Genomic DNA, 70,339 nt, shown 5'->3' with positions numbered 1-70,339 from the left:
CCCACTCAGGCTGAGGATCAGCACAGACTCCCAGAGATCTGGCATGGATGGGCTTTGCCTGGGAAAGGCACTCCTGCCACAGAGGCCCTGCCCCAGGGGATAAGTGCATGCCTAGTGTCTCTGGAGTCCAAATTCTGGACTTGACTCTGGTTCTGGGCCGCTGTGTAACCTTGTGCTAGGAGACAGGTCCAGGTGGCTGCTTCTCCCTTGCCCCTGAAAGACAGGGACAGTGATGTCAACTGGGGGTGAGGCAGGTCCATGGGGCCAGGCTCTGTATCGTAAGCAGGAGCTGTCCATCTGGGGGCTCCCCTCTTGTGTGTGCAGGGGTTCAGGTGGGAGCAGCAGCTCTCTGAGCCAGACCAACTTTGGCCAGAGGTCAGAACTGAACCACAGGGAGGGAGAGGTGTTCACAGCCCGCAGAATCTGTAACAGGTCAGTTTCACAGATGGCGCATCAGCCCGAGAGGCAGGGGTAAAGGAGGCCCACCTGAGTCTGGCCCTTCACAGCATACCCCTCCGACCTCCTCCCAGACCCTGGCAGCCCTCACTCTCCATGCCACCTGTCTGCTGGGGCATCCCTGTCATTCAGTCACCTACTCCCTCTTTTCATTCATTCATTCATTCATGCACTCATGCATGCATTCCTTCACTCGTCAGTACTCTGCAACTGCCCCTGGACCATTTCAGGCCCTTGCTCAAGTCCTCGACTGCAAGGCCTGAGCCCAGACAGAGGCCAGTGCTGGCAGGAGGCCCAGGCCAGCGGGGGGCTTCACCCCCCTCCCAGCTGTCTGAGTCCTAGGAGGGGCCAAGGACCTCCGCTGGGCTGGGCAGGAACCTCACTCTCTGACAGAGCGGTCCAGGGTGTCTGGGATACGTCAGAAGGATGCCTGGTCCTGGAGCCCCTCCCCTGGGGTGCCGCTCAGGGGCAGCTAGAGACTGGACAGCCTGGAGTCTGAAGGCAGGGGAGGCTCCCTGGGCCCTACCAGGGCAGGCTGAGCAGAGGGTCCTGCTGCTCTAACTTCCCCACCCCATCCCCGGTCTTCCAGGGAGGAGAGAGCACTCAGCTTTGTTACCGTGTACCGTGAGGAGTACCAGGCTACCTAGTTAGTGAGTGGAGGAGTTGAGAGATTTCAATCCCTGTCTTTCTGACCCCAAAGTTCTTCACCCTGAGATGAATGAGGTCTTGGTTTTGTTCCTCTGAGCTGTCCTTTCCTTGGGTAAGACCTTTGTCTTTGGCAGGACACTGAGCTGCCTCCCAGCTCAGGCAGTGCCGTTCCTTTGCCTAGAGCGCCCTGCCCCAGCCGGCCACCAGGTTACCTTCCTGGCCCCTTCACAGATCCTCCCTCAAAAAAGCCCTCCCTGCCTGCCTGGCTGGAGAGGCTGCCCTCACCCACACATTCTGCTCGTTTGTTTTCCCTCATTTCACGCATCACCCTCATATTATACAAGACATCTGGTTTCCTGTCTGTCTCGCCCACCAGACTGGACCTTCCTTAGGGCAGGGCCTGCAGCTCCCTCTGGGAGTTGGGGGTGGTGAGGTATGTGACGTGGGGAGACCTACGTCCTACTCTCCTCCCTGAGCTGGGGACCTATCCAGGACCTTCACTTTCGATGGAAGAGGGATCGGGGAAGGAAATTCACTCTGTGGATGCCACTCAAGCCCTGGCATCAACATTCTGAGATTGGTACCCTTCCTAGCCCTATTTAGCAGACGAAGAAATAAGGCTCAGAGAAGTAAAGAACTTGTCTGAGGTCACACAGCAGTGATGGATCTAGGATGCACATCCAAGCTGGCTGGCTCAGAAGCCCTGGCTCTTTTCTCTTGGGGAGTATTTGACAAGAGGTAACAAGATGACCAGAATCCACACCAAGCAGCCTACAGTGGACACTTACAGAGAGAGCAATTTCATTCTGATCTTTCGGCTGCTTTGGCACTGTTTGAAAATTATATCGTTATCATAGTTGAAATCTTTTGCACTGACAAGGTTCCAAAGAGAGATGTAGGGGACAGGATGGCCTCCAGCAGTCTCTGTCCCCAGGCAGAGGGCTAGGTGGCAGGGTGGCCTCCTACCTCCCTCTCCACCCCCATCTGGCGAGGACAGGGCCAATGTTGCCTGGAGACCTGGCAATGGTGGGGGGTGGGAGCTGGTGGCAGATGGGTGGGCACAAGATCTTTTCAAGGCAGCTGCCAGAGTAGGGGGCCTGCTTTGTTGGGTCTTTTCAGGAGCTGTGACCACACACAATGGGGGCCAGGGGTGCCCCCTTTCTTTGCTTTCTTCTTTTACACCTGCTCTACCACCTGTTCCTCAGAAAACTCCCAGCCCTCCGCCTATTCTTCCTGCCAGCCCCACTGGGCTCTGCCTCCCCAGTCCCTGGGACTCTTTCTGCTCCTGCTCCCCTTTCCAGGCCTCTGGGGGAAACTCTTCAGGCTCCCTGGCAGGCCCGATACTCACTCTCCTTTTTCCCCCATCACCTTCCCAGTATGGATTGTTTTCCAGACTTTGCCTGAGCTCTTCCTCCCAGAGAGGGCCCTTCCTGTCCCTCTCCACCCAATAGGCCACTCAGAATACGTATAAAAACAGGGGTCTTCAAATTTGGGGCTCATGTGGCTCTTCACCAGAATTTTGAAAGCTACATACATCACACAGACATTTTTAATTGGCATCTAAATGTTTTCATTGCAAATGTAAACAGTTGCAAAGGATGTAATTTCCAGCACACTGCGCCCTCAACAAGAGCTGCAAATAAAAGCTCATCAAAACCGAAGAGCTCTAGTACAGTCAGCTTCTTCATCTTCCAGAAAACTCCAACGTGCAAAACCAATGGCAAAACCAACCCTCTCAGCCAAACCATGAAGCCAAATTAGCCTGACTTTCAGTCAGAAGATGATTCGAGTTTATTTTGCAATTAGGAAATGTGCTAACGGACACATGAGCCCTCTCTTTTTCGCGCTATTTCTATTCTAAGATGGACAAGGCAGGCGACTCTTGGATGGGGAAAGGCTTTGATGACTTCTCTGTCTGACCAATGCTACCTTGTTTCCCTGCCCCAGGGGTGCTCCCTCAGGAGCTAGACTCTTTCAAATTGCCTTCCCTTTGGTGCCCTGCAAGGCTTTTATTCCCCCTCTCCAACATTTTTATTGTGAAATACAACATGGGGAGAGAACACATTTTGTGTGGCTAAAGTTCAGATCTAAACCAAAATATGCAGTTCAATAATTTATGGAAAAGCAAACTCCTGCTCAGGAAATAGAACATTTCTAGCCCCTCAGAAGCCCTGGGCCCATTCTAATCAGTATCCCCTCCTGCCTATCCAAAGGGGACCACTCTACTGAACTGTAAGATGGGTCATCCCTTGCTTTTCTCCACAGTTTCGTCACTGTGTTGGAACAACATAGGAATGGAGTCATCTAGTAGGTACTGTCATACAGCACAATGTCGGTGAGTCACCCAGGCCGGGGTGCATGGCTCTGCTCTGTCCATTCTCGTTAGCGTGCGGCGCTCTACTATATGAGTCTATCCCGGTTTCCTGATCCATCCTGCTGTCGGTGGATGTGGGAGCTGTTCTTCGTCTGGGGCTGTGTTGAAGAAAACTGCTCTGAGCCATCAGTCTCTAGGTTCATGCAAATATGCATTTCTTTGGGGGGTTTATCTAGGAGAGGTTTGGCTGTATCATGGGAATAGATACATGGTGACCTATAAAAGATACTGCCAGATACTTTTTCAAAGTGGCTGTAGCACGCCCACCAGTATTCTCATCAGTACTGCCTGCTCCACATCCTTGCTATTGTCCAAATTTTTAATGTTAGGTAAACCTGGCTGGTGTGCCATGTTGTTTCATTGTGATTTTAATTTTTCATTTCCTTTGATGATTGATGTGATTCAGTACCATTTTATAAATGTATTGGTCACTGGAACATTTTTAAAAATTTTTTATTTATTTGACACAGAGAGAGAGAGCATGAGCAGGGGGAGCAGCAGAGGGAGAGGGAGAAGCAGGCCCCCCTGCTGAGCAGAAAGCCTGATGCAGGACTTGATCCCAGGATCCTGGGATCATGACCTGAGCTAAAGACAGACATTTAATCTACCAAACCACCCAGGTGCCCCTGTCATTGGAACATTCTTGTCGGAAGTGCCTATTCGTCCCCATTTTTATATTGAGTTGTTAGTCTTTTTCCTATCAATTTGTAGTTGTGTTTATTCTGGAAACAAGTAAGTGCTTTGTTGGTATATGCGCATCATACAGCTTTTCCCACTCTGTACCTTCTTTATCGTCCTTAGTGCCTTTTGAAAGACTTTTAATGTAGTTATTTTATCAATCTCTTTTTATGGTCAGCACTTTGTGTGTCTTGCTTAAGAATCTTCCTACCACTCTGAGGTCATGAAGACATTCTCTTATGTTACCTTCCAGAAGTTTAATATATTGCCTTTAACGTTTAGATCTACAATCTCCCTCAGACTGATGCTGCGAATGGTGTGAGGTAGGAATTAAGTTTTATTTCTGCTCTACAGAAATTTCCAATTGACTCAGCCTTAGTCACTGAAAAGATCACCCCTCCCCCACTGCTTGACAATGTCACATTTGTCATAAAATGTGTGTCCATATATGTCTGGCATCTCTAGTACCTTGGTCTATTCATCTATCCTTGCAAAAATACCACACTGTCTTGCTCACCCAGCTTTAATAGGTATTGGTTTCCGGTAAGGCAAATCCTCCCACTTTGCTCTTCTTTTTCAAAAAAAAGGCTATCCTTCACCTTTTGTGTTTGTACATAGATTTTACAATCTGTTTTCCAAGTTATACTCAACCCCCCTAACACACACACACACACATACACACGGGCACACACCTGTGAAGATTGTGATTTGGGTCATATGTACTGAATCTATAAGTCAGTTCGCAGAGAGTGAGATTCTGTAACATATTGAGTCCTGTCCACGAATACATGTCCCTCCATTTAGCTTAGCCTTCTTGGATTCCTCTCAATAATGTTTTATAGTTTTCTGAGTATTTTTAGGTGAACCAATTTTTTAAAAACTAGGAAGGGAGTGGAAGTGCAGACAACATTTGGATATGGCAAAATCATGAAGACAGCAATGTTCTCGAATGTTTCCTTTGTACCCCCAGCCAGTGTGGGATCCAAAGCACGCGGAGCTGTGCCTGTCTCTGGGCCCTGCCTGCATAACCACGTCCCGTGCACACTCCAAAGCAGGCCCAACACCAAGGCCTCATGAGTATGGATGGACCGAATGCTCCCTATCACTTTCCCATCCCACAGCATCCAACTCGTTGCTAGAAAATTGGTACCCAATCTATGCCAACGTGCCAAGAACAGATCAGGCAGCGTTTCAGTTCCCAGATAAAACTCTGTTCTTGAAAAGTAATTTATTGAATTCTCCATTAGTTCTCCATTAAAGAAGGTTTATACATGTTCATTAGAGAATATTTAGAAATTGCTAGCAGGTAGACAAAAGGAGAAAAACAACACGCATATTCCTATTGCTCAGAGATAATCACTGGTCATATTTTGATGCATTTCCTTTCATCTTGTTGTTATACAAATTTTGTATTTGCTTATTTTGTTTTTACAAGCTTGACATCATTCTGAATTTACGCTGCTGTGTTCAGCTTTTCTTACTTACTCTCCTGTGACTCTAACGTCTTTGGAAGCATCCTGGCCAGGAGCTCGGTAAGGTTCTGTTAGTGACACCCGGCTGCTAAACACCCCGCTGTAGCAGGAGATATTTGTGACTTCGTGTTGGTGTACGCAGTGCGTAGCCAACGTCTCTGGGCATTTGTGAGCTGGTGTAAATGCCTCAGGTCTGCTAGCTCATTTACCCTCACAACCCTCTTAGGGAGTTTGCATTATTTACCTCATTTTACAGACACAGAAAGGTCACTTGGCCAGCCCAAGGTTCCCAGCCAGCGAGTGCCCAAGCTGGTGGATACTGTTGGCTCTTGGAGACACTCACGCCTCCTCTCACTGGCTCCTTCCTTTTAACTGACGGAGCCTCTTCTTTCTGCAAGTGAGAGGGCAGTGCAATGGAGGGACGCAGCTGTAAGGTCCCCAGGATGGGCCCGAGTCCTCCATGTCCAGCTATGTGACCTCCACGAATCTTTCACTCCTGGAGCTTCCATTTCTTCGCCGCGAAATGGGCAAAAAGGCCATGACAGGAAAATGGCTCTGTGAACTGCGAAGTCCTCCCGGAGCTCCCGGAGTTGGGTATCCACAGAGAGGTCATCCCCACCAGCTCTGGGCACTGGAGGAGAATGGCGGCTCCCTCCCAGTCACCACCCCCACTAACCCAGGACCCCAGCTCTTGCCACCTCACCTTGACTGACCAGTTCTCTGGAACCAGCTGAGGAGCAATGGGCAGTCCTTGCCAGCGGCTCAATGGGAGCAGCCGCTCATGCTGGGGCTTCCAGCTTCTGACTGGGGCTTGGCACAGGAGAGGTGCCCTTGGGGCATGTGGGATGGTGTTTCGAAGAGCCCTCCCGAGATGTACTCCCAGGGCCAGAGCCAGCAGGGACTAGGAAGCAATGATGAGCGATGATGGCCTGCATTCTCACAGGGTCCCTGTTTCCCCAGAGTTTGGCCCATCATGGAGTCCCTTTGCTCTGAGACATAAAGGCAAGTAAGACATCAGTCACAGGGCAAGTTAGAAGGAAAGTCAGGATTTGAACCCAGGTCTATATGACCAAAGCCTGGGCTGCCAGCCTGGCTCTGCATGTCCATCTGTGGGGTTGAGATACCCATGGCCTGGATGTCACAGTCCACTCGAGCCTCATCTGATCCTCACAACTGGATCCCCTGCAACTCTGATTTTTATTCTTGACCATTTTACAGATGAGGAGACTGAGCAGACTTTACAGCCCTGAGCTGACCCTGGCCTTTTCAAGTCCCAGTCAGTGCCAGAGCAACTCTGGCCACACAGCCTAGACATCTCCCTCGAGTCGCACAGGCAGTGATGAAGGACAGAAACCTCAGAGCATAAGCCAGGCCACAGTGAGAAGGTTCCAGCATCGCCTGGGTGTTTCCACGGATCCCTAAATAGAAGCAGAGTCCCTCAGCATGGAAAGCAGGCTGAGACCCCAGCCCTTCTCCTCCTGGGACAGTAGTGATGGTTCCTGAAGCAAAAGGGTCACTTTGTGCCAGGCTCCCTGCCAGGCACTGAGGCGACAGAAGGGCCACCTGGCCTCATTTGCTTTTCCTATTAACCAGGGATACAGACCCTCCCACCCTTCTCATTTTTCAGGGGAAGAAACAGAGGCTCAGTGAAGAAAGTCTCTTGCCAGAGGCCACATAGCCAAAGAAGGGCAGAATGGGGGTTTTGAACCCAAGCCAGCTTGCCCCAGGGTCCTTAACCGTAACCTGCTGCACCTGCTGTGGCCCCCTGGCTTACGTCCTTCCCCCTACTCCTCTTGCCCCACCAGGTCTGCCTCTGTTCTCCAGCCTTATATCGGTGTCACCAAGGTCCTGGCAATGCCCTTGAATCTTGCTTTATACTACACAAACATTTTAGAGGAAAGGCATGCTTTACACTGAATCTTGTTCTAAAAATGAGCCTATTCTAACCTCAGGCAGCTGGGAAGATGAGGAATCTGAGGTTCAGAGTGGGCACACGACATGCTCAGGGACCCCCTAGCCAGGTGATAGCAGACTGGGTGGGCACCTGAGCCAGGACCCAGAGTGGGATTCTCCCCTCTGCATCATCCCCTGCTGGAGCTGGAGAAAGCCCTGTATCTGTGCCCCGCACCCCCTCCCCACTCCAGAGCCCACCTGAACCCATCAGTGGTGCAAGGCACCCTGCCTTCTGAACAAACAGGACCCGGCACACTAAGATGTGGTCTAGGAGGACACTCATGTCCCAGCTGCCTACGGCCCCGATCTGCTTCAATTCCTTGCCAACCTGGGCTCCCCACCTCAGGTTTCTGCTGCCACTCCACATGGCCCTGGGGCCTCTGGGACTCCTTTGATGTTTTGGGCCAGTGCAGGGCTGGCTAAGGGCTGCCAAGCCTGCCAGAAAGGCCATAGGACAACAGGCATCCAAGCGTCCCGGTGCCCCAGATGGGCCCTGCTCCTCGTATAAATCCCAGGCTGGCACTACCCCTCCGATCTTGCTCAGGTTCCCCAAACCTGGACCAGTCCAGAGGAGCTGCCCCAAGACATGGAGACACTGCCACGTTCAGGGCCAAGAGAGGCAGCTTTCCCCACAGGGCCCACCCAAGTCCCCCACTCTATTCCCCTCCTCTAGGAAAACGTGCCTCTTCGCTGAGCAGCTGACCTCAGGAATAACGAAAATTAATAATGAATAACGAGGATGGATTACTTTTATTATTTGCCACATGCCAGGCATTGTTCGAAGCATTTGGCATGTAAGGATTGAATCCTCCAAACAATCTTATAAGGCTAGAACTATTAGCCCATTTTATGAATGAGGAAAGTGAGGCACAGAGAAGTTGAGTGAGATACTCAAGGTCACATGACTAGATAAGAGGGAAGCCAGACAATGAACCCAGCTGCCTGATTCCAAGGCCTGAACCCTTGGCCAACATCTCATGATCTGTGAGTGAGACCCAGTTCCCGCCCCTGGGATTTGTCTGTCCATGCATTCATTAAACATTTATTGGGCACCTGTTCTGTGCTAAGGGCAATCCAAAGACAATCTCACTGAAAGTTTCTATCACCTATTAGGTCGGCATTATTACCATCCGCACTTTAGAGATCAGGCCACTGATGTTCAGAGAGGTTTAGTAACTACAAAGACACACAGCCACAAGACGGGAGGGTCTGTGGCACTGGAGGTTGCAGATGCCCCGAGTGAGCAGACAGCATAGGCAGGAGGCCGTGGGTCTCGTGTGCCTGGCCAGGCCTGGGCTGCTTGCAGATCATCTCTCCATTTCACAGAGAAGGAGTTAAAGCCTCAGAGGGATGAAATGACCTGCCTAGAGTCACCCAGCAAGGAAAAGACAGAACCAGGACTTGAACCCAGCCTGCCCTGGCCCCACCTGGATCCTCTCTGCAGTGGAAAGGGTTTGGGGCAGAAAAGGGCTGCAGCCAGCTTGTGGGCTTGCAGGGGTGAGTCCAGGAGTGGGAGAGCAGAGAGAAAGACGAGCCCTTCCCAAGCTCACCTATCCTGACCATTTACTATATGCCAGGCCACGATCATGGACACATCTCCTCTTCCAATTACCCTATGAAGTGAGGGCTCCTATCCATTCCATTTTACAGATGCAGAAACTGAGGCACGGAGAGGAGATGCAGCCTGTTCAAGGTTGCCCAGGTAGTAAGTAGCTAAGCTAAAATATGAACCTGGACTCTGGAGCCATTTACAATCTGTTACTCCAGTTTTTCTTTGGAAGTCCGTGTTCTCCTAGGTGGGTTCGCCAGAGCTCCAGGAAGTCAGCAGGGAGCAGCGGGCTCTCCCAGGGGCAAACCAGGGTTGGGCATTGGACCCTGAAAATGGGTCAGCATAGGCCTGCCTGCTGGTTGCTCTAGGTGGGCTGGGCTGGGCTCTGCAATCTCTCAGCTACCTGAGGGGCCAAGAGGAGGGGCGCACAGACTCTGAGGTCAGAGTGGGCTGGGTCCCCATCCTGGTGTGAGGCCCAGTTCACCTCTCTGAGCTTCCCAGAAGGCCCCATAGGATGGAGATGAAGGTTTTAAAAAGCAACCAATACAAGGACTGGGATGAAATACCTTACCCATTAGCTCCCTCCCTATCTGGTAGGGTTATTATGGGGATTACATAAATCGACCCATTGTGTTCAGTCACACTGTTCTCTGCCTGTGTGTGGGTGGCTAAGCTACCTACACTCTCTGGCCTTCAGTTTCCCTCTCGGTAAAATGGGCATATTCATAGTACCGCTGCCTAGGGCTATTGTGAGCTTCATACATCTGAAGGACTTAGAACAGCTCTTGGGACTCAATAAATGTTAGCTATTCCTGTGTCATAATTACCACCATAACAGCATAGTAAATGCAAGTTACTGGAATTATCAATTAATTCCCTTTTAGCCCCTGCCTTGCTCATGGGACATACTCAAAATGATTATATGTTTCAGAGTATCTGAGCTCTATCCCTGTCTTATGATAAAGCTGAGCTCCAGGCCCCTATGACCCTAGCCTCTAATAGAGCTGCCTCTGCCAGATTCCAGGAAATGGCCAGCCTTTGGTCTTTTCTGATGGCCATTAGAACACTGCTGAGGTGTCTTTGGGCAAACTGAGGAGGAAGGTTCTGCCCATCAGCCTTCCCACGCGCCAAGGAAGAGCTCCGCTTTGGCACTGGGTCGAGCACCAACTGTGAATCTGCAAGGCAACAGGACGAAGAGAGCATGGGACAAGCCTCTTTCCCTTTTTGCTTTGGCTGCTGGGTAACGCACAGCGGATTCTGTTCCACACAAACAGAGACAGCTTTGCCAAGTGGCCTCATCACTCTGAGCCTGATCCTCTTCTGCAAAAAAAAAAAAAAAAAAAAAAAAAAAAAGAGAACAGAGAACCCTCTGAGTTCTGCCTCCTCCTGGTTGTGTGAACTGGACAGTTTCCTCTCCTGCAAGGTGGGAATTGTGTCAATGACCACACCGTTAGACTGCGAAGAGGATCACTCACAGGGCACAGCCTGGTGACCACTCCCCAGTGGCTGCATTGTAACCAGGCACTGAAAAACGTTGCTGTTGTAGGGGAAGACCTGCTGGGGCCGGGGACTAAGGGTTTGATAGGCGGAGTTTACTGAAAGGTAGAGCCTTCAGGGAGCAGTTTAAAAACCCAGCTTTGTGGTTTGATGGCAACCCGGATTTTGTGTTCTTGAATGAGTGGTGGGCAGGATTGCAGGCAAACACCCTTCGGTTCCCTGGAAGAAGGGGTCTTTTCACACACATGCCCCCCCATGCCCCAAGCTCAGTGTGTGCCCTTTTTAGAAGGTGCACCTGACTGTGTCCTACTGCATGGGGCCGTGCCTGCCAGGGCAAGCCCTGTGGGAGTGATGCCAGTCAGCCTGGCCAGGGCCTCCTCTCTCTACCCACTGCCCTGGGAGGCTGTGCCAACACTTCACTATTAAGAGAGTCAGCCCCACCCAAGGGCCCATGCAGCCCAAGTACGGGTTCTGGTGCTCAGGGAGAGTAAGCAGAGTCTGTGGGGGTCTGGGTGTGATTAAGGGAAGGGGTAGGGGGCATGAAATTCAAAGCCAGGAGAGGTTATGACCAGAGGCTGCTGCCCAAGTCTAAGGATGCTTCCACTATTTCCTGCTTCTGTTTGTACATCCCTTGTGGCAGGGATCACTCTCTCCCAAAGCCTCCTTCCCCACCTTTGTGGATCAGCTTTGCCTCGCTTCTCAATTATGGTACCCAGAGCCAAAGCATCTTCTCCTCCAATGGCCCAATCCGTGTGCACTGGAGCAGCAAGCCCCTGCTTCATTCTAGAGACTTTACCTCTGTGAACGCACCCCTATTTTGTTCGCTTGTTTCCCCCCACGTGTATCACTAGTGATCACACCAGGGTCCGGGCTACTATCAACCAATTCCCCTTCCTTCACTCCTCTTTCCTACCCTCCCTCCCTCCCTTTCTTCTTTTCTTCCCTTTCTTTTTCCAGTTCAGAGCAATGCATCTCCGTCTTCAGTTTATTCAAAGGTGTACTGAGCATCTGTGTATACCAGCCCTGTGCTGAGCACTGAAGATTTCAAAGGGACTATGAGCTGGGTCCTGCCCACAGGAGGCTTCCCATCTGCCAGTGGAGTGGATGCAAGGGTAACAGCTATGGTAACTGAGGGACAGGACAAAGAGCAGACAGACCTCAGAGGAGTGAGCGACGGCAGTACATTCACAAATATAAGGCAACTCATATAAAGGGTAAGGGCAATCCCTCGTCCCCCAATGAGAAGATGCACAATAAAGATGAATAATATAAACTTTAAATGGTGAAGATAAAATAGATGTCTACTTCCAGTAGTTATTTCCTTAGCAAGATATACATATTTTAAATAATGTTATATAAGATATTAATTTGGAAAGACTGCCTTTGTCTACTCACAAATTTCAAGAAACTATTTGGTTCAAACCCTCCATGTGTGGCTTTGACGCCAGTGTCCCCATCATCTGCTTTGTGGGTGGGGGTGCTTTTTTAGTTTCCACAGATTTTTTTTAAAGATTTCATTTATTTATTTGAGAGAGAGAGAGAGAGCATGAGCGGGGGGAGTGGCAGAGGAAGAGGGAGCCCGACATGGGGCTCGATCCCAGCACCCTGAGATCATGACCTGAGCCAAATGCAGATACTTAACCCACCAAGCCACCCAGGTGGCCCTGCACAGCGGATCTTATTCACAGGGACCAAGATGCTAAAACACGGCCCTTTTAGATACACATGTCAGTTGGCCACTGCACACTGTGTCTCCTCTGCAGGGACCATCTGTACAGCATTGGGGCAGTTGAGGCTTTATTTGCTCCAAGTGTGTACTGTGGTCTGCACAACACAAGCGCTTACTTGGATGCTCTGAAAGTGACCTTTAAAAGGTCTGTTTATACCAACCTTCCTTGCACTCACCCTTTGTGACCCTCCCTTGGTGACCCTTTTAGTCACAAAATCCCATTTGCACCACATTGCTTTGCATGAGGAAAATTTCCTTGGCTTCTTTGGTGGTAATTCTGACCTCTATATGCGTCCCAAGCTCATACGCATTGAGGGTATTTTGAACCAATGTACCTTTCCCGAACAGGACTTGTGTTTAAAAATTAAGTAACTGACAGAGCACCTGTAAGATGAGAAATTAGTGACTCAAATAGAAGGCAACTTCATGTGCAGACATACTGAGTCAGGGTGGGTGGGGTATAGAGAAGCTTTCCCAGAGGTGGAAGCTTTGTGCTAACCTTGAAGAATGAGAACCCTCTGGGATGGGTCAGGAATCCTAGGCAGAAGGCGTTGGAGAAACAGACCCGGGGGGTTCTGTACTAGATGCCTCCCTTTCATTCGTATAGCTCCAGGCCAGTTTTGGCCCTTACCAGCTGGGAAATCTTGGGCACCTCTTTTCCATTCCCTGACCCTCAATTTCCCTATCTGCAAAGTGGGGATAGTAACATATATTTCACAGAAGATACAAGAGCATGGAAAGTAAACTTGGGGGAAAAAAAATGGTTGAGAATTGGGTCTTCTTGGGTAACTCATTGCACATCCTGAGCCTCAGTGTTCCTATCTGCAAAATGGAGCCCAGTGAAGGCAGGAACTAGCAGGCTTCACTTCCCACTGAGTTTGATCTGGGTTCGGTACAGGAGAGCTGCTCAGAATACTGGTGGGGTGAATGAATGAATGAATCAATGGATGAATGAGGAATGCCTGTTACTCCCTCTGCAAGGAATATGCTCTTCCGCTCTTCCCATGGCTGGTTCCTTGCTGTTTCTTCAGATGGAGCTGGAGTGCCCCAGGTTCTCCCTGAGGCCCCGAAACAAAGTTACTATATCACAGTTATCTTATTTTCTTGCTGGCTTTGATCATCATATTGTGTGATCTAAATTGCTTTTTATTTTGGGGTGCCTGGGTGGCTCAGTCATTTGAGCTTCCAGCTCTTGATTTCCCCTGAAGTCATGATCTCTGGGTTTGGAGTTGGAGCCCCAGCCTCCTGCTCAGCAGGGAGTCTGCTTGAGATTCTCTCTCTTTTCCCCCTCTTTGCCCCTCCCCCTGCTCCCCCTCTCCCAGCTCACTCTTTTTCTCTCTCTCTCTCAAAATAATGAATCTTAAAAAAAAAAAAAAAGCCTCTTAAAAGAAATATAAAATTAAAAATTAAAAAAAAAATGCTTGTCATTTCGGTTTTCACCACTCACATGCCTCATCTGTACTTAAAATGTCCAGCACAGTGCCTGGCATGCGCTTAATAAGTGTTATAATATGTTCCCTCCTCTCAACCTTTGGAGGTCCGTGGTCACACCTCCACCACGGTCACCCCGACTGACTTGTCCTCAAGTAGGTGACCTTCTGCCTGCTGTGTACATCCACAGCCCCTGCACCCTGCACTCCGCATAACTGCACCGCCAGGGTGAAGGCTTGGCCCCCTTTGGCCCAGCGCCTGGAAGAGAGCCAGGCACACACTAGGCCTTATCCAAGTGTTGGAAGAAATGAGTGAAAGGCTTGGCACCCCGAGGGCACCCAACTGCCAGCGCGTCTTCCTGTCCCGGGCGCGGGAGCGGCGAGAGCGGGAGGCTCGGCGGTTCTGCTCCCGCCGCCGGGTCCAAACTTTCAAAAGATGCGGCGGCCACCGCCCCGCCTCTGCCTGCACGGTTGGAGGCAGCGGGAGGCGGCGGTGGAGGCGGAGCCAACGGGCTGGGGCCGGTTGGCTCCGCCTTCTCCTCGGCTGCCACCGCCTCCCTCCAGGCGCCCGCCCCAGCTGCTGCCCGCCGGCTCGCTCGTGCAGCCGCGATGCCCCGGAGCCCGACCCTGGTCCGGGTCCCCGGCCCACCGGGTTGTTAGCCTCCGTGCACCCCGCGCGCGCCGCCGCCAACGCCGCGCCCCAACGCAGCGATGGGCAACACCGTGCACAGGACCCTGCCAGGTATGCCGGGGAGCCCTGCCCGGGAGGCGGGCGCTGGGATTCTCCTCTCCCCAGGGGACCTGCTGGGTGACTTCCGGAGAGCCACCCCACCCACTTGGAGCCCTCGGCGCGCAGCGGGCTGGAGTCAGCGGTGCCTCCTGGACCCCGGCTCCGCGCGCGCCCCTTGGCTGGGCTTTGCGCTCCGGGAGGACCGGTACCGCGTCCCGGTTACCTTGGGGACCCCAGTCCTCATTCTCTCTGCTTGGCCAGATGCGCGAAGGGGCCGCTGGGGCGATGCCGCTCGCCCCCTCGCCTTTGTTTCAGCCCGAGGGCGCTGAGGAGGGAGCCCGGGGCGCCCTGGGGCGTGACTGGAGTCGGGCTCCCCAGGGCTTCCGACGCCCAAAACCACCCGTTGTGCCGAGACTGCAGCTGCTGATAGTGGGGGGCGCTTGTAGGGGTACCCCAATTTCCAGCCGCCAGCGCCCCCGCGGCACATGCTGCCTTGGTTTGGCCATGTTCCCACACGCACCCCGGCTGCGCCCCCCTCTGGTGTCCGCTCAATTGGGGGCTCTCTAGTCCCTCGGAGTCACCACTGCAGAGCGCATTGCCCCCTAGTTGACATCACCCTAGAATTTCCGGGGCCAGAGTAAGGGGATGGGGGTGAGGTGGGAAGGTGGGAGTAGGGAGCAGAGGAGGACTTGCTAGAGAATACCTGGTGGTAACCGATCACTGGGATCACTGCGCTGGGGGCTCCTTGTCTGGCACTTTGCATACACCCCAGGGCCCAGACGGCATGCAAAGCAGTTTTTCTTTGTTAAGATGTTTATCCCAATTTTACAAATAAAGATATTGAGGCTCAGAGGAAGAGAAATGACTCGCCCAAGGTCACACTGCTAATTGGGGGTGAGTCTGGGTTGGGCCCCATGTCAGTCAGCCCCACACCCCGGTCTTTAGAAAAAGTCTTTATTTTGGCTTAAAGCTGGGCATCGGTAGCATCTTTTAGGCAGAAAGTGAGAGATCTGTGTATTTTTAAAGTACAAAGGCCCAGCTCAGTGGGGAAGCAAGTCGGCTGCTGTGCAAATTAAGTATGAGGTTTTGGGAGAGAGACATATCAGTGGTCTGTGCTCTAACACTCCCATATAGTACCTCCCCTTCTAGGCTTTATATCCAAAAATTCGTTGTTTCTTCCTCTGGGGGGTATGGAAATGGAGGATGCTGTGCCTGGGATTCCCAAGCCTGGCCTGTGGAAGAGGAGCCAGCTCTTACTTTATAAGCTTCTGGGCAGCTTTAGGGCCATTGCATTCGAAACCCCCATATTCTCAGACAGGTGAAGTCACCAGCAGAGGATCATCAGGTAGTCGGAGGCAGAGGTGGGATTTGAACCCAGGTCCATTTATGGACCAGGGGCCTCCACCTCCTCTGAGCAGGGATACTGGCTGGATGGGGATGGAAGGACCCAGCCACCTGGCCCCGGGGGTGTCTAGGCCTGTTGGTCAATATGGCAGCAGATACTCTCCCAGCCACAGATACCTGGCTGCAGCATGGTCCCCTTTGTAAGAGTTCCTAATTAAAAATATTTATGCTGTTCTAGTAAAAAAAAAAAAAAAAAAAAATCCAATCTGCCACCTGTGGGTCAGCCCTAGGGTGGGTGAAGACACAGCCACAGCCAGGGAGGCTAAAAATAGCTGGCGATTTATATATTCTCCATCCCACAGGGCTCTTGCTCTGTGAACGGGGCCCCCCGGGCTAAGAGCCCGGGGTTAAGGTTGTTTTCCCACGGCAGTAGCTAAGTGTGAAAAATTAAAACTCTCCACTGGGGCTGATGCTTGCCCTGAGTTTGAGGAAGGGGACAGAGCTGGAGCTCTGAGGCACATCAGGTTGCGGTACTGAGGATATGAAGGGCCGTTTATTGTTTTCCCGCCTGAGTGTCATTAGTTTCTCACACACACTATGCCATTTTTTACAACTCTGTGATCAGCACACAAGGCTTCCCACACTTGAAATATCCTTCCTTGTCTAGTGCATTTCTTAAAATTTGGCTTAGCTGTCACCTCCTCCAGGAAGCCTTTCTTGACCACCCACACCAATCCCCTTCACTCTGCTACCTAGAGACCTTCTGATGGCTCTGCTTGTGCATCTGACCACATTGCATCGTCGTCACCCCTCTCCACAACTAGCCTCGAGGCTGCCTGAGGACAAAAACCATGTCTTGATTATCTTGTATCCCTGGTTGCCCAACCCAGCGCCTAGTGGCTGGCAGGCACTCAAAAACCAGTGGTAGAGCTCACATGTTGCCTGCGTCTTAGGCTGAGAGAACACTTGGCTCAGTCTTGCCCTGTAGAAATCCTTGTGCTTTCGTTCTCAGGAAAAGGACACATGCGTGGGGTTCCTTCTATGGGACTTGAAATAGAGAGCTGGCATTTGCTGAGCACCTGGATTCCATGCCAGGCTTCCTGCATATGTGGCTTCATTTACATGCCAAGCATGCTTCTCCTTAAGGCTCCTGCACTTGCTGCTCCTTCTGCCTGGAGCATTCTTCCCCCAGACCTCCACGTGGTTTCCCCCTCGCTTCCTTCACCTACCTGCTCCAGTGGGTCCTGCCATAACCTCCCCTGCCCTGCCTCCGGCATGCCCCACTTGCTCTCTCCCCTTTGGTGTCTCTCCTTAGCATGATCACTGTGGGCCACACGGTGTGTGTGTACATAGCTGTTTAATCACCTGTCTCCCCAGGGAGGATCTTGTCTTTTTATTCACGGCTGTAATTCAGCACCTGGAGCAGGGGCTAGTACACAGATGTTCAGTACATGCTTGTTGAATGAATGAATGAATTTAATGTCTGCAACAGCCCTTCGAGGGAAGGATCATCATCTCCATTTACAGATAAGGAAACCAAGGCTCAGAAAGATAAAATGACTCATCCCAGCTCACACAGCTCCCCCCGTTTGGAATCCAGGTTGATTTGGCTCCGAAGTTCTACATTCTTTCTCCAGCGGTGTGGTACCCTCCCAATCCATGGTTCAGATAACTTGTGTCGGGTGCGCCCAAGTGACTCTGTCATATTACTGTGTGCAATAATGACATGCCAAAGAAAGGGAGTGTCCTTTACGATCGATGTGGGAAGCCCCTTGACAGTCTTTACAAAGGGCATCAGTAACGAATGCCCTATAAAGAGAAATGTCCAGGAGCCAGCGCCGGAACTTGCATTTGCCAAGCTCCTACTGTGTGTGTCACCCGTTGTCTTTCTAGTTGCAGTTCAGTACTGTGGAGTAAGGTGCCATGCTTCTCCATTTTATGGATGAGGAGAATGAGGCACAGAGAGGTTCAGACACTTGACCCAACTCACACAGGTCGGCAGAGGCAAAGCTGGGTTTAGAAGACCTTATTCCTAATACCACATGATCCTTTTCTCTGGACCCTGTTCCCTTGCTCTGGGGTTTGTAAGAATAAAAATAAAAGTAAACACATGGAGCTCGGGGAGGATGGAGTTCCAGCGCAATGGGGCTCTCCCCCTTCCCCCCTTCTCTCACTGACGCATTGCAACCCTCCCGCCAGCGCGCCTCCAGGGCTCCCCCACAGTTCTGATTGGAGAAGAGACTGAATTCAAACTGCCAGTTGGGTTTAATCATTAAGTTGGTCCATGCTTGACCAAGTCAATGGCCCTTTTTAGTGTTAGTTCAATAGTTAGGCATCCTGGAGCTTGGAGTGAGAGAAGTATGTTGACCTTGGTCTGTGCCCAGCTCTACGTCAAGGACTATACCCACAAATCCTTGTAACAACTCTTTAGGAGGACTATATTTAGCCCCATTTTCCAGGCAGGCAACATCTGTCCTTAGGGGCCATGTGCCCAGGCTAGAGTGACTCCCAGGGTCTGTCCTGCCCTGCATTTTCCTGAGTGTGCATCCTCATTCATTTAACTGACATTTGGGGGCACCTGTCGTGTGCCAGGCCCCAGGGGTCTAGCTGTGAATGGGATGAAAGCCACCAGAGGCCCCCGTGGAGCTGGCCTCTAGTGGAAGAGGAACGGGACACGTAGCTGGTTATATCCCGGAGAACACAAGGTGCTGCAAACCCCGCCTCAGAGAGGGGGCATGGGGGGCCCAGGGCCCCAAACAAAGCCTGGCCACCAGACCAACTGGTCTGTCTACTGTGGCTCATGCATGACCAGCTTTTTAAAAAATTTAATGACATAGAATAGAACAAAACAAACAAAAAAATCAAGCGCATTGAGGTAGTAAGGAGAATTTTTCTTCATAGATTTTGTTTCCATTGTGCCTACAGGTGTGTGTGCTGGGCTCCATGGGGCCCCATCGATGAAGAGTTGTGGGGCGACCACTCACTGGTCCACAGCAGCGGGGATCTGGTATTTGGGTCTAGAGCAGGGACCCTAGTGTCCAGGTGCCCGGCTTCAAATCTCAGCTCAGCCTTTGTTCAGTAGAGTGACTCTGGGCAAGGTGCTTCCCTCTGTGTGCCTCAGTTTCCTCACTGTGAAGTGAGGGCCATAGGGGGAGCGCCCTCATGGTTGAGGTGGCAAGAATTAAATGGAAAAGGGCAGGTGATCTTAGCACAGTGCCTGGGGCTTTCACGGTCATGGTTATCTTTGCCCTGTGGAAAGAGAGGACTTGAGCCTGCCCCTGGGGTTCCTGGTTGGGGACGAATGACCGGTGCCCTTCATTTTCTGCCTTGAAAGCCCGGTCCAGGTGATTGTGAGCCTTGAACCCAGGGCTGTATTGGGAGGCATCCCTTTCGCATGTACTGACAGCCGCAATTCCCAAGGCCTCTCCAGCTTTGTCTGGGACACCAGATTTCTGATGAGAAGACTCGTGGCAGATTGCATTTTACCATTTCCATTTGTTCACAGACCTCCAGGCTGGGCTCTCTGCTGAGCCTGGGGTTAAGCCTGGGTTTAGGGACTCAAGGTCTAGTGGGAAAGACCAGCAAGGACAGGGCAGTTACTGTAAGTGGGGTAGGGGGTAGGGGGGCTCTGGGGGGCCATGAGTGGGAAAGATCAGCAAGGACAGGGCAGTTACTGTAAGTGGGGTAGGGGGGCCCTGGGGGCCATGAGAGCCCAGAGCAGGATGCAGGAAGGCTTCCTGGAGAAGGTGCTTGTCTGGTGAGACCAGAAAGCAGAAAAGTTAGCCAAGAGAAGGAAATGAGCAAAGCTGTTCAAGATAGAGGGGCTAGGTGTGCAGAGGCCTGAGCGGAGGGAGAGAGGGGCATACGTGGGGAGCTGTGGCCTTCTGGGGGTTCCAGTGTAAGTAGAAGTGGCCCATGGGGATAGAGCGGTGGGCAGAAGCCGTGTCAGAGGAGCGGATGGTTTCTTACAGGCCAGCCCGCAGTCAGGAGGCTTCGATTTCTTAGCTGCCGCGCTCCCTGCCGGGATGACGTGCGGAAGTTGTCAGCAGGGGCATGCAGTTTCACTGGGCTTGGCCATCAGAGCTGTTTAATCTTCCCTACAGACAAGAGTCAGCTCTGCCCTCTTTTGGACCAAAGGGCTTTCTGTACTTTGCAGTGCTCTATGAGGGCTTAAAATAGAAGCCCAGAAGCCAGGTGTGCGCTTCAAGCGGGGAGGGCAAAGGAAGGAGGCCTGGGTGCAGCCCTGTAGGTAGTGAGCGCTCACCTGGGCCGCAGCAGAGCGCTCACAACTCCCACAGGCTTGCCGCATTCCAGGCCCTTTATCCAGTTCATCCTCTCTCACCGGTCAGGAGCAGCCCTCCAGAAGTAGTCTCCCATTCCGCAGATAAAGAAACTGAGCTCAGAGGGGAAAGGAGCTGTGCCCTGAGACTGGCAGCCAGGAAGTGGCAGAGTGGAATCTGACCCCAGGCCTGCCCAGCCCCAGAGCTCCTTCTTCTCCATCACTAAAGGGCATGGCGCCCTGCGCCCTCTTGGGGCTGCTGCCCCTTGTCCTCATCCTGAGCCCCACCCCTGTCAACAGGTCCTGCCTGCAAGTGCCTCTTCCCACCTCTTTTGTCCTTGGGAAGATGAATTACTTCTGTCACATCAGCCAGAATGAAGCTGCCTGTTCACTCCTCACCCCTCCCGACCACACCCAGGGCCTGTAGACTTGGTGGCCCTGGAGAAGAGTGAACTTGATCTCTGCACCCCTTCTCTGAGGTTCCTGCCTGGTAACCATTGGCCTGTGGTTGGCCACCCCTACCTGTCATTTGCAGGTGTCACAGTGCGCCCACACCCTTTCCCCTGAGCCCAGCCACTCATGGGCCCTGCCTGCCCAGAGGGCCAGGCAGCACCCAGCCATCAGTCAGCAAGGGTATGGGTCACCCAGCACCCAGGCTTTCCTGCAGGTGAGGAGCGTCGTGTCTCTGGACTGTGCGGTCATTCTCGGCAGAGAATGGTGACAGCACAGGCTGCGGCCCTTCATGCCTGCATTAGTCGGACAAGCAACTTGACCTCTCTGTGCTTGGGTTCTCTTTTCTGCAGAAAGGGGGTGATGATGTCACTTCACAGGCATGCAGGGCGTCTGACAGATAGTGAGTGCTCCCACGGGGTGCCTGTTAGGATTATGTACTCACGGGGGAAACCAGCCCCTGCTCTGCACTGAGCCCTGTGCTCCTGGGGGAGAGAGACCCAGAAGACACACACTAATGTCACACAGCTGGTCTGTGCCAGACACTGTTATGAGCAGGTCCCTGCATTTGACCCTCAGAACAAGCCTCAGGAGACAGCTACTGTTGTTACTCTCTTATGACTGTTGAGAGAGCAGAGAGGCACAGAGAGGGAGAGTAACTTGCCCAAGGGCACACAGCTCAAGGAGTCCAGCATGATCGCTTTGAGAAGGCGAGGATGTCCGTCTGGGACTATGACTGGCAAGTCAGGGTGGGAGGTCAGGTGGGCCCGGAAGCCTTCGTGGTGTTAGGCAGAAATCTGTAAGCCTCCTGACACATTTGGTTTTGGTTGTTCACCAGCTCCTTAGGTGTCTGTCTCACATCCTGCCTCTGGGCATGTGGGGTGGGATGGTCTCTAAGTGGCCTATGGGCTCACCAAGGGGACCCCAGCTGATATTCCCCAAAGCCTGATGTGTAGCTCTCCAACCCCCTTTCAAAGCAGGTCAGGAGACAGCTGATGTCCTGAGGGCTTTCTAGACTGCAAATCGAGGCCCGTGTCATCCCCAGGGGAGTAGAGAATTCCTAGCGATATGGCCTGGGAGCTCTCTGCAGATCCCTGCAGTCAGAGAGCAGACCTGATGCGGAAGGGCACCACAGACCAAACACAGACGGGACCAGTGCAGGGCCTTCATGTGGAGGCAGATTTGAGCTCAACCAAAGGAAGAACCTTCTAACTGTGGAAGCAGTCTGCAGGGCAGTGAGGTGTTTAGCACTGGCGTTTAGCCTGGCTGGGACTTGATGTGGGCATTGTGGTGGCAACTGAGTGTCAGATGGACCCCGGATGAACTGTTCATCCATCCCAGGGGGATGCTCTTCCAGGGGTCCCCTGGGGTCTTACGGGGATGCTCTCTTGTGTTCATCTGCCGAACACCTGCAGACCCCTTCAGTCTTTCTTTTATAACATCCTTCGGCCGTTTCTTCGGGTTGGAAGTTCTTTGGCCCATTTGATGGCTCAGACACTGGGACACAGAAAGATGCAGCCACCTGCCCTCGCTGGGGTCTGGGACTGTTGTCCTTGGACATCAGGCCCAACTCACCCTTGTCCCTTTTTCTCTCTTCGTTCTTATTACTGAGGCTCAGCTGGCCTCATGCCTCACCTCCGTGCAGTGGGGAGAAAGTGCTTTTACGAGTAAGCCATGTGGGGAAATGGGTGGGGTGGGGGTGTCGGGGGCAGTGTTGGCCCTGGGCAGGGTGCCCACAGCTATTCACAAGTGTGCTCTGTTTATATCCTCAACATTACACATTGTTTATATTACAATTCTATCCCTTGGGCACGTGTTTTCTTTCCTTTTTCCCAAAGGATGATGGATTTAAGAGATGGGTGGGCACACGCGTACCCTGTGTCTCCCAAGATGGGTCGGCTTGGTAACTTTCCACTCCACAGAAGAGCTTCCCTTCCCCTCAAGGTTCGGGGCAATTCAAGGTCAGGAGATGGGACAGTGGAATTTCCCTGACTCCGAGGATGGCCCAGACCTTCATCTCTGCAGACAAAGTCCCCCCAGGGACTCTGTTCCTAGGACCAGAGAGTGATCGGAACCTGCCTCCTATCTGGCAGATGGGGACACTGGGGACCTGAGCTTTGTGCTGTTCACACAGCAATTACAGACAAGCTCTTTGCCAGAATCCCAGGAGAGGTGCTGGAGAGAGCCTTGGTTTCAGAGGAAGCCTAGAGTTCAAATAGTTCTGTATCTATCCTGGGTCACCCTGGGCAAGTCATGTCCCTCTCTGAGCCTCCACTTCCTCATCTCTAAAAGGGGGAGAATGATGATACCTCCTTTACAGGGAGGCGGTGAGGAATAAATAGGGAAGTCCGTGAGAAGACAAGACAAGGACTCCATGAAGGCGAGGAAGCTGTGCTCCTGAAATAGGTGGGCTGAGATGGAGGGTCGGGAGGAACAATAGGACCAGTCGTCCTGTTCCTCTCAGGTCCCTGTGAGAGATCACTAGAACACCCACTGGTTGGCTGGAGAAGCCATTCTGAAGAATGGTCAAGAGCATGCATGGGTTTTGGATCCACGTCAGAGTCCAGTCCTGACCCAGCTGTTTACCTGAACCATGCAGGCTTTCTGCAGCAACCTCAGTTCTCACTCATTTGGAGGACGGTCAGCATGGCGGAGGAGGTGGAGGGAAACAGAAAAGCTGGGGAAGCAGAGTGGGAGAGGCACCCTTCAGAGTCACTTCTTTGCGGGCCTCAGAGCCAAACGTGGCAGGGAAGGAGACATTAGTTGAGGACCTGCTGTATGCCAAGCCCTGTGCTCTGCTCCTTCCATGCAGGGATGACTTCTACACTTTGCCTGAAGCAGCCAGAGCCCTCTCTTCCCTAACCTTGTGAACCAGGCTGGTCTGGGTTCAGATGCTAACAACACCATGTCCTGGCTGTGTGGCCTCCGGCAGCTCTCCCAACCTCTCTGAGCCTCCCTGCCTCATTGGGTCTGGTAGCAGTCGCCTCCCCAAGGAGGACCACAGGAGGTCTGGGGAGCACAGAGCCGATGGTAGTCTCTGCATTGTCCCCTGGAAGGTCTGTCTCTCTGACCGAGTCCCACCCCCAATTCCTTTTCTGGGCCCCAGGGGGCCCATCTCTAACTCCTAACCCCCCCTAACACCCCCCCCCCCAGCTGTAATCAGTCACCGGCTTTCCTTTTTTAGATGCTGCTTATTGTTCCTCTCAAGTTCCGCCAAACTGGCCTTTGAGCTGCTCAAAACAAGCTGATTGATGACATTTCCCCCCCCCCCCCCACCCCTCCTCAAGACCAAGCCAGGGCATCCCTCCACTGCTCCCACCAGAAGGCGGCTTAAGCTACTTGGACGTAGTCTAGCTCTTTTCCCCTCTGCAGGTCAGGAGAAAAGCAAGAGACCCTGGGGGTGGAGTGAAGTATGAAACAGGAAAGGCGCAGCCTTTGGAGTCAGACAGGACCAGAGTCGAAAGCGGACACTGCCCTTGAAAGCTGGGTGGCCTCTGTGAGGGTATCAAGAGAGGGGCCTCGGTTTTGTCATCTGGGAGCCACCTGGCAGCGGGTGGTGAGGGGCAGAGGGGCCACGCAGCAGGCCCACAGCACACACGTGGTGTGCCACAGAGGCAGGTCGCTGCTCCTCGGAGCCAGACAACACTGCCCAGCCGTGGGGCCTGCGAAGAACACCGCCTTGGCTCCAGGAGCCACAACAGCGCGGTTCAAGGAGGGCTTTCTCCTCCAGTGTTGCTTTGGGCCTGAGAAGCAGGACCAGTCGATCTATGGTTCCAAAAAATCAGGCTGGAGCCCTGCAGGTTAGTGAGTGGCCGAGCAGCCGGGCCCCACCCAGGCTAGGGGAGAGGCTGTCCTCCCAGCAGAGAGAAGGAGAAAGCTGGTGGACTCAGCCAGCTTATCACCAGGCCACTGCCAGGAGCTGCCTGGAGGAGAAGCAGGTGCCGAGGGGCAGGACCGTACCAGCAGTTGGAAGCAACATTCAAAACCGGAACTGTTTTTCTTACTCCTGCTCTGCTAGGTCATTTTGATAGGCTGAGAAGAGAGAGAGGAAGTTTCTATGGGAAGAAGCTGGGCTTGACTCTCATTCTTTGGAGAGGTGGATCCTCAGGGTTCCTCCCTGCTCCAAACAATTCCGTGGTCCCCAGAGCCTTCTTGAGGAACTTATCCCCTCTGCATGGCCTTTAAGACCCTTTGTGATGCAGCCCCAGGCTCTGGCTCCAACTTCCCCTCTGTCTTCTGCCCTACACTCCTTTTAGTTCTTTAAGTACATTACACTCATTCTCACCTCCAGGCCTTTGCCTGTGCTATTCCCTCTGCATCAAATACAATTCTCCAACCCTATCAACCTCCTAGCCACTTCTGCCTCAGTCCTGTAGCATGGCTGCTCTGAGAAGCATCCCCACGGCCCCAGCCCTGCCCACCACCCACCCTGCATAGTCCTGGTGTCGGTGTCTGCCCCTCAGCCAGTCTCAGATCACAGGGCAAGGGCTGTGTGTGACTTGTCAGTGCATGTGCCCCCTCAGCCAGGACAGGCCCTGGCATGGAGTGCGTGCTCCTGAAAAGTCAGATGAAGGAGGAAGTGATGTACTTGAGAGAGAATGAAGGCACTTCCCTCGGCTCCCTGCCCCAAATTGGCAGTGGGACCCTAACCAGGGGAGCTGGCCCCTGGGAATTTCCTGGGGCTTGGAGTTTCCTGGGGCAGTTTATCAGGAAGAGACCTAAGTGAAGAGGCCCAGCAGAGGGTCAGAATGGGCTAGAAAATCCTGACTCCACTGAGCACACTTCATGGGGGCATTGGGATGACCTCACCCCCTGGGAACTCGGTGCATCTGAGCCCACTTGAGCCAAGAGGGCTGCCACTTAGGCCTGGAAGGAGTAGGCTTTGCTCCCAACAAGCCGTGTCGCGTGACCTCCGGCCTCCCTCCCCAGCCTCCTCGTAGGTGTTGACAGGAGTGTGGGGCCTTCCCAGCTGTGCTGGGGTGACCAGGTTTTGTTTGCAAAGAAAAGGAAGGGGAGGAGCAGGGTGGCAGTTACCAGTGTGGGCTGGCCCCCTTCCATCCTGGCCTCCCAGGTTCTCTGAAACAGAGAACAAAGTCCCATTACGCTGGCATCTGTCTCGTGGGTGCCAGTCACTGCCCCATTTGGCAGAGGTGAGGGAACGTTGGTTATTTTTTTCCTAGCCCGCTTTCAAACCCACCAATGGCAAAGGTACTTCATGTTGCCAGAGAAGACATATTCTTGTCTGGCTTTGGGTGGAGGGAAGCCTTACCAATACTGGCCTTGTGTTTTCCTCTGTAAAGGACATACACACACACAGACCATGTTGCCAATAGCATTGATTTGAATTGCAGACCTGGACAAATGTCACTTGAACCAGCCTCTTCTCACCGGAGGTATACTGTCTGAGCCTAGAGGTCATAGGAGTCTAGGAAGCCCCTGAAATTGTATGCCAAATTGTGTTCATGGAGTGTTGGTATTTTTCGGGGGAGAGAGGCCTATACAGTTTTCATCATCCTTCACAAGGGCCAGGACACTTGCTTCCAGTGGTTATAGGGGGCTGCTTTGGAGAAGGGATGGGGTATGGAAGGGCCTAGGCTTGGCCCTCTGCTGCCACTGCCCAGCTTTGCAGCCTTGGTTTTCCCCTCTGGAAAACGAAGGTGGTAAAACCGATCCTGCAGGGTTATCCCAGAGTCTAAATCGAATAAACAGAGGCAATCACCGGCCCGTAACAGGGGTTCAGTAAAGGGCTGCGTGTGAAAGGAGGGTACAGAATAGACCATTCTCCTGGCTGGCGATTCCCTTTCCCTGTGGAGTGGAATCTGCTGAAAATTTCAGCCAGAATGCCATCTGCTGAATGCCAGCACGCTGGAAGCTGTCATCTCAGCGGCCAGAGAAGCTGGGGTGTTGCTTCCTGTCATCCTCTTGGCCATAAATGCCATTTGCTCAGGCTCTTTTTAGATCAATGGAGAGGCTGGGCTGGGGCAACAAGCGAGGCACATTTGGGACACTGCTGGGATGGCTTAAAAGTGGGCTCCTGTCCTTGGACACTAAGGAAAGGCGACCCCAGGGTTTTTAAGAGGCCTTTCCTGGTCAAGGTCACCAGCCCTCCATGGAGAAACACGTCCAGATGTATTTCCCCAGACCTACAGGTCGACTTCTCTGATGTCAGAGGACGTTAGAAACCTTTTCTTGTCAAAGGAACAAAGTAAGGTGGCTGATGGGAGAGACCACGTGTTTAGTGAACACCTACTACGTGCCACGCATCGTGTCTGATGAACTTAGCTTGCCAACTCAAAACTCCTCACAGCGGTCTTGCAGGGTGGGGAGGACTCCTGCCAGCGTTGGAGGTCTGGGCGGGGAGACCCAGAGAAGTTAGGCATGGACCTTAACATCACACCACTATAAAATGACAAAACAGAATTTAAACCCACATCTGTCTGACTCCAAACCTGTATTCTTTTTAGCTGCCTCTCACACGGAGATTTAGAAAATGAGACTCTGGGAGAGACGGAGATGAAGGGCTCCCCCAGGAGTTGGATCTGCTGTTCCCACAGGGAAAGAAAGGAACGTTCAGTGATCATCTACTATATGCCAGGATTTCTGCCCGATCTCTGTGCTCTCCCAGCCTCTCAGCAGCCCAAGACGGGCCCAAGGTCACACAGCATTCCAGATGAAGAACTGCACCGCTGGGAAGTGACGTGACCACCCAGGGCCCCCAGGCAAATCAGCAGCAAAGCTCAGGCTCGAACCCAGAGCCAGGAGGGGCGGTCTAAAGGACGGACGTGGGAAAAGCACATAGCCATCACCTGAGCTGCTCTTCCATCCACTGTCTTACCCAAGGACTTGTCCAAGGATGGGCAGTGGCAACATTTATTTAGTCAGAATAGAGTCCTGTCCTCCCTAACTGTCCATAGCCACTCAGTGTGCCCCCCCCCCCAATCACGGCCCCTATGCTTATTGATTTTTTATTAAAGATTGTATTTATTTGACAGAGACACAGCAAGAGAAGGAACACAAACAGGGTGAGTGGGAGAGGGAAAAGCAGGCTTCCCACTGAGCAGGGAGCCCAGGACCCTGGGATCATGAGCTGAGCCGAAGGCAGATACTTTATGATGGAGCTGCCCAGGCGCTCCTGCCCCTACGTTTAGAGTCCAGGCACTGCTTCCCTGACAAAATGCTGGAAAGACCCTCCCCTGTGGTCTTGGCAGGGCTGGAGCAGCCTTTGGTCAACTGTGAGGCTGGGCCAGGAATGTCTCCTGCTCCCTCCTACGCATGGGATGGGCTCCTGCAGCAGTCTCCTGGGCCCCCACCGCACAAGACCACCTCTGCACTGCCTTGTCCTTAGAGTCCCCAGGTCGGATTCCCTGACCAGAAGAGCAGGGGCTCCCTGGACGTAGTGGGCACCCCCACACGGCTGGCGGGTGCTCAGCCTTCCGGGGAAGGACAGGGGCCTGGGGCCTGTTTCCGGACATGGTGTGGGGGCCTCTTCTTGGCCAAAGGCTTTCTCGCCCCTGACAGTGTGCCCGTTTGAATCTGGTGCTGGTGCCAGCAGCTAGGAACCTCTGTGCCCACAGACTCAGCCATTTGGGGGAACAGCTGAAGTGATCCCAGGAGGGGAAAGGTGGGGGACATTCTGGCTCTCGCAGCCATGAAACCTGAGCACTGGGAGGCTCCAGGAGCCATGCGGGGAAAATAGTTTTTATATAATGTCGAGTTAAGAAACAAAAAGGCAGGAGCACCTGGGGGGCTCAGATGGTTAAGCGTCTGCCTTCAGCTCAGGTCATGATCTCCAGGCCCTGGGATCAAGCCCCGTGTCAGGCTCCCTGCTCAGTGGGGGAGTCCGCTTCTCTCTCTCTGTCTCTCTGTCTCTCTCTGCCTCTCCACCTGCTTGTGCTCTCTCTCTTTCTTAAATGAATAAATGAAATCTTAAAAAAAAAAAAAAAAGGCAGGAAGCAAAACTGGATGTGGGCTCTGACTGCAGGGAAGTTGGAAAAGATGCTTGGGACTACTTAGTACTCAGTACGTGCGTGCTGCTTACGGAAGCAGGCTGGGACCGGAGGAAGGAACGCTGGTTTGGGATCAGGTGCTGCTGGGCCTACATCTCAACACAGCTTCTCGCAGCCGAGGGGAAGGGTCTCTGCTGCCAGGAGCTTTGTTTCTCACCTAGAAAATCCTGCAGGTGAAGATTCTGAAAAGTAGCTACAATCCCATGTCCCAGGAGACTTCTAGCATGAGGCACAGCATAGAGGCAGGGCACAGCCAGCAGCCCTTCCATGGAGAAGGGCCAGATAGAGACCATGGAAAATGCCACATGAGTTAGGGTGCGAAGGGAGAGAGAAAGGAGGTATTTTTCTCTTCCCTGCTGAACTTTCTGTAACATGGCTGTGGCGTTTCAACTTCAGGTTTTCTGTTGACATCTCCAAACTAGGATGTTCTGTGGAGTCCCTGAGGCCCGCGTTCATACTTCTGTTTTTTGTGGAAGCCACTTTCCCCGAGCCCAGCTAAAACCAGACAGCGATGTACAATTGGGAGATTATTTATTGTTCTTTCACCTTAAGCATTTTCAATTTGTATAAATAACACATCCTCTTAGACACTTTCACTCTGGTCTTTTTACCTCATGTCAGGGCAGTGGATTCTGAGCGGGTAGAAAGAGTGTTTATCCCTCACTCCCTAAAGGAAGTTGGATCGTATAATCAAGATTTAACAAGTATGTAAACTTCGCAGGTCACTTGGCTGTATTTTGTCCTAACATATAGCTGGTTTTACAGGAAACTTCCCCTTGTAGGAACAAAGCAGGGTGTCTCCCCAGCCAGCGTTCATTTCAACCACCAGGTCCCTCTAAAAGAACATCTACTAGGATTCTCAAGCTGTTGGGTAAAGAAATTCCCTGAAAGAGAAGGTTGGGGAAAGAGCAGTGATGTTAGGGAGAGGAACATAACCGTGGCTTGTGGGCTTTGGTGCTCAGAAGTGCTTTTGATCTGTGGTCATATTTAGTGTTTCCTGGAGACTGTGCCAGCTATGGGGACCTTGGGGAGAATTCAGCCTGTGGACACTGGAGGAAGTCTCAGCCCAGAGAAGCTGGGTGGCTTGCACAAGGTTACAGCGTGCATGGAGAACGTGGGCTCTGTGGTCCCTGGGCGGCCTCTCTTGGTTTACACTGGAGTTGTACTTCTCGACTTGCTTGATTTTTGTCCCCGAAACAGCTCTCCAGCCGGCCCTTGCTCTTATCCTTGTGGTTCTGGAGATGGCCCGCAGTATGGCTCGGGGTTCACCCTCCTTGCTGCCCAGGGAGCCCCTCCCTTTCAGCCTGCTCTGCTGAAGGCCCTTCGTAGCCCCCTCTCCCTGCTGCCCCATACAAGGTTACTATCAATCAAGGCTGTTTGGGTTGCAAATATCAGAAACCTGGCTCGACATGGCTTATAAGCAAAAGATGTTCTCCTTATCCCCCTTGGGTGGAAGTAAACTCTGCCATTCTGTCTCCTGCCTCAGAGGTGGTCTGCCCGGACCCCTACTGACCCTGAACTCCACAGGCCCTTCTCCTTCTTTGGGCCCATTTCCCCATCTGAAAAATGGGCTTATCAGAGAAGAGGATTTCTGAGGTCTGCTCTAGCTCTAAAAGAGAGGCAGCGGCTGGGATATATCCAGTGCCTGAAGTGTGCCTGGCAGACACAGGGAGAATCAAAGATGAAATGAAAAAGCCCCTGCCCTCCAGGATCCAACCCTAGTATCTCCCTATTCCTCCTCACCACCTCTCTGCTTCCCCGTCAAGTATCCATTAGGTCTTATTTATCGACTATATTAACCACCCAAAGCTAGTATATGGAATGTTTCCTTGCTTATTACAACCTCAAAATTCGCAATCTCTACTACCTTCAAAACATATCCAGAATCTGACCCCTTCTCGCCACTCTGCCAGGTACCTCCCCACCTCCCAATCTCAGCCTTCATCATCTGTGCCTGGAATAATCCAGTAGCCTTGTCCTTAGCCCCCAGTTCCTTTGCCCATTCCCTGCCAGCAGTCCCCTCTGCAGCCTCATCACTTCTCTGGTAGAAACCTCCAGTAACATCCCTTTCACTGTGGTAAATTGGCTTAAAAAACAAGCAGCAACCAGGGCCTCTCCTCCCCTTCCCCCCCTCCCCGCTCCAGCTCTGCTCTCATTTGCTTCCACTTCCCACACCTGCTCACACCAGCCCCGCTGGCTTCCCTGCTGTTTCTCAGCCACACCAGCTCATTCCCACCTCAGGGTCTTTGCACTGGTTTTTGCCCCTACTTGGAAGGGACCCCCCCATCCCCCACCCCAGCTACCCTCATGGCTCAATCCCTTCACCTCTGCTCAAAGTCACTGCTTCAAGAGGCCCTCTGTGAACCTAGTACTTTTCTCTTCCCCACTTCCTGATTGCATTTCTGTCACGCTTCCCACCAGGTAGAGTACGTTTTACTTCTTGTCTGACTTTGACCCCTGCCCCAGAATGTCCACTCCCTCAGAGTGGGAACCTCATCCTTCTTGGATACTACTGTATTTCCGATGCCTAGCATGGTACCTGGCTAAAACACTACGTGCTCATTAAAGATTTGTTAAACGAATGATTAGAGTCCCTTAAATTCTTTTCTTTTCTCCTTCTGCAGGACCTTGGCTTCTGTCCTTGTATTCTGTCTTCTGGGGATTATTGGCTTCTGTTTGGAGAGGGGCCTCCAGCTTCCCAACAGGGCTTTCTACCTCCCCCACAGGCTTGGGGAGGGGAACCATAACTTCCCTGGCTCATCATTACACCTCTCTTCATTTTCCCCTGTCCTCGCTCCCCTTTGTCTCAGTGGAAACCCAACAATATGCCCAGAGAGCAGTGAGCCCCATGGCTGGGTGTGGGAGGAGTGGTCCCCACAACAGCCTCTCATTTCCCAAGGTGACTATTCTTCTCCCATGACTGCAGACCACTATGGGCCAGGGGTTGCCTGCGATTTATAAGCCCTTGCCATGAAAACTGTACTCAGCTGCTGATGTGAATGGGCAGCAGAGACTTGTGTAGTAATTCCCCACCCTGCCGTCTCCCAGGAACTGCCCTGGGGATGGAGGAGGACAGGTGGAAATGATGAAGCCCCCACCTCAAATCTCAGCCACCTGAGTTTGTGGCCAGCAGCCCGCTCCTTTGAACCAAGACCCTCCCGAGATTCTCCAGGTCCTCTGGGGCAAAATTCCCTTAGAAATGAATCCTCAACAGTGCATGTTCTAGAAAAGCCAACCTTGCTTATAAAGAATGCCTTCATTTTCTATGGGTAAATGGCTGGGGGCGGGGGTTGGGGGGGAAAGAGGGGGAGTCACAGCATAGAATGACTTTGTTGTGATAGCCTTGGGCAGGCTGGCGGTAGCTGGAACCTACTCAGAGTTTATTAATGAATTAAGATGGAATTTAAAAAGGAAATGACTTTTAAAAAGACGAAACTGTTCATGGAGTTCTGAAGGGCCCTCACCCTCCTGTCTGTCTCTCCCCGCAGACCCGAGCCCGCCGGCTCGCCTCCTGGCCACCCGGCCGTGCTGCGGCCCCGGCCCCGAGCGGCGCCCGGTGCTGGGCGAAGCGCCGCGCTTCCACGCACAGGCGAAAGGCAAGAACGTGCGGCTGGACGGCCACTCGCGCCGGGCCACTCGACGCAACAGCTTCTGCAATGGCGTCACGTTCACGCAGCGGCCCATCCGGCTGTACGAACAGGTGCGGCTGCGCCTGGTGGCCGTGCGCCCCGGCTGGAGCGGCGCGCTGCGCTTCGGCTTCACGGCGCATGACCCGTCGCTCATGAGCGCCCAGGACATCCCCAAGTACGCCTGCCCCGACCTTGTCACGCGGCCTGGCTACTGGGCCAAGGCGCTGCCCGAGAACCTGGCGCTGCGCGACACCGTGCTAGCCTACTGGGCGGACCGCCACGGCCGCGTGTTCTACAGCGTCAATGACGGCGAGCCCGTGCTCTTCCACTGCGGCGTGGCCGTGGGCGGCCCACTCTGGGCGCTCATCGACGTCTACGGCATCACCGATGAGGTGCAGCTCCTCGGTAGGTTGCGGGCCAGACCAGGCAATGGTTCTCCGTGCTCATGGACGTGTATTTTTTTCAATATTCACAAACAGGAAGGGCTCACTTTGCCAAGCCTTGTTCTAAGCAGTTTACACATTTTTAACTTCTCATTATTTTACCACAACCTGCCACACTCATTTTACAGATGAGAAAACTGAGGCACAGAGAGGTTAAATAACTTGAGTTGCAAAGCCAGGACTGAAACCCACAAGGGCTGGGTCCAGAGTCCAGGCCCTGGGCCAGGTTCATTCATACATCAGGTACTTGCTCATTCACCCACCCATTCTTTTGTCCAATCCTTTGCTAATTCCTTCACTCTCTTGTTCATTTGCTCACTCATTCTCTTATGCATGTGTTTGCACACTCATTCGTTGTATTCAGTCATTCACACAGGTACTTATTCATTTGCTCTTTCATTCAGTCACTCACACATCCACTTAGCGGTCAAATTTATGCCCCAGTCCTTGTGTATCTACAGTGGCCAACGGTAAGGGGCTCAAGGTCCACTGGGGAGGCAGGCAGAGAAGCCTGGCTAGCCGTGGTTCTAACGGAGGAGGCAGCCACTAAAGCTAAAATCCATAGGCGCAGGAGCCCTTGAGACCTTTTTTCTTTTCTTACCTTTTTAAAGGATTTAAAATTCACATAATGTCAAAGTAACCATTTTAACGTGTACAATCCAGTGGCATTCAGTTGACAACAATCACCTCTAGTTCTAAAACATTTTCATCACCACAGAAGGAAACCCATACCCATTATGCTGTCCTTCCCCATTCTCCCCTACCTCCAGCCCCTGGCAACCACTGACCTGCTTTGTATTTGTGACCTTAGCTCTTGAACTCATAGGTTACATGTGAGCCAGTCCATGTGATTTCTGAGGAAGGGGAGATCAGATTTTTCAAAGCATCTGGACACAGCCCGGCCTGTCATTTACCCGCAGCAAATAAACAGATCTAAAGTTTTTGGTTTTTTAGTTTGAGTTTGGATGGATTTATATATCCATCATAACCTAGGAAGGTTCCCCTCTTTCTTGGAGGCAGCCTGTGTCCTGATTTTTCACCATATATTAGTTGCATCTATTCTTGAATTTCACATAAATGGAATCATACAGTATATGCACTTTCTGTCTGGCTGCTTTATCACAGCACATTATTTTAAAGTTTTTTTTTTTTTTTTAAGATTTTATTTATTTGTCAGAGAGAGAGCGCGAGCGAAAGTGAGCACAGGCAGACAGAGTGGAAGGCAGAGTCAGAGGGAGAAGCAGGCTCCCTGCGGAGCAAGGAGCCGGATGTGGGACTCGATCCCAGGACGCTGGGATCATGACCTGAGCCGAAGGCAGCTGCTTAACCAACTGAGCCACCCAGGCGTCCCACATTATTTTAGAGATTCATCCGTGTTGTTGCTGTGTGAATCAGTGGTTTATTCCGTCTTAAGTGCCGAGTAATATCCCATGATAGAGAGGTACCATAGTTGGTGGATCTGAATATCTGGGCGGTTTCTGGGTTTTCTGCCTTGCACCTTGAGGGAACACTCTGACCCTCACCTCGCTCACCACTACCACCTGCACCACCACTGGGCAAGGCGGGAAAATTCATGCACCCTGGCTGTGCCCTCCTTTCCCCGAAGGAAGGCATAACTTCTGAGTGGTTAAGAATAGAAGGTTGAAAGTCACACAGACCTCTGTTCTATACCTGGTTGTCAACTTGCCAGCTTTGTGGGTTTGGCCAGGTGATTAAACCTCTATGTTTCTTCAGCTGTAAAATGGGCTCATGGTAGTAGTACTCGCCTCCTGGCATTGTTGGGTGACCTGAGAGGGTATATGAAAGGGACACAGCACACTGTCTGGCACATAGAAGGTACTCAAGAAATAATAGCTAAGAAAGCAGAATCTCTGCCCATTAGCATGTGAGGCTAAGCACATGTCTCAATTCCAGGCTTATGCAAACCAACCTATGAATAGCTACCCAGCCTGCAAGTTGGGGCCTTACTTGGGCATTTTAACCATGTTCCCCCACACTCTTTTCCATAGAAGGTTTCACATTTCACCTTCAGGAGATGTAAGTTTCTAAAGCCTCCTTGATCTCCTGTCACTCTTTTTTGAAGGTCTCTATTCAGAGCAGGGAAATGATCATACCTCATTCACTTGCTTTCTCATGTAGCCCATGTGTTCGAGTAACCACCAAGAAATCCTATCCACCCTGTAATCTGGGTTAGGGTTTTTTGAAAATTTACAAACTGGAAGCCGCCTTTGATGACTTAATCTGAATAAATCTGTGAGGAGTATGGACTCTTCCCCCGCACATTTGTTCACTTAGCAAACTTTTATTGAGTCCCCTTCAATGCCCCAAGCCCCTTGGAGGAAAGGAAGAAAACCCCCTGGAACACTAGTGTCTATGGTAGATGTGTTCCTCGGTCTCCTAATCTTCAAGTAGTGCTGGAGATGTGCGGGCTGACAGGAAGTACCTGTGTTACAGGACCAGGTGTACAAGTAAGATTCGAAGGAATTCCATTTCTGAGTGATAGGATTCTAGGTGAATTTCATTTCTTTATACCTCTATGAGTTACTTTACCAAAAAATGTGTGAGGAGCTTATGGTGCTTTTACAATCAGAAAGGGCAATGAAGTTATTTTTCTTTCTGAAGGTTATATGAGATAATGGGGAAATTTCTGGCATGTGATCAAAGCTTAATCCTTCCTTCCCAGGGGAAAGAGTAAATTGCCATTGGGTACATCTGGGTAAAGGGATTATGGGTGGTCCCCACCACTGCCACCACTACCACCAAAGTTACTAACAACTCATGATCAGAAAAAAGAGTTATAATAAAAATAAGGAAGGTAAGCTTTTATGATTTTTTTAATGGCTTGAGTTCAGGCAACAGATACCCTACTATTGGTAGAAGCAGCAGTGAGGCAACATGACAACCACAGAAATCCCACCCTAAATGGGATCTCCCTCTCCTAGTTCCTAGAACTGGGCTTTCTAATGGCAGTGTCTAAGGTACCAAGTGGATAAATACAAGTCAGCCAATGTTTGTGCAATCCAGAGCCCTCTGATCTCCTTTTCCTCACAAGGAACAAGGAGTTGACATAGTTCCTTTAGAGACTGTCAGCTGTGAAACTCCAGAATAGAAAACCCCAGAATAGAGACCCCTTACCCCGTCCTCACCTCTCACAGACCCCACTAGATAAAGACTGAAAACCAACAAGCTCAAGTGTCATCTGAGTTTGTCAAATTGAATAAAAATACACCTCATTACATGTGAATTTCAGAAAAGGATTTTTTTTAGTACAAGTATGTCTCAAACAATATTTGGGACATACTTATAAAAGCATTTGTTGTTTTTCTGGAATTCGAATGTCACTGGGCATCCCGGATTTTATCTGGCACCCCTCATCTGGGAAATATCCCCCCCTGGCTTGGGGAACTGGGGGTACCTTTATTTGCCCTGGAATTTGAGCTAAAGTTAAGTCTCAGAAAGAAAAAGTTCATAGGCCTCATGTATTTCTTTCAGTTGATGGAATTATGTTCCTAGCCCAGCCTCCTCGTGCAAGGGGTTCCAGCTACAGATCCCGGTGTCTGGTGTGCCGTCTCTTGTGAGCTGCTCATTTTCTCCTCAAGACACGGGGATTTAGCCCCTTTAGATAAAGAATTTATGACTCACAAAAGGGAAGTGACCTGCTTAGAACCACCAAGCTTGTGAGTGGCAGAGCCAGGATTAGAACCCAGATGCATTCGTCTGTCATTAATTCCGTGGTTCTTGACTGTGGCTGCACCCACAGCAATTCAATCGGTGCTTCAGGGCGTGGCCCCCAGGCATTTAGATCTCTTAAGGCTCTTCAGGAGATCCCAGGATATAGCCAGGCTTGTGACCACAACAGTCCCCTTTGCACTGGTGCCTGTCTCTCCTCCTTGCTGGGTGCTGAGCTGAGTTTTTCAGACATGTCAGCTCAAAGCATGGGGTCATCCCTGGACCACAAAAGCCCCTTCTCTTGTTTGACTTTACTGCTTCATCCCCAACCCCTACTCTAAATTCGCACTCACTCTTTCCCCTGCCCAAATAGGCACTACTCTTATGTTTAGTGTTTTTATAAAAACATGTAGTTTTACATGCACAGATAGATGAGACTGTGCAAAGATTCTTATTCCATTATTCTTTTTCCACTTGCCTCATTTTTAGATCTGTCTGTGCTGCTGTAGACCTGCTGGTTTCTTATTCCCTATGGGCTTCTGCACCGATGGGACTAGGACGCCACCAGTCCCCCCATCCCCTCAAGCGAACTACATTGCAGTGCATGCTCTCCCACAAGGCTGTACTGTGGCTTCTGGGGTTTACCATTGTCTGGGGCACAGACCAGGATGGCCATGCTGGCCCCTGGAGTGGTCCATCTTGAGAAAATGATTTCTCTAGATGCTCCTCTGGGCCAAAGAGAAGGGGCTGAGCCCAGGCAAATGACTTTCTGTTGAATTTAGTAGTTCCTGGACCCAGGAGAGGCAGGTATGGTCAGGTTTCCCCCTCCTGTCCCTGGCTCCTCTAGAAGCTCTTTCTTGGAGCTCTGGAGTTCAGGCCCCATGTCCTGAGGCACCTCTGTCCCTCTTCCAGACAATTCAGTAGTGGTCACTGTCATATAGCCCCTTTGTCCTTCCTCTGCCCAGTGGTGGTCAGACCAAATAAGCAACACCAATCCAAGGCCATGGCATTGCAGGTTGTGTTGTCAGAAATCTTTGGTTTTAAGTGGCATAAAACAGTTCAATCTTAGTCAAGCAAGGAAAAAAAAAATGTCTCATGTGACAGAAAATTCAGGAAAATGATCCTGTAAAGCTGGCTTGATGCAGGCATTCAATGAATAGCACCTGAAATATTGGCCTCCCTTTATTGTTTGCCCTGTCATCCTTATTAGCATCATCCTCAGCTCGGCTCCCTTTTGGGGTGGGGGGGAAGGCCACCAGCAGCTCCATTCCCATGTCCGTCATCCCACCAGATTAGCAAATCTAGCAGGGCAGCTGCTTTCCTACAAGGTCTAGCTCAAGTTCAAGGTTTAGCGTCATTGCTTTCCATTGTCAGGCGGGTGGCATAGTGACTGGCCAAGTTAAGGCCTCCTCCTCCTCAGGGTAATTAGTGGAGTCGGGAGGTAGGTGTGGGGCAGTTCTCTCAAAAGCTGGGTGCTGGGCCTGAAGAAGGGGGGTTGGATGCCATACACCCAGAAACAGTAGCTCTATATAGGCCTTGTAGGGGAGCCATTTACCCTTTTAGAAAGCGTTTAGTCCCTTCGTTAAATTAGTTACCTACTATGCACCAGGCACTATGCCGGGAACTACCTGTATGCTGTTTTCCAGTCCTCACTAGAACACTGTGAGGCAGGAAGTAGCATCGTCCCCTTTTGCAGACCCTGCATGGATGGATAATTTGGCCAAGGTTACCTATCAGTTGGTGGTGTTAGAGTTGATGTTTGTTATTTATTAGTGTTATAAACAAAGTGTTTGGCCAAGACGTGAACTTATGGATCCAGATACAAAGCCTACAGGTCAACTGTACCACCCCATGCTTCAAGTGAGGAAACAGACCTAGAGAGAGGCAGGGACTTGCTCAAGGTCACCCAGGTGATAAGTGGTCATGTTAGGGGAGAGGGTTGGGCCCAGGACCCTGGGCGGGGGGTGCCTCAGCATAGGAGCTGTGAGCACCCCACAGCACACAGGGAGGAATGGCTGCAGGTGGCTTCATCCAGAGCCTCAGTGGGGAGCAGCACAGGGGAACTGGATTTTGCAGTAAATGTATTCTCTCTAAATGGTCCAGGCCAGCACCCAACTCCCTGTCTTGATAATAAGGCATGTGCCTGGCAGGGTTGCCTGAAGGATTTTGGTTTCCCAGGGTCCTGAAGGCCTATTCTGTGCGAGGCACAGTGCCAAGTACATTGTTATTCCACAGATCTGCCATTAGCCTTTCCCACGGACCTATGAGACAGGGATGAAGGTCCTCACATTGCAGAAAGAAACTAAGGTCACATCCAGGACCGGACAGGGTCTAGTGGAGGTCTGTCTCCCCTGGTCCAGTCTTCTTCTGTCAGAAAGGTGTGTGTTCAGTGGCCCACAGACCTGGCATCTGTATCTTTCCTTCTTAAGCCCTAATACCCCTGCCCTGCTGCAAGCCCTCCTATGGCCATGGCTGAAGGAGCTCTGCTCCTGTTCCCTCCTGCCTCTTTGGAGACATTGCTCCTATCATTTGTCCCTTTTTCCACCTTCACTTTCTCCCTCTCCACAAAATTGTTCCCATGAAGCACATAAAAGAGGTCTGGTTTTCATTAAAAAAAAAAAAAAAAAAAAAAAAAAAATCCCCTTGCAGCACCTAGGTGGCTCATTTGGTCAAGCTTCCAACTTTTGGTCTCGGCTCAGGTCATGATCTCAGGGTCAGGTGACTGAGCCCCACATTGGGCCCTGTGCTCAGCGTGGAGTCTGCTTGAGATTCTCCCTCCCTCCATCCCTTTGGCTCGTGCTTTTTCTAAAATAAGTAAATCTTTTTTTTTTTTTTTTTTTTTTAATGCCCTTGGCAATCTTCTCCATCAACTACTTTCTCATTTCCCGGCTCTTCTTCAGAGCAAAATTTTTTCAAAAATATCTTTGCTATGCTCTCCACCTCCCTCTTTGGCTCATCCCAATCCTCTTTATCTTATCCCAGTAATATGTATTTTTTTTAATTTTAAAAGTTTAATGTGAAATGTAAAAGAAAATACAAAAAGAAAGAAGTCCACTTTCTTTAATGTACAAAGAAGTATGAGTAGAAACAATAATAAATTATATATCACATTTGTTTATACCACATGTATAGACATATATTTATATATATGGCCATATATAATATGGTTCTCCACATTAACTCTACTATTCTAACAGTAGGAAGTAGGTAGCAATTTAGGGAGTGGGAAAGAACCCTGAAAAGACTTTTTTACCATGTTCATTCTACACTGTGTATGGCTTGTGTGTTCATTTCACCACTGCACAGAATTCAGCTGTATATAAAATTGAACTTGTTCAGAAGTTGAAGGAGATAAGAAATGATGGTCCAGAGCCTGGTGTATTGTCATACAATTCAAACAATGGTATAGCTACCAGCTTGTAATTTTTAGGGACTATAAAAAAGACTTCCTCTTGAAGTTGAACCAAAACAACTTTTGTTCCTTAGGCTTTGTAATATGTACAGGAAAAAATGGATACTGAAGAGGTGCAAAATTTGGTCTCTACCAGTTAATGCAATTAGCAATGACCCAGTCTGGCTGGACTTGATCTTGATGACCAATATCTGTCAGCATTTTAGTCCTTCATTTTCATCTTCTCCTGGGTTAGGTTCTCCAGCAGGTACTTTGGAGAAAGTTGTTCCCAGCTGTAGCAGTGACACGTGGGGTAGCGGGTGTTCATGTACCTCCTCACAAGGATTTTATCCAATTTCTGCCTCATGCACTGAAATCTGGCTGCTCCCAAGCTGTCCTCATGGTCTCACCAGACTTCAGCCTGCAAGCTCTCCCTTCAGCCCCATGCTGTCAGATCCAGAGCTCAGGCTTGTCCTCTTAGCTGGCCTCTCACTTTTGGCACACGTGATCTCTCCCTGCCTCTCCGACCTGCTCATGCCTCCTTGCTTCACAAGCTTCTGGTTTTCCTCCTGAATCCCTGGCTTTTCCTCCTTGGCTTCTTTTCTGGTTCCTTCCCTGCCTGTCTCCATATGCTGAGAACTCCAGGGTTCTATTGTCAACTTTCTAATCTATCAATATGCATGTAGAAAAGTGTACAAAACATATGTGAAGTTTAATAAGCCATCATAAAGTAAGACCATATCTTCATCTACCCTTTCTCCAGATGAAGATCCAAGCCTGTCACCAGGCTTTGAAACCCATCTTTAGGATGTTGGCTCCCAAGTCCATATTCTCAGCCCTGATGCCTCTTTACCTACTCATCTCCTCCTGCCATCCAACAAGCATTCCACACTGAACACATTCAGGCAGCCATCCCCACTGTCACTGAAGGGCACCACCCACTTAGTTGACTGGTCCAAAACCTCAAGAGTCATTCCTAATTCCTCTTTTCCTCTCCTTACATCCATTCTGCTAGCATGTCCTGAAACACCTTTGGAGACAATGAGTGACTGATGAACGGTCTTTTCTGTCTCTAATACATTCCTGGCTTCCTTCATCTTCACACAAATATGGTTTTTCCTGAGACAAATTCAGCTCTGCTTCCATCTAGTCCCAGATATATTTGACCTGAGTGAGCTAGGGAAAGGAAATAATCCAACTTTCTCCCAGATCCAGAGCCAGGCTCTGTATATGGGCCAGGGAGAGTTGGAGGTTGTGGATCCAATCCTAGCCACCTCAGTCTCCCTGAGCCTGGCCTTGGGCTGCTACTTATTTATTTATTTAAAGATTCTATTTATTTATTTGACAGAGATGACAAGTAGGCAGAGAGGCAGGCAGAGAGAGAGAGAGAGAGGAGAAAACAGGCTCCCTGCTGAGCAGAAAGCCCGATGCGGGACTCAATCCCAGGACCCTGGAATCATGACCTGAGCCAAAGGCAGAGGCTTCAACCCACTGAGCCACCCAGGCACCCCTGAACTGCTATTTAGTAGATGTTTGGGGCGGGAACAGAACTGCCAGACTCATTCTCTCAGGGATCATATTAAACTTGTGAGGACAAGAGCGACTTGGCCCAAGGCTGAGTCCACGTGCTGGCAGCTCTAAGAGTGGAACAAAGACAGGTGAACTTTGGAGGCAGTACTGCTAGTGGTCAGGGGATCTGGTTTTGGGAGTCATACAGCCTGAGATGGAATCCCATTTCTGTCACCCCTGGCCGTGCAACCTTAAATAACTCATTCCACCTCTCAGAGCCTCGGTGTTCTCCCGTTGTGAAAAGTACCCACTTTACAGAACTACATGAGATAAGGGTGAGGATTGATGGGGATAATGCAAAGAATTTCATCTGGTAAGCAGGGTCTCAAAAAAATGCCTGTATGTACTTTCATCAGGTCTAGAGAGTTTAAAGGCAAATCACAGGTTAGAAGTTAGGAAGTCTTGATAAGCTCCCTTGGGGGTCTTTTGGTATTGTGGGATTTCTGATTCTCCACAGAGAATCTTTTGAGAGCTGGATTCTGAAGTGTACTGGCTTGGGCTTGTCTCACTCAGGGACAATGTCTGATGGGGACAAAGTTCCTTGCACAGAGATAAGTTATGAGGCCCAACCTTTTCTGAGGGGCTGCTGTGTGCCAGGTATTAGGCTAAATGCTGTCACATATGTTGTTAGACCAGTCTCATAGACTAACCTTTCACCTCAGAAATGCTGTTTCTTCAGTTTATCCCTTCTGCCTGGAATGGTTATATCCCATATCCCACTTCCCAAGCACCCCTCTACTCCCTTGGCCTTCAGGTCTTCACTCCATCTTCACTGTCACAGAGACCCGTTCTGGCCTCACTTTTGACCAAGTCCCCCTTTCACACACTCTCAGAGAACTCCAGTTGTCACTCCCTGGTTGCATGATGTGGAGTGACTCTCCTTGCCTTTCAGAGTCTGAGTTCCCACACTGAAGCATGCTCATTCTGCAGAGCCATGCAGGACAGCGGCTCTTAGTAGCACTCATCAGTTATGTGGTTTTATGTCAGTGCTTCATTAAAGTCTGTCTCACCCACTGGAAGGGGAGCTCCATGCACACAGAAGCCATGCCTGCTTGTTTAACTCTCTTTACCCAGCACCCAGCACAGTGTTTGGCACATGGCAAGTGCTCTATACATTTTGTTCAAAAAGCGCTGAGGGAATAATGATAATAACTAACGTGTTTTGAGCACTTACTTTGTCCCATCTTCTGGGCTACACTATTCATAACAACATCTAATGTCATCTCTATAACCACATGAGGGAGTGGGACCAGGATTATCCCATTTGAAGCTGAGGAAGCCAAGGCTCTGAGAGATTAAGTGACTTACCTAAAGTCACATAGCCAGGAAGGGCAGAACCCAGGACCTGAACCATCTCCACAAACCATTCTCTTAATGAGAATACCACACTGAAGGATGGACTCCTGTGTAGAGCTGCTGGGGCAAGGAGGAGCTGCACTGGGGTGGGGAACAGCAGCAGACACTGGCAAGGGCAGAGGCCCAGGGCAAGCCGAGGATAATGCCTTGAGGCTTGCCTAGCAGGATGGATGGGACAGAAAGGCCTGGGAAAGTGCACCAGAAGCTTCCACCAGAAGTGGATGCTACGTGAGAAATATCCACTTATCAAAAATGTCTTTAAAAGAAAAAAAAAACTAAAACACATGAGAAAAAAAAAAACTAAAACACATGAGTCTTTTATATGTGCCTTTTTTTTCTGATTACAAAACCAATACATGTTCACTAGAGAAAAGTGAGAAAATCTAAAACTGTAAAAGAAGTCAACTTACATCCAGAGATAACCATCCTCAGATTGTTATGTATCTCCTCCCTGTATTTTTCCTATGCATCCTATACATACACCATTGGAATCCAATGATATATTCAGTTTTGTGTCTTCTTTTGTTCACTTAATGTTATATTAGTGTTTTCTCACATTGTTGACTACTGATTTTAAAAGATTTTTAGGGGCACCTGGGTGGCTCAGTGGGTTAAAGCCTCTGCCTTCAGCTCAGGTCATGATCTCAGGGTCCTGGGATCGAGTCCTGCATCCGGGCTCTCTGCTCAGCAGGGAGTCGGCTTCCCCCTCTCTCTGCCTGCCTCTCTGCCTACCTGTAATCTCCATCTGTCAAATAAACAAATAAAATCTTTTAAAAAAGATTTTTTAAAATATTGGGGTTTTCTCATAAGACTTATAATATATATATTTATTATAGAAATACTGAATAATACACCAGTAGGCCAAACAGTTCTGTGAGCCAGGGTCAGAACAGGGATGGCCAGTTTATAAAATCTGCCCTGTAGATTTCTGCAGGTGGAGTAGGGAGTAACATACCAGACTCGCAGGGGCTAGGGCATGCTTTTTGAAAAAGCATATTCATTATTATGACAATTTTATATTTGGAAAACTAAAAAGAGGAAGAAATAGTTTTTTTCCCATGATATAAATTACAGAATGACAAATCTTAGCTAGAGGGGTCTAGTTAGAGAAGTTTGAAAAATACTTTTTCTTGCTTTACTTATTATGGTTAATGAGGATATTTTTATCACTAAAAAAAACTTCATAATACTTCAGTGACTGTTTCTTTCTTTCCCTGATTTGTTACTCAGAGTGGCAGTCTTCCTCAAACCTCATTCATTCATTCATTCATTCATCCATCCATCCATCCAATAAAGAATGGAGGTCTTTGCCCATCACACTCCTAAGCCCTGAGAAGGTGATAGTGAAAAGACAGGCAAGGACAACCGGCAAGTAATCTACCAAAGTATGAAGACCTGTATTACCTAAATGAAACACTATTTTGTTTTTTTTTTACTTAACTATATCATATGTAGTATCAAGAACATGTTCCATACCACTAAAAATTATTCAAAAATATTTTCATGATGGTGACTTAAAACTCTTAATTTTCTGTCCTATAAAATAAGGCTGTCTCGCAGAAAGCTAACATATCCAATGTCTGTGCAGCACCCAGGCACAGGGCTGTGTGCTGCGTTCTTTCAGTGTCAGCACAGTGCTAAAGAGCTGGGGTTCTTGTGGCTTTGCCAGTAGCTGTGTGACCTTGGTCACATTCTTTAACCCCTCTGTGCCTCACCTTCTTTCTTTGCTAAATGGCTGGTAATAACAGAACACACCTCACAGGTTGTGTAAGGACTCTGATAACACACCAAGGGAGCTTAACATAGCACCTGTCACTTAAGGCCACAAATATAAAGCAAAAAGTCTTCCTTCATGGAGCTTGTGTTTTAGCTGGGGAGGCCAACAATAAAGGGTCTTCAAATCTTCCAAAGTATAAGAAAACCTCTGGAGTGGGGGAGGAAAGGAGGGGGGAGGGGCAGGGAGAAGAAAGGAAGGAGGAAGGGAGGGAGGGTCGAAGGAAGGAAAACAGAAAAGGCCTCACCTGCCCAACCCAAAGAGAAGTCACCAGGATTGTGCTTACTCAGAGTCTGGGCACCTGTGGTTCTTGAATCAGCACACACATAAACTGAAGGCAGGGGCTATGGGGCGGGGATGAGGGGCAGTTGGGGGCACCGAGGCCAGCAGCCCGCACCCTCACCACCCTCCTTCTGCCCCGGAGCAGAGAGCGCCTTCGCCGACACGCTGACGCCCGCACGCCTCAGCCAGGCCCGCTTCAGCGCCTGCCTGCCGCCCAGCAGCCACGACGCCGCCAACTTCGACAATAACGAGCTCGAGAACAACCAGGTGGTGGCCAAGCTGGGCCACCTGGCCCTGGGCCGCGCCCTGGGCCCGCTGCCCGCCGACGCCTCGGCCGCCGCCATCCCGTGCGGACCCCGCGAGCGCCCTCGGCCCGCATCGTCGCCGGCGCTGCTCGAGGCTGACCTGCGCTTCCACGCCACGCGCGGACCCGACGTGAGTCTGTCCGCCGACCGCAAAGTAGCCTGCGCACCGCGGCCCGATGGCGGCCGCACGCTCGTCTTCTCTGAACGCCCGCTGCGACCCGGTGAAAGCCTCTTCGTGGAGGTGGGCCGCCCAGGGCTAGCGGCGCCCGGCGCTCTGGCCTTCGGCATCACGTCCTGTGACCCGGGTGGGCTCCGGCCCGCGGAGCTGCCAGCCGACCCCGACGCGCTGCTCGACCGCAAGGAGTACTGGGTAGTGGCGCGTGCTGGGCCGGTGCCAAGCGGCGGCGACGCGCTCAGCTTCACGCTGCGGCCGGGAGGCGACGTGCTCCTGGGCGTCAATGGGCGCCCGCGCGGCCGCCTGCTGTGCGTCGACACCACGCAAGCGCTCTGGGCCTTCTTCGCCGTTCGTGGCGGCGTCGCGGGTCAGCTGCGCCTCCTCGGTGAGTTCCCCGACCGACTGCGCATGCGCAGGGCCATCCGCTGGGTATCTCGAGCCAGGGCGGAAGCCCAGACCTGCTTTGCAGGCTTGAGCACATGTTAGCACCCTCCTGCCTCCACCTAGAGTTTCTGATTCAGTCAGGGCGGTCCCGAAATGCAGTTCAAACCAGTGTCCCAGGGATGTCATGTTGCTGCTCCCAAGCCCACCCTTTGCCCACACCGACCTAAGTTCCCACTGGCGTCAGGGCCTGGACAGCTTCATGCAGTCAGTAGATGGTCAGGGCAATTTTTATTTGTTGTTATGACTTCTTATATCACGTATTTATTTTTTACATACATGAGGCATACTAAGTTGTAGAAGAAAAAGCAAATACAACTACACTTGAGAGGATATCAAAATAACAGTGTCTACAGAAAATGGGATGGAGGCTTGAACCATCTTATTTTGACACAATTTTGCCTTTATTCATGCCACCAATAGACATGAAGCACCCCCCCCCCCCAGCTGTGGACCAGGCGCTAGGCTCCAGGGTGGGGCATGGCAGAGGACAGGACACAGGCTAAGCACAGGGGGACCCTACAGACACCCCTGAATGGAATGCTGTGGGCCACTGCAGAGGGCCTTCTCTCCCATTTGGTAGAAAGGAGGTGGTGGTCACAGAAGGCTCCCAGAGAGCCCCGTTCCATTTTCATGATTCAAGAAGTCAGTCCAAATGGTAACAGAAATGATGAACACTTCATGTTTTCTCATTCAATTTTATACTCTGCCTCTGTGAGACCAGTATCACTATCCCATCCACAGGAAAGAAAACTGAAGCACAGAGAGATTAACACACTGTCCCAGTCAAATAGCTGGTCAGCCATGAAGATGTTGGGCAAATCACAGACCCTCTCTGAGCCTTGGATTCCTTCTGTGTAGAGAGGGAGTAATCACCTGCATCGTGGCATCGTCAGGAGGGTGAAATGATGAGGTTCATATAATGTTTGCAGCAGGTGCCTGCCATGTACAGCATGTTTAATACACAGTAACATCAATGACTGTTGTTTGTAGGCAGAAGAACAAGGAAGGTCATCATTTGTTGTTGTTGTTTAAGGGATGACCAGATATAGTCATCATTTACCCTGAGATGACTTGCCTAAGTTTCCACTGGGGCTTTGGCAAGAACTAAGCCTAGAATCCGTCTCCATTACGTTCCTCCCCAGCACCTCCAGAGGAACAAGGATGAGTCCTTGAGTGGTCAGGAAGAGAAGGTAGAATGGAAGCAACTTCTTTTGGAGGTCAGGAACCTGCTGTCCTGATTTCTACCTGACAGCAACCCCAGCACTCCATTATTTGTCCATCCATCCTCAAGTAGGGTCAGGGAAGGAACATCTCTCTCACCTAAGAAATAAGCCATTATTATCCAAAATGGCAGTGAACACAAGGAAGAAAACTCATTCCTGTTGAATACTACTAATCAGGAATCTTGTAGTTGAAAGTGAAAAAAAACCACTCAAAGTGCCCTAAATTGAAAGGGAAAGGTATGGGTACACACACCTCAAAATTCTGGGACTATATTGGATGGATTCAGGAGCAGCTGGATTGAGGTTTTGAAAGCATGCCAGCAGGATCCCATCCCAAAGCTCGCTTTCCCCTATGTAGAGCCTCTACAAGCAGGCTCTACGGTGCCAGACCTACCTCCGAATGGATGGGCCCCTTCTTTCCCAGCAGTTGTAGTTGTTCTCATGAAGACCTCTTCGACCTCCACTGGGTTATATAGCCTTATATAAACCATCAGTGAGACCAAGGGGTGGAAGTTCTTCTTGGCCTGGCCTGGATCATGTGAGTGAGGGTGAAGTCAGTGCCCCCAAACAAAATCCTGGTACTGTTTCTGAAATAAACAGGAATGGAGGCTGAGCAGGCAAAGAATAGGTGTCCACCCCACATAGACGATTCCGTCAGTCCTTAGCAGAAACCTGGGAGGTTACTTTTACTCCCCCCTCCATTAGACAGATAGGGAAGCTAAGGTGCAAAAGAACCAGGGAGTAGCAGAACAGGACCCACCTCCCACCTCCCCTGATGAAGTCTCTTTGGTCTCAGGCACCCTGCAGTCCAGCCCTGCGACCACATCCCCATCAGGGTCCCTCAGCGGCTCCCAGGATGATAGCGACTCTGATATGGCCTTCAGTGTCAACCAGTCCTCCTCAGCATCTGAGTCATCCTTGGGTAAGGAGGTATAAACCCTAGAGGGGGTAGGGGCTGCCCTGGCTCCTTCAGCTGTGCCAGAACCTTCCTGAGACTGAGCAAGGATGGCCACCTTTGCCCCCTGCATCCTCTCCTTCCCCAGCCATACATTCATCTAGAGGGAGGAGATATCTACATATCGTATCCCAAAGGGAGATAATGGTGCTTGATGCTTGGGGGAAAGAGGGTAGGGTAGGGGCAAAGCCCAGAAGAAAAACCCAAGTGTCTCTCAAAATTATTTCCCCACAGGTTCGGCCACAGAAGCTCTGGCTTCTGGGGGTTGCCCCAGTGGAGCCCCGCTGAAAACCACATTATTATGGTCTGTCTTGTTCTCCCTTTTGCAGTGACCGCACCCAGCTCCCCACTGAGCCCCCCAGTGTCCCCCGTGTTCTCCCCACCAGAGCCGGCAGGCAGCAAGAATGGCGAGTGCACAGTGTGTTTTGACGGCGAAGTGGACACAGTCATCTACACGTGTGGACATATGTGTCTGTGCCACAGCTGTGGCCTGCGGCTCAAGAGGCAGGCCCGCGCCTGCTGCCCCATCTGCCGGCGGCCCATCAAGGATGTCATTAAGATCTATAGGCCATAGCCTGGCCTGCCAACGGGCCTTGGCCAGAGCAAGGTCACCTTTCTGAAGGCCCCCTGGGCCAGGCAACCGCTGTGGTCACCAGGGGGTCCAAGGGCAGTGGCCATCCGGTCTGCCACTCTCCAGTGGTGGACAAGGCATGACAGTCATGGAGATGAGTCCCTGGGGGTCTGAGCCCAGGCAAGGGCTGCTTCTGACTCAAAAGTGCTTTGTTCCCAAAAGGCCGTCCCAACAGCGAGCTCAGGAACTGCCTGGCAGACCACCCTGTCCCTTGGTGACCTCTCAGCTGGGAAACAGCATTCTCTGTGCAATGCTCTTTGCATTGGGTTGGGTTGAGTGTGTGTGAGAGAGGGTGAGGGGAGGGAGCTGCCAGAGAAGCGAGGGAATGTGTGTGAGAGAATGAGTGAGCGAGAAAGCATAGATATTTATCCAGGGATCCTGGCTCTAGGAGGTTATTTAACACTAAGGAATGTGCAATCCAGAGCCCAGACGGTAGCGTGACTCGAAATTATTCACTTTCTGGGGCTGGAACGTCAGCTGGTTTTGAATGTATGAAGCCTGCACCTTGGAACTCCCTTGGATGGTATAGAAAAGGGGCACTCAGATTTTCTAAGGGGAGGAAAAAATAGCTCATTGTTTACAGCTCCCAAGCAGCAACGCCTTGGGGGGAAGGTGGGTGGAGAACTGAAAAGAACAATTTGCTTTTTTAGTTTCTTTCTCAGTCCTGGAGAGGAGATTGGATGGGTGTTGCGGCCCACTGAGAGCTCTGGGTGCTGTCATCCCCTGAAGCCTTTCACCCCTTCACCCCAGATAGCCTAATAATAAGCATAGCGCACCTTGACTCAGTCCCTCTGGATGTTTTTTGTCTGTCCCACCCCTTGCTGTCCCCAAGAAGACAAGCAGCAGGTTCTCTTTTCCTGGGGGAGGAAAAGAATCCAGGAGGCAGCTGACTCACCTGCAGTTGGAAAGGCCACCCCATCCCGCAGACGGCTCTCCACATTTCGTTTTGTCACCCTGGGCCTGGCATTCACCAGCAGCAGTGGGCACCACCAGGGCAGCCTGCTGGGGAAGTGGGAGGAGGAAAAGACTTTGCAACTGGTTCTGATTCTCAGCTTCTCTTTCGCTGCTGATTACTAAAATGTTAAATAATCATTAAAATGTTAATAGCTGAGATACTAAAATGCTGACCGTAGGACTCTCCCCCTTCAGAGAGAGTCCAGGGCCATTTGCAGGCATTTCCTGGGACCTGGCCCTGTCCCTGACTTCTTCACCCCTGTCGAGGACCACGTCTGCAGACTCCCAGACCAACCCCGGGGCTGATAGGCTGGCGCAGGCCCGCTCCTTCCTTTTGCCTCCAGTTCTGTCTGGGCCTAACCTCTGCCCTACTTTGTGCTGTATCTTTAAGGAAGCCCCTGGGCCTCTCTGATTCTCAGTTCCCAATCTATCTAAGATGAGGCCCAGTACCTGCCCACTCCAGAACCCACGAGAGGACCAGCATAACATCTAAAAAGCCCGACACCCTGCGAAGAATAGGTAACATTTTTACTACAATTCCTAAACTGCTCCTCTGCCGCACAGATGATGGCAGGGAAAGGAGAACATTCAGAGAGTTTCTGCATTCATAGAGCACATGTTTGCCAGGTGTCTGGGGGCCCAGAGCGCAGCCCAGTTGGGCCCTCATCAAATCAAAGCCCGTAAGACCAGTTGGTCTTTGCGATGCTCTTGGACCACCTGCTTCTTCTCTGTCTGACGTGGTCATAGTGTTCTGACCTGGTCACAACTTCAGAACCCCCACCCTTGCTCCTGCAAGGACCCCTGATTGGCTTTTTTTCCCCCTAGTGAATCTGGGAAACGTGCCCGCCTTCAAATGTTGTGGCGGAAGTTTTTGGGGAAGGACTGGAGCCCCAGGAAAAGAGCTGGAGAAGCTCGGTAGCACCCAGGGCCCAGCTGCATTTGGCCAGCAGGAGCCTTCCACGTCCCCCATGCGGGGTGTCAGCACACCGCGTGTGAGAGGACGCTTGACCTCCTCCCCACTAGAGCTGGTTCTCCAGGCAGCAGTGCTGCTGACAGGATTGAGCCAGTCCCAAGCTCTGGTGGTCTCAGAAGCCTGCGGGAGGCAGCTGGTCTCCCCTATTCCTTGCCCTTCCTAACTGCCCCCACCCCTGGGTTCTAGCCAGGGTCATGTACAGCCATCACTGGGAAACCAGTGACTGAGGGCCTGGACCCAACGTGGCTCCAGGCCGTGCTCCTGGTGACCAGTTACCCAGATCAAAAGGAGCTGGTGGCCTGTTTAACTTGTTCCGCAGCTGCTATAAATAGCCTCCCTGTTTCCAAGAGGAATTAAGGGGGTGTTTATCTTCTAAAAACCAGACATTTCCTGATGCTCTAAACTGATTTATTCAGTGCTATAGAGGAGCGGCTCACATGGCCCTCACATGGCCGGAGAAAGAGGAAAGGGATCCCCTCTTTCTCACTTCACGCCATTATGTGCCTCGGCGCTGGGCTGGAGAGTCATCCCTGCACATGGATCCTGCGAGGCAGGCCTTCTTACCCCACTGAGTCAGATCTAAAACACCACTGATGATAAAATACACCATCTTATGTTCCACTAAGGGGAAAATACGCAGATTTAACTAAGATGCCTCAGCTATATGATTCATTCTAATCAGAGACTTGAAATGTGTGTGTGTGGGGGGGGATCCTGCTATTTAGAATCGATAAAATATGGTATTATTCCCATTTGGCAGGTCAGAGAACTGAGGTCCTGTGAGTGAAGTAATGGGATCACATGTAATAGGTGGCAGGGCTGGGATTCAAACCCAGCAGTGTCTGGTGCTCAGTCCCACCCCCTGGCTGCCTGGCCCCAAGCCCCGGAAAGCTTGAGACTGCCTTGCATTTTCTTTCTAGAACCTTCTCCGGGTGCTCGCTTTGGCAGCACATATACTAAAAATAGAACCTTCTCCGGGCAGCCCCTGGAGGGACCCTGGGCACCTGCACCTGTATAAAGGGTTCCTGCCCCAGACTGTGGTCCCTCTGCCACCCATATCCTAGAAGGACAAGTGTCCTTCCTTTCAGGCTCACCTTCCCGCTGCCTGCCTTCTGGCAGAGTTGAGCCATGTGAGATCCTGAGTCCAACCCAAAGGCTTCCTTTTGTGACACAGAGAAGCACACACGGGGCCACTTTGTGGAGGAGCCAAGGCGTTGTCCCACCACCTTCCTGGGCCTCAGGAAGGGATTCCAGGGCTGAGAAGGGGGAGACCGAAAGATACACCTTTGTTGTGGTCTTGTGCCTGTTTATTTTGAACCCCCAGAGAAATTGGGCTGTTTCCAAGTCAAAACAAGCTTCTTTCCCTAGTCCAATCCCAGAACTGGGAGTCTCCTGGGGTTTACCCAGGGAAGCTGCTCCCCTAAGTGCTGCAACACTTTGCTCAGCACCCACTCATCGCATGGCCTGTGTTCTGGACACGGCACTGGAAACGGACTAAAGACAGAGCCCACAGGGAGCTGACAGTCTGGAGCTGGGCAGATTTATAACCTTTCATGTGCCCCATCAGGCACTGGGGCCTGTGCTAGCACATAGTAGGTACTCTTTAAAGGTTTATGGAAGAAATCCAGAAATTAAATTACAAGGGCTCAGGGTTTTGGTAAAACACCACATACACATGCACACGGTCATTCAACAAACATCTGCTGTGTGCCTGCTAGGTGTGGGGTGCTGGGGATGTGGAGCTGAGAGGACAGTGCCCTAGCTCTGCCTTCAGAAGTAGAGACATTAGAGGACAAGGAGATGCTAGGGACAGAATCCTGTGGTCTTATTCGGCCATTCTGTTGCCTTTGGGGATCTATCCTGGTGAGTGCCCCAGAGCCTTCCCGAAAGCTTCAGGCTTTGAGAAGCCTCTTCAGCATTATAAATGCCAGGCACTTTGTAGCCTGTGCGCTGCTGCCAAAATGGCCTTGGGCAGAACCCTCAAAGGCTCCACCTTTTGATGATTACCCTCAATTCCCCCCAGGGAGACCCCTGGGGTGATGGCTACCTGCTACTTTCAGGCTTGGGAGTGGCTGCTGGAAACAATCCCCTGGTCCCCAGAGAACCCCATTAGTTCCAGTCGAGAACGGGCTTGAGCAAAGTCTTGGAGAATGAGAGGCAGTAACCTCCCCCTGCCCAATCCCATCTCTGCCCCAGTTCCGGCAGAGGGATGTCTGCTCAGGAACACGTGGCCTCCTGGCATTTCTTGGTATTTCATTGTCTTTCCTAAGCCCCTAATGAAACAACTTGTACAACAATCTGTCTGTGCCTTATGAAAGTGTCTGTGCACTTTTTATCCTTTTTAAAAGCAACTTTAAAAAGTGGGCAGGGGACTAGCATACCTAGTAGTATTCTAGAAATATGTGCTAATCACAGAAGCCCTTCTGTATTATGTTTTTTGATGTAGGAGTGATGAAGTGTACGTCTCTCACCCCATCTCCCCACTACCTGTGTACAGACCTTTTAAAAAATGTCTCTTATTCTTATTTTTCTGATTCAATACTGTGACTTCTCCAATACAATCTAATCTTTGGGGATCTGTAATAAAGATTTTAAAACTTGGGTGGACTGGGTTGGGAAGGGTTTGCACTGGTCCTGTGTGTTGTGCTTTTGTGTGTTGTGTGTTTTGGTTTTTGTCTATTTTTATCTGTTTTATATTAACATAATTTTTTCTGTTTAAAAAACAAATACAACTTTGGCTTGTTAAAAAAGAAAGCTTCTTCAGAACTCAATTTTAAAAATCGCAGTAGCACATACTGTTGGAGAGTGAAGGTGAGGGGTACAAAGCATTGTTGACCTTGAGGAAACATTTTGCAAGTTATGTCCATAGAGTCCTGATAATGTTTGGTCCTTTTGCCAAGGAACTATTGTGAAAATATCACAAGGAAATCATTCTAATCAAGGATAAGCTCATAGGCAAAGATGTTCATTGCGGCATTATTTATAATGGTAAAAAAAAAATTGTATAAGCCACCCTAAACCAGCCAACCAGCAAACCAGAGTGAACTTGCCAGAGCTCTCGGTTTCAAGTGACAGAAACCGAACTCAGACCGGTTTAAGGGGATTTAAAAATTCAGTTACCTGCAAAGTCCAGTGTCATGAACCCAAGAAGCCACTTCAGGTACAGCTGGATCCAGCATCTGAAATGCTACTACAGGACTTGGTCTCCCCTGCTTCTCACACTGTCCTCCTTTGCTGTGGCCCAATCCCAGGAGGGTTCTCAAGACAATTGGGCACAGCACGGGGTAGGAGCAGCCTACAGCCTCCCTGTGTGGGCCCACCTGGATCACATGCCCCGCTCTGAGCCAATCACAGAGGCCAGGGAGATCCAGGCCTCTTACTGACCAGACCTACCATAGGCACTCAACTCCACCCAATAACTGCTCTCCTAGAACTGAGAGTAGGGAATTGCAGTCTCCAGTGAGGAACTAGTGCTGAGCAAGTTGGAACAACAGGCATTGCTCTCTCTAAGAAAGGTTGAACTAACAATGATACAGATATGTACCAAGTTAGTGGTATGACCTATGAAGCCAGACAGCCTGGTCCTCACCACGACACTGAGCGAGACACTTACCTCTTTGTGCCTCAGTTTGCTCATCTGCAAAGCAAGAATCCTAAGGTTCCCTGATTGTAGGATGGGTGTGAGCATTATTGAGATCGTGCTGGTGATGTGCTAGGCACCATGTCTGGCACTCAGCAAAGAGTTTACAACACGGGAACATGTTTATGTCAAAACACGGTGGGAAAATCAAGATATAAAACTACACATACACTCTGATCTCGTGGTTGTAAAAACAAGCAAGCAAGCAAATGAACAAACAACAGCCCCCAAACCAGACTGTGTTGGAATGACCAACAGGAAAGAAAGAAAAATCTCCAGGGGGCTGTGTTGGGATAATGGTATTATCGGACATTTCCCCCTCCCTTGTGTTTTCTAAATTTTCTGTAATGACAAATTATTGCTTCTAATTTAAACATGCTACTTGGAAAAAGTATTTCCCGTCCCTGCAAAAACTGATGAAAACAGCTAACCCTTGCTGGAATTCGTCAGGAATTCCCAGGCTGACTGTCCTAAGTTTGAGATCCAAATTTAGTCACAGTGGAGATAAAGGCCTGCAAGCTTCCAGTGGAGACCAGGCCAGGCTGACCATTTTGGTTGGGCTTTCTCCCAGCCAGGCTTTAAGGCCCAGATTTCTGGGGGTGGAGCCTTGCATTGTATGGGGAGTAGCCAGGGAAGGGAGAAGGTGGAGCCGCTCATGCCTGCTTTTCCTGGCTTGCTGAAATAGCCTGGTTTGGTGACACTGAGTTTGGGGAACAATGGGGCAAGGAAAATGAAGTTGCATTTATGAAGCCAAAAAAATCACGATTTTCTTACTTCTCTCAATGAATCTTTACAACAATGTTGGTCTCCTACAGGTGAGGGAAGCAGGGTCCCTTCAAAGTAGAAGAAGGAAGCCACCCTAGATGTGGCTGTCCCAGAGCTAAGACAAAATGTGCCTCTGAAAGATAGCATTCATTTCTAGCAGGCCAGGGGACATTTTCACAGATATCATCTAAAAATCAAGACTTTTTTTTAAATAAATAAGGGTAAAGACCATTCTAATCTAGACTCTTTGGATTTTAAGAGACTGAAAGCCAACTCAAGAAAAACAACTTAAGAAACAACTCACACAACTAAACTGGTCAATCCTGCTTCAGTAATGGTTGGATCCAGGTGCTCACATGTCACCAGGTATCTGCCTCTGTCTCAGTTCTGCTTTCCTCTGGGTTGACATCACTCTCAGGCAGGCTCTCCCTCTGTGGTAACCAAGATGGTCTCTAGTGGCTCCTCACTCATATCATACCAGCTTAGTGACCCTTTAGAAACCTTTCAGGAAAAGTCTCAGGGCATCTGTCTTTTGACCCCTTGGATCAAAAGCCCAATCCCTAAATCAGTTTCTGTCACACACCCACAGCTGATACAAAACCAAGGATGACGTGGCCCTTACCCTCTAGGACCAACCAATCTAGAGGGGAAGGCAGACTCATAAAGAGACATGTTCAAACCAGTGTGGACCTGAGCCTGCTAGGACAGATCAAATTCAAGGCATAAAGACCATAGATCATTTAGTGATATATAATTTAAACATCCTTCATTCTCCTGGCTGTTCAGGCTTTCACTGATGCCTGGGTCATGCTTCCTAGTACACCATATTTCTCTTCAAAGGCTTCAATGTACAAAGCCTGTGCCCCAAACCTCACCATCCCGCCGCCAGAAGCACAGCTAGCCTCAGAGGAGTTCTGTATGGAGACTTCTTTTTCTCTTATTTCCCGGCTTCCTTCAGGACAAACAATTCTCTGCAAAGATAAAAACAAATCATCTACTGGACATTTACTATGTGCTAAGGACCTCCAGGACATGTCTGGCTCCTCATTCTAGCTCTTTGAAGTAGGTCCCATCATTACTTCTGTTTTATACAAAGGAAAACCAAGACTTCAGATTAAGTAACTTTATGCCATTCCACATGGCCTCTCAAAGACAAAAGTCGATCCCAGGATCTAGACCCAGGGCAAATGGTCCCAGAACATATGTCCTTATGATTTCACTGACCCCACCAACAATCTGTCAGAGATTTTATACTCCCATTTTGCAGACAAGGTAAGAGAGGCCCAGAAAGGGCAATGACCTGCCCTAAATCACACAGCTGTGAGCTGTAGAGTGGGAATTTGAACCAGATCTGACTCTTCCCACAGCTTCACAGCTTGTCTGTGGGTAAATTATCAGAAGGGGGTTGGGGGGAGAGGAGCAAGAGGAGGGGGAGGAGAAAAGAGAAGAAAAGTGGGAATAGGAGGGGAGGGACCCAGGTTGTGCACCTAGAAAGGCAAAGGGAGAAAGCTTCCTAGCTGGGTCCCTGACTTACACAATGGCCATCAGTGCGGTTCCAGGGCCAGAGAATCTTCCCTTCTCCCTTCAGGCTCAATTCTGCTGGCTCTCGGAAGCTGGTTCTGGCTCCCACACAGGGATGTGGAAAACAGGAATATTCCAGGCATCCACAGTGGGAACAGAGCGCCGACCTTGGCTGTTAAATGCACCCAGGGGAAGCTTCCAGAAGCCCAGGGGCGGCTGCATCAACAGAAAGTGCCTGGGGCAGCCAGTCAGCTTTCCTCAGAGGCCCCCCTCCTGGCTTGGCTTGCTCAGGTGTAACCCTTCTCCCTGAGTGGTGCGCCTCAGCCTGCCCTCTCCTGCCTCTCCCCAGCTGCCCGGGAAAAGCCATCGTCCTAGGAGCCCAAAGCGTCTGCTTAGGAGTCTGCAGAACTGACCTGAATTCACGTCCACGCCCTGCGGCCAACAATCAGGAGCCCCAGGAGTGCTATTCATCCTGAAGCTTGCATGGATATGGCCTCTGGAGTTGTACAGTGGGAAGCCCCCTTCTCTATGCCTCACTTCCCTGCCTCTAGGTGGGGCCTCTAAGACCATCCCCTCAAGCCCATAGCGGGGAGGAAGGGAGCCAGATTGTGACAGAAAGAAAGTGTCTCCTGGGGACCTTTGCCCGAGGGAGGCTTCCTCCTGGCTTCGCAGCTTGGAGCAGCTGTTTGCAGCCTGTTGGTGCCCAGTAGGGTGTGGGGCGGTAGAGGGGAGGGGGTGATGAGAGCACAGCAGAGAAGATAGATGGGCCTGGGGGCCAGGCCTGCCCCTGCTGTGGGATCTTGGACAAGTTACTGACTCTCTTTAAGCCTCAGTGTCTGGATCTTTAAGGTCTCAGCCCCCTTGTGGATTGTGTCAAGATGAATCAACTGGGTCAGGAAGTGGTTGGCATTTGGGAGGTACTCGGCAATGGTGGTTCTTCTTTTTACCAGCGTTGTAAGCTGTGCTGTCTCCCTTCCCTCCCTCGTCCCACCCCCCACCCCCCACATCCCAGCTGGGCCTCAGTCTTCCACAGTCCCCTGTGCCTTCCCCTCAGGCCCTTACTGCCTCAGGGGTTGGCCCCCATGACACTATTAGCACATCTACAGGTGATCACGCAGGGTCTCCCAAAGAGTAGGACCTCGGTATTTAATCCTCCTCCCCCACCCCCACCGTGGAATTTCTGGCATTAACACACCTCCTTCCCACAAGGAATGAAAGGAAGGGGCAATCAGATGGCGGGGGCTTGCCAGGCCTCTGAGTTTGCCCTGGCCCCTCGCCCCTTGCTTGTTTTGGCTCCCTATCAAGAATGCTGGACCAGGCCTGGGAGGCTGACTGACCTCAGACTCCACAGGGAAAGTCACACTTTCGCTCAACTCCCAGGAGCAGCCCTACATTCCAGGAGGGGCGTGGGAAGGGCCAGACCTTCCCCCAGCTCCATGGACCAGACTGGGGAGCTGCCTGGAGCCTGGCCTTGCTCACAACCTCAGCACCGGCCATGCCCACCTCCACATCCCCCAGGGAGATCTGCACTCCCCCCACCCCCAGTGGGTGGAAGATAGAAGATACCCATTGCCAGCACAGGACAGAAGTGAAAAAAATTTCCCAATGAGATGTCTCTGTCCTTCCCCATCTAGTCTTCCTTGCTAGCTAGTGTTCTCCCTTTCTGGTACCCACCCCCAACTCCAGCTTCAAAAAAAATCCCAGAACCCTCTCCATTATTCTGAACACTTCTAGTCTCCCTTCAGCTTCTGTCCCCTCTGAGAGGTAGCTGCAGGCAGTCCTAGGGCTGTTTAGATTTGACCGGGGCTATCCCTTCCAGTCCAGTCTTCCTGTCTATCCACCCTGGTTTGGGGGTGGAGGGTGGTGTTGGGGCAGGGAGGGGGGTTTCAGCTGTTCTAAACAGAGGCCTGGGCGAGGCTTCCCTGAGCAAGTCACACCATAGGTGGGCCTTGGAGGGTGGACAGCAGACGGCCAGCAGACTGGCCGGTACAGAAGGGAGATGCCCCAGCGCAGAGGACGCGGGGCTGCTTGCTGAGAGAGCAGACCAGGGGCCAGACAGAGAGCCCCAGGAGACATTTTCCTTCTGCTACAGCCAGGCTGTCTTTCCCCAAGAGGATCTCAGGACTCTGCTGCCTAGTTGGCTTCTAGGTGGGCTTCCTCCCACAGGCCAGGCTTCCCAAGCTCCAGTTGGGACACAAGGCCCTGGAATAGCCCGGGCAGAGGTCAGGAAGCAAGGTGGCCTCGGGTGGGCCCCACCCCTTGGAACAAAGAGCTCTTCCCTAGTCTCACCTTCTGGGCGTTGAACCTGGAAGTCCTGAGGTCCTACAGAAGAGGCTTTTCCAGGCTCCTCCTTGGGAGGGGCCGGCTGTTTCTTTGCCAAAGATGGAGCATGGTTGCCCTCTCCTGGTTGTGGGAGAGTGAGCCAAGACAAGCAGAAAGAAACTGCTGGATGAGCAGTCAAGGTCCAGGCACTGGATGAAGCTACGGCTCCCACCCCATCCCTGGCACATCCTCGAGATGTCACCAGATGGCCTGGGAATGCCGGCTCCTGTGGATGGCCTTGTGGGTCCAGGGAAGCTTGAGGAGGACTCATTAGGGTGACACGGAGTCTGGGCTGAGATAGGTCCAGGCTGAGGTTACATTAGAGCCTGGGACTTAGCTGAAGCTTTGTTGGGGAAGGACTGGGGCCGGGACCAGGACAGGTTCCTTCCCCAGACCCTGAAAAACTAGGAGGATACTACCTGGCCCCTAACTTTGGTCCTCACCTCAGGCCACTGATCTGACTGGCTCAGTCTAACCTAACATACAGCCCTGTGATCAGGGCTGTTAATTAAAATTAAACAAGTAGGAGGAAATACAAGAAAAAGAAAACTTCAAGATATGATGCTGAGTGAGATAAGCCAATCACAAAGAGACAAATACTGGGTGATTCCACTTCCATGCAGTCTCTAGAGTAGCCAAATTCATAGAGACAGAAGGCAGAAGAGAGGCTACCGGGGACTGGGGGAGGGGCGTGTGGCGTTACTGTTGAATGGACACAGTTTCTGTCTGGGAAGATGAAAAATATTCTGGAGATGGATGGTAACGATGGCTGCACAAGGAAGATGTAGTTAGTGCCACTGAACTATATGTTTACAAACGGTTAAGGTGGGCGAGCTTGGGGAGAGCACTCAGTTAAGCGGCTGACTCTTGATTTCAGCTCAGGTCATGGTCTCAGGGTCGTGGGATCGAGCCCTTCATCCAGCTCTGTGCTTAGCGTGAAGTCTGCTTGAGATTCTCTCTCTCCCTCTGTCTCTGCCCATCCCCCTGTTCACTCTTGCTCTCTCTCTCTCTCAAATATTTTTTTTTAATGGTTAAGATGGCAAATTTTATGTTATGTGTTATTTTACCACAATTGGTTTTTTTTAAGGTTTTATTTATTTATCTGAGCACAAACAGGAGGAGCAGCAGAGGGAGAAGCAGACTCCCCGCTGAGCAGGGGCCCCGATGCAGGGTTCGATTCCAGGACCCGGAGATCATGACCTGAGCTGAAGGCAGATGCTTAGCCAACTGAGCCACCCAGGCACGCCTACCACAATTTTTTTTTTAATCGGGAAGAAAAGCAAAATTCTCAAATATAGATGAGGAATGGCAGTGCTCTAAAACTGTCACTCTGGCCGTTGGAGCTAAGGGGAAGCTTCCCTACACCCCTGTCCCGGTTTGCTAGGGCCACCATGACAGACTATCATATACTGGGTGGTTTAAGCCACGGAAACATATTGTCTCACAGTTCTGGAGGCTGGAAGTCCAAGGATAGGTGCTGTCAGGGTGGTGTGTTGGTGACTCTCTTCCCATCATCACATCCTGGGATGGCCTTTCCTCTGCGTGCATGTAGAGCAAGAGATCCCTGGTGTCTCTTCCTCTCTTTATGAGGACACCAGTCCTCCTGGGTGAGCCCACCCTTCTAACCTCATTTAACCCCCCTTACCTCCCCAAAGGCCCCATCTCCAAAGGCAGTGGCTCTGAAGGATCAGGCTTTCAGCATATGACTCCTGGAAGGGTCATTATCCTTGTTTGGTACAAGAAGGGTCTGGACAGTGGGAAAAGAGATCTGACGTGGCGAGGCCGCCTCCATCTGGAGAGAGTTGGCCAAGGGGCGCCCAGCCCAGGGAGCAGGTTAATGGAACAGCACACCCTCAGCTTTACCCAACGTGCCACCGGTGGGGGGAGGGGGGTGTGGTAGTGGCAGACACTACAGCAGAGTGGCCTGGCTAAACCCAGGAGGACATGAAAATCCTGATCTACCCTACGAGGGTCAAGGGAGACTTCTGGGAGGAGCATCTTGAAGGGGGAGCAGATGGTCTCCAGGTGGAGAAAAAGAGGAAGGATTTTCTACGTAGGTGGAAGAGTGGGTTCCTGGGCGATTTATCAGGCCAACAACAAGAACAAAAGTCTAAGAAGGAGCTGGTTTGGAGAGGATGGATACTGCACCTTGCCAATAGCTTTTGAATATTTCTTTGTAAATAGTCCTTGTTATTTTCCCTCCCTCCTTCACGTAAAACAGAAAACACTTAAGCCCTGATTCACCTTTTAAGTCTCTCCCCAGAGCAGTGGTTTTCCTGATAAATTGCAAAATTGCCTCGCTAATCCTAAGCGGTTAAATCAGATTAAATCAGGACAGTGAGTGTCCCAGGGCTGTTTATCATTCCCCACTTGTTTGCAAGGAAAACAGGCGATGTGCCCTGGGTAGGGGCTGAGAAGTGAGCTCTGTCAGCAGCATGACCCCAGCAAAGTGATCGGCACTTGCTTGCTCCCCTTGGTTTCTGTAGTAACACAAGAGGTATGTGATAGCCCCAGTCCACCTAGAAGACCTCTCACTATAGGATCTGGGAAGAGTAAAATTCAAGAGCCCACCTATCACTGATGGAGAGAACAGTGATGATGGAGAGACTCGGGCCACCTTCTCCTTCATGGATAAAAGAAAGAGGATATGTGGGGTCCACCCCAACTCTTCCCTTTTGTTCCCCTACGATTCCCCAACCCCCATCACTCTGACCCTGCACTTTGCCAACTTTATGAAAGTGGAAAGCTCTTAGTTTTTAAATATTAACCGAGTGTCCTTGACCGCTGACCCTTCCCTCCCTTATCTGGGATCTCTCTTCTGCTCCCCTCTTCGCTCCCTTATCAGGGACCTCTCTTCCCCACAGGGCAGAAAGCACAAAGGGTGCAAGGGTTCAGCACCTAATCTGATGCTCTAGGACCAGTCGGGGTCACTGTGTGGATGGAATTGAGGACTGGCTCCTGAGTTCTATGTCCATACCCCATCAACATCTTGACATGATACCAGCCCCTGCAACTTGGCCATGACCTTGGGGGAAAGGGAGGGAACCCCAGTGGAGTGGGGTCTCCAAGTAGAAATGAAGTTGTGAGGAAAATAAGCTCACTTCAGGCAAGCCTGGGTTTATGGATTGAGATTCAGACCCGTGGTACACATGCTTCCCTCTATGCCCCCTCTCCAAGTGCATACACACACATTTTGTTTGGGTCACGCCTACTCACCCGTCCTCCATTCAAACCTCACAGCTTCCGCATGACCTCCTCCAGAAAGCCTTCCCTGGCAGATGCCACCCTTCACCCCTGCACCACCAGGCTGGGTTAATCTGTACTAACTTGCTTATTTCTCTGTCTCCTTCAGTAAACCATTAGCTCCTCAAGGGGAGGGATAAGTTCTAGTTTACTCTCGGATCTCTGGTGCCCACCTCTTAGAAGGCACCCCCAGATGGCTCTCCACCGGTAAGTGAGGAAGACAGAGTGGGCTAAAGTATCCAAGAGGGAGTTATTTCTGAGAGCTGCCAAAATTGGCTTCTGTCAGACTGGACCATGTGGACCACAGCTTTTTAGCCTTGAACACCCTTGAGAAACCACCATAGAATGCCGCTAACTCTCCTCCTGAATCAGCAGAAGGGAAGAGCAGTCTCCCCTTCCGGAGCGCAGAGCCCTCCATATTTGCTATATGAGCTCTTCCTTCCATACACTTTCTTTGAGCCTCCGCATGTCCCAGTTGTAGACGGCCCTTTCCATCCTTAGGCACTTCTTCTCATGATAATCCCTTCAATACCTTCCCCTCTGGTCCCTGACGTGGACAGCTATTTTTTTTTTTTTTTAACTTGTCCCGCCCAGCCTTTATTCCCCTCCTTTGGGAACCACCACCTCAATTTCCCTCGGGGGACAAATCCCACCCCACTCTCATCCGTGTGACTCCTGCCAGCGGGTATCATTCCCCTGGCTGCGAGCTGCGCACATGGCCCGGCCTGGCCACACTTCCCACCTCCTCCTGACCTCACCCCGCCTCACCCCTTGGCCACACCACAGCTGCAGGGAATTTCTCAAAACATAAAGCAAATGACATAATTCCTCTGCTAAAAATCCTTCAAAGATTCTGCCATCCGGCCTAAAACTCTTCACCAGGGCCTGCAAGGCCTTGAGGCATCAAAGTCTCAACTTTAAGGTCACGTACTCAGATATACCCATCCTGACCACACTCCGCAGGTGTGGATTCCTTGCATCCCATTTTCTTCACAGTATTTTTTTTTTAAAGGTTTTATTTATTTATTTGACAGACAGAGATCACAAGTAGGCAGAGAGGCAGTCATAGAGAGGAGGAAGCAGGCTCCCTGCTGAGCAGAGAGCCCGATGTGGGGCTCGATCCCAGGACCCTGGGATCATGACCTGAGCAGAAGGCAGAGGCTTTAATCCACTGAGCCACCCAGGTGCCCCCACAGTATTTTTTTTAAAAGACTGTATTTATCCACGTGTTGGAGAGAGAGGGAGCACAAGCAGGGAGAGCAGCCGGCAGAGGGAGAGGGAGGAGCAGACTCCCCTCTGAGCAAGGCCCACCCCATCCCCATGTAGGAATCGATCTCAGGACCCCGGGATCATAATCTGAACCGAAGGCAGCTGCTTAATAGACTGAGCCAGCCAGGCGCCCCTTCTTTATAGCATTTCTCACATTCTGTCAGTTTACTTTCTCTCTCACCCTATCAGAAGCTGGATGAAAGCAGAGACAAGTCTATCTTACTCATTTTTGAATCCCCAGAACCTGACACAATATAGGGAGAAGCTGTGGACAATGACCCGGGTCTGGGAGTGGCCAAGCACAGACAGGCAGGCTGCTGCTGTGGCAAAGATGGAGGTGGTCTGCCCTCAGGGGATTAGCGGGCCAGATTTGGCCCACATAGAGCTCCCAAGAGCTGTAGGGAGATCTGCTAAAAAAGACGGACATCAGTGATGTTGAAGGGAGGGAAAATCAAAGAAGCAAGGCTTCTGAGAAAGCCAGAGGGGACCCAGAGCCCGGAAGGCGAGTTGGCTATGGTGGGGAGAAGGACATCCGCTGTGCTGTGCAGCAGAGAGAGGAGGTGTCCACTGTGTGGGAAGGTGGTAGGTTTGGGGTGCGGATGTGAGCTTTGCCCCTGGAGTCCTCTATTATTACTCCACGAAGAATGAGCTGAGATCATCAGCTGCGAGTCTGCGAGAAGTAAAGGGCTTAAGAAAAGAGAGCCGGGGCTTGGGGTGGAGGCAGGAGCTGTGTTCTCAGAATGGGAAAGGAAACCTAGAGAGTCACAGGAGGATTGCAGGGCGGTGGTTTCTGAGGATGGAAGGTCCCTGGCATGCAGTGGGGTCAGGTGGCTGAGGGGCTGGGGAGCAGGAGTTCACCGGAGGTGGGACGGAATGAGGCTCAGGAGCTGGATGGGTCACTCAAGTGAGCCTCCAAGTCCCCCCACACGAGCTCCAGTCTTCTGTGACTTGGAGGGGTTGTCCGGTGGGGTGGCAGATGGCAGCCACAAGGCGGAAGGGAGGGCAGTATGGTCAGATGATAGAATTTCAGGGAGAGGGAGCTGGGAACCTGCAGAGCCATCCTTGGCCCCCAGGCACCCCATATGGATGTGGACATGTCTTCCCCCTCATACACCTAGAGGGAGCCTGTCCCCAGGGGCAGCCCAGCTCCAGTCCAGGGAGGAGAGGAGAGGACCCCTCAGAGCCTCAGCCGCTGATCTCAGAGAGGCGGGCGGGGCAGGGGGAGGTGACCAAGCATGCCTGTGCGTGCCCGTGTCAAGTGAGTGCAGGAGCATACGTGAAAATGTGTTAGTGCAGGTGCAAATATGTGGGTGAGTGTGCAAATGTGTGTGGGAGTAGCGGTTGTGTATGTATGTACGGGTGGTGCGAGGATGTGTTGAGTGTGAGTGTGGGTGTGAACGTGTGTGTCCATGTTAGAATATATCGTGGCTGAGGGTTCCTGTGGGGGGTGGTGTGAGTTTCTGGGACTGCTGTGTGTGTGAATGTGGGCAGGTACATGGGAGTACCGGTGTGTGTGAGAGAGGGTGTGAGTGTGTGGATGCAGGAGTGTGTGTTGTGGGAGAGAGAGAGAGGACGGGGAGGGAAGGAGAGAGAAGAGGGGGAGGGGCAGGTTCAGGCCAGCTGAGGGGGTGTCCAGGGACCACTGGCCCCAGGGAAAGTCTGGAAGAAGACAGAAGTCCCAGAGGGCTGGGAGGCAGGGCGGGGTCACCTTGAGGATCTTCCAGGGACATGGGCTCTCACCCTGCTCTACTCCTGTGGCCTGGAGGCTTCTTCAGCTGAGTGGTGGCTTCTGGGACAGGGTTCACACCATGTATGGGCAGTTTCCAAATTGCTACATGTATTTTTATCATTAATTCTAAGAAATGCAAAGTATCCCATTGATTAAGTGATCCAAAATGTATTCATCGTTCCCCTAGTAATAAACATTTAAATTGTATGTGACATTTTCCAATGGTTATGGGAACCCTGTCCCAGAAGCCATCACTCAGCTGAAGAAGCCTCCAGGCCACAGGAGTAGAGCAGGGTGAGAGCCCATGTCCCTGGAAAATCCTCAAGGTGACCCCACCCTGCCTCCCAGCCCTCTGGGCCTTCTGTCTTGCAGGTCCTTGAAGCTCTTTTTGCTCATCTTACAATTTCTGTAGGAAATTTCTATAGGAGGAATTCCTTGCAGAGGAAGTGTTAAGTCCAAAAATATGCAAAGATCTAAGACAGTAGACCTCCACTGCCAAACAGCTCTTCCAAAACCTCTGAAACAATTTACAACTTCCCCAGCAACGTGGGACTATCTATCTCCCTACAACTTCACTAACTCTGGGTAGGATTTATTTTTCATCTTCGATCGTTAGATACTTTAAATATATGGCCTCTCCTTGATGTTGCAATATCTGTTTTTTATTATTGGCAATCACTGCATTTTATTGTTTGAGTACTGCTATCTTATTATGAATTCCTTTTCCTTGTCCTTTGTGGATTTTTTGGCGAAGTGTTATTGCCAAAGAGTTAAGAATGCTAGTAAAAACAATAATCCTTTGTTGGCCAGATAAGTTGAAAGTATTTCTCTTAGTTTCTTATTTGACTTTCAATTTTGCTTAGATGTTTTATATGTAAAGAGAAAAAATGATAATTCTGGTTTCCAAGGCTATCAGTCTTTTCCTTTGTCTTTTGCCTTTGGGGTGAATCTTTAAAACAATGTTTCAACCCAAAGATGATATATTCACCCATATTATCTTATAGGGCATTTATATGGTTTTAACAAACATTTAGGTAATGGAGTCATCTAGAATTTATTTTGCTTTAACTCGTAAAACACAGATCTAACACGTTTCAAGGTTCTTGTTGATACTCCCCCCTCATGTTCTCTCTGCGGCCTCCCCCCTCTTGCCCAGTAACCATTTACTGAGCACCTACTGTGTGCTGTCCTCATTCCTGCCTGGGCACACGAGTCACCTGGGAACCTGCCTGGGGGCTCCAGGAGGACAGAATCTCCATTCACAGACCTCGTTCTACCTTAGTTTCTTCTCTAAAAGCCTCTTTCTCCAAATACAGTCCCATTCTGAGGTCCGTGGGGTTGGGACTTCAACATATGAGTTGGTGAGGCAGGGACACAATTCAGTCCATGGCACATCCATGAAATCTGTTCTCAAAGGAGAGAATAATGAGAGAAATGGAAGGAATATTCAAAGATATAGTGGCTAAAATTTTACAAAGGTTATGAAAGACCTCAAGCCACAATTATAAGAAATGCTAAGCTCCTCCAGGCAAAGCAAATTCAAATCAAAATTCACCCGGGCACATTATAGAAAAGTGACTGAAAACCAAAGAGGAAATCTTATAAGCAGAGAATGGGAAGCATAGAGAGGAGCTGAGGGTATGGGGCATTTGGTGGAATCTTTACTCTTCAGACTGATTGGGCTGCACAGAGGAGGGGTATGGAAGGAGTGGGAGGCAAAGGAGTAGAAAGTATTATTGGAATGACCTAGCGGTAGAGGCTAGGCAGCAGGAGAAGGGCATTTGAAAGAAACAGGGAGTGGGGACCTGAGTGGCACAGTCAGTTCAACATCCAACTCTTGATTTCAGCTCAGGTCATAATCTCAGGGTCCTGGGATCCAGCCCCACCGTGCACTTCCCACTCAGTGAGGAATCTACTTTTCCCTCTCCCTTTGCTGGTCCCCCTGCTTGTGCTCTCTCTCTCTAATAAATAAAAAAAAAAAATCTTAAAACAAAACAAACAAACAAAAAAGAAACAAGAAGAAGGCACTTGGTGAATTGAGCTGAACAGTCCCTTTGAGGAAGAGGGCTCAGGCCCGGCAGGTAGAAATGCGCCTTCCTGGGCCAGATGCTATGAGGTCCAGAAACCCTAACCCCAGGGATCATTTCCAGCTCACCCTTCCCTAACCAGCCATTGCTGGTGGGCTCTCCTAGGTGCTCAGAACAGGCCTTGCCTCCTTCACATCTGCATCCTCTCCGTCTTGGAGGTATCCTCAACCTTGGCTTTAATAATGGCTTCGACGCAGGTGACCCAGAATGCCCCTCTCACCTGGAGCGCTGTGCCTCACAGCCACCCTCTGCCAGAAACCTCCTTCAGGCTGCCTCCCCAAAGCTGTGCACTAGCCCTGGGCTTCCGGCATATGTCAGTTACGTAAAACCAATCAGTGCAATAACAACCCTCTGGTCCTCATCTCGTATTCTATCCAGCCCTGCAGTCCTGGGTCTTGGAAGTCATGTTGGACTGGCTCTCTCCCTCGTGCCCCTGACCCCACCATATCTAACGCATCAACCAAGCCCCATCGATCTTCCCTCCTCAATACATGTGGAATGTGTCTTCTCCCCACCAGTACTCTTGTCCCCACGACCATCTTCTCCCCTCCAGTGGGCTGCAGCAGCCCCTCCCTGCTCTCCCTACTTCCAGGCCTCTTCAAGCCACCCTCCTCAGAGGCCAGAGTCCTCCTGCCCCTGGGATTCAGATCCTGTCACCCCGTCCCACAACTCTCAAATAACTAGAACAATAGCAGTGATATCTGCCCACACTCATGGGGAAGGAGGGGGGCTTAAAGGGGCCCCCACTGTTCCAGGAGTGTCACTTGTGCAGACTCATTCCTCACAGGAGCCCTAAGAGGGGAGCTCTGTTAACATCCCTGTTGCCCAAGGGAAGAAAAGACACAAAGAACTTCAGCAACTTGCCAGAGGTCACCCAGCTGGCAGAAGACAGAGACAGGATTCAACCCACATGGCCTAGGGCCAGAGCCCACCCCTTAGCCCCGACACCAAGCTGGTACACCACAGAGACAAGCAAACTTCCCACTGAGGCTCAGAAGACCTTGTGAGGTTGGGTCTGACTCCCTCCAGAGCCTTTCTCCCATCATTGTCCTCCTCCCATCCACCCCACTCAGCCCAGATCCTAGCAGCTCACTCACCAGGCTTCCTCCCCACTCAGGGCCTTTGCGGAGCCTGCTGCCTAAAACTCCAAGAGATCCCCACGACTGGGATATCTCCACTCTCTGCTCTTCGTTAACTCCTCTTCATGCCTCTCATCTCTAGGCCTTCCTGGCCTTTGCACGAGGACCACTAGAGGGCGCCATAACCCGAAAAATCGCCCCGCAGACGGGGTCTACCCTAAGCCCCAGGCAGGGGATGGAGCCCGGCACCCGGGGTCTCCTCCCTTGGCGTGAGCGCTTCTCCCTGAGAAGCGCTGCGGGCAACTAGACACTGAGACCCCATCTTATTCTCTCCCCTGCCATTTCCTAGCTGTGTGCAAAGAGGATCCTCAGCCACAGCTAATATCCCCATCTGTCAAATGGGATTGTTGAACCACCAGCACCTGCCCCCACAGAGCTCGTGCTTTAAGTCCCACGGAAATCAGAGTGATGGCAAAAATCCTCCCTGCCCTTGTGGGAACTCGAGCCCAAGAGCCTCAGCGGAGAAACAGGCATTTGTTCAGAAACATTTGTGGAAGGAACCAGCCTAGAAAAGGACGTCTGAGTGGGAAAGAAAAGCAAATACTAGTTCCTTACTCTCATGCACCCTTCAAACCTCAGCACAACTCTAAGAAGTAGTATTTTTGTTCCCCATGTGGGTCAATGAGGAAACTGAGGCACAGCCATACATGGTAGAAAATGGTGACACCCCCCCCACACACACACCCTGCCTGCTGGCTGGCCTCCATGCATCTCCCGTCTTCTACACCTGTGGTTCTCACGGTGGAGCTCTGAATCAGCGGGAGCATCCCCCGAGACCTCCAAATCAGGGATTCAGGCTGGGGCTGGCCTTCTGAGTCTAGAACCCTCCAGGGCATCCTCGGGTCCATCAAGCCCTTCTTCAGGACTGTACAATGTACCTGCCCCTAGGGGAGGTGAGACAAAGGAGAGGAGAGCGTGGAGTAGTCCCTGCAGGACCCTGAGGGAGAAGGGGAGTGAGAAGACGGGCTGCCTCTCCTGAGCTGGGCTCCTGCCAATAAGACCCCTGGGTGGGTAGGGCCCACTGGCTGGAAAAGTCCCACAAGATGAAGCCTTACCATTTCTGTGACACCTGGGAGTCTACCAGACAGCCCTGGTGGCCGCAGAGTGTTGGGGAGCAGAGCAGAGGAGAGGAGCAGAGGAGTTCAAACTCATGGCTGGGGGGCGGGGGCGGGCGGTGGTGTGGCGATCGCTGAGAATGCAGATTCCCAGGCCCCTCCCAGCATCTCCCAGGTTGGGCCCAGGAAGCTGCCTTCTGAACAGGCCTCCTAACATTTGGGCACCTTGCACGTGGAAGGCATAGGGCCAGCCACAGCTGTGTCCCAGCGTTTCTAGGGATCTGATACAAATTCCATCCCCGCTGACCATATAAAAGAGGCCATTATGGAAAAAAAAAATGTTGGTTCCAGAATCATTAGGGGCTCGATACACTAATGCAGGAAAGCTGACCAGGGAGGTGAGGGCAACAGGAGATAAAGGGCATAGAATGCCATCCTCAGAGCACAGGGTTTTTTTGTCCCTGGGGCAAAGGGAAGCCATGGAAGAGGGGTTAGCCCAGGAGAGACACGATCTGATCTGCGTTTTCCCATACTGCAGTGGCAGGGGCTGAGCAGGGAAGGAGGCTGTGTGTAGACACTCCGGTCAGAGTCCCTGCCATGCCCACCCCCAACTGCTGCCGGACTTTGCGTGACTGATTTAGCTTGCCAGTAACTCAGTCCCCTCATCTGGCAAAGGAAGATAAGAAGATTGTGTACGAGAGTTAAATGAGGACTCTCGTGAGGCACTAAACCCAGTGGTAGTCGATGATGCGAGTGCAGTAGCTAGAGGAGACCAGCAGGGACCAAGTCCATGAGGACCCTTTGTGGGTGCCCTGGGGGCACATTATAATGCCAGCCCCTGGCCCTCCTCAGGGACCCTGGCCAGGTAGGCACTGGCTGGGAGCTGCTGCCTGGATTGGGCACCCGCCCCTATCCCTGCTGCTGGCCTGCCCCAACCTACCCACATGACCCAGCTTCCTGTTTGTGATGCCCAGGCTGGAGGGAGGAAATCAGTGCCCCCGCCCTGGGACTGGAGGGCAGGAATGTGAATGTGTTGACGTCAAAGCCTGTCCTAGTTCTGGGGAAGTCGGGATGGGATGGGCTTCCTGCGGTGCTGCCTTTGATCCCAAGCCTGAGCTGGGGGCTTCAGCTAGCCCTGAGGAAGTCCAGCCACCCCGAGCTCTCTTCATGGGAGGTGATTCAGGGTGCTTTTGTCTGGGTC

The 70,339-nt window shown here is 51.1% G+C and overlaps 1 protein-coding gene and 1 long non-coding RNA gene across 3 annotated transcripts; one reads left to right on the top strand and one right to left on the bottom strand.

Annotated features, from left to right (window-relative positions):
- Positions 1-14,323: 14,323 nt before the first annotated feature.
- Positions 14,324-53,122, top strand: NEURL1B (neuralized E3 ubiquitin protein ligase 1B). Of its 2 annotated transcripts, XM_082723219.1 has the most exons (5): positions 14,324-14,528; positions 32,084-32,629; positions 44,854-45,573; positions 47,652-47,777; positions 48,140-53,122. In XM_082723219.1, exons 1-5 carry the CDS (start codon positions 14,498-14,500, stop codon positions 48,382-48,384), a joined length of 1,668 nt encoding a protein of 555 aa, XP_082579345.1. In that variant the 5' UTR covers positions 14,324-14,497; the 3' UTR covers positions 48,385-53,122. The 2 variants fall into 2 exon arrangements, with proteins under 2 accessions (XP_082579345.1, XP_082579346.1); XM_082723220.1 differs by lacking the exon at positions 47,652-47,777.
- Positions 45,594-56,444, bottom strand: LOC309860772. Its single transcript, XR_014309617.1, has 5 exons — positions 56,308-56,444; positions 55,649-55,744; positions 49,337-55,204; positions 47,250-47,442; positions 45,594-46,952 (listed from the first exon to the last, which is right to left on the bottom strand). It is a non-coding gene; the product is annotated as an uncharacterized lncRNA (long non-coding RNA).
- Between the last annotated feature and the right edge of the window lie 13,895 nt (positions 56,445-70,339).

The sequence above is a fragment of the Mustela nivalis genome, assembly GCF_964662115.1.
Source record: "Mustela nivalis genome assembly, chromosome: 3".
In the NCBI taxonomy this organism is placed as follows: Eukaryota; Metazoa; Chordata; class Mammalia; order Carnivora; family Mustelidae; genus Mustela; species Mustela nivalis.
The sequence above is the reverse complement of the archived record's forward strand: the minus strand, read 5'-3'. Positions and strand labels throughout refer to the sequence as shown.

What these genes read in the sequence shown, in the direction of transcription:
- NEURL1B (XM_082723219.1), top strand. Translation starts at nt 14,498, where the DNA reads ATGGGCAACACCGTGCACAGGACCCTGCCAG. An exon ending in CGTGCACAGGACCCTGCCAG is followed by an intron (nt 14,529 to 32,083) that starts GTATGCCGGGGA and finishes CTCTCCCCGCAG; the next exon opens with ACCCGAGCCCGCCGGCTCGC. An exon ending in AGCATCTGAGTCATCCTTGG is followed by an intron (nt 47,778 to 48,139) that starts GTAAGGAGGTAT and finishes TCCCTTTTGCAG; the next exon opens with TGACCGCACCCAGCTCCCCA.